The sequence below is a fragment of the Culex quinquefasciatus genome, chromosome 1, assembly GCF_015732765.1.
Source record: "Culex quinquefasciatus strain JHB chromosome 1, VPISU_Cqui_1.0_pri_paternal, whole genome shotgun sequence".
NCBI lineage: Eukaryota > Metazoa > Arthropoda > Insecta > Diptera > Culicidae > Culex > Culex quinquefasciatus.
Genome location: NC_051861.1, coordinates 4,460,959 through 4,521,403, shown reverse-complemented (window position 1 = coordinate 4,521,403; position 60,445 = coordinate 4,460,959). Strand labels below are relative to the sequence as shown.

The window sequence follows — 60,445 nt, the reverse complement described above, 5'->3', positions numbered from 1 at the left end:
GTCCTTCTGATGATTTTTGTTTTTTTGATGTATCAAATAACAAATTTTTTGAACAGGTTCACGTTGTATACGCTAAAAATTACAAGCGTTCTAGGATTCTGATCTGCGTGAAATTCGCTCAAATCTGTAATTTGCTCCATTTACTCATTTTCATGTAGATTCTGTAAAACTGTGTTATTTTGAATGAGCAAGTACAAACGCTCAACCATGTTAAATTTGGAAGATCTTAAAGCTGATTTTATAGTTATTTTTTTCAAAACACTTAAATTGCCACTCATTAAAAATACCCTCTATAAACAGCACCCATTGCTAACCAAGGCATATACATTAAATAAGGTCAGCGAATTTCCGGCTGTCAAAAACATCGTTAGCATGAAATGCGCATTTTAAAATAAGGATTTTCAGAAAACAGTAAATTTTACCATTTTTCGGGTAAATTTCTTGCATTTTTTTCTAGATCGAAAAACATTTTGGAACGAAAATTTTGTTTCAAAAACAAAAATATTGCAGCTGGAAGCAATTTTCCCGGAAAATGGTAAAATTTTCACTTGGCACAAAATCGCCGTATAAATTGGGTCCTAAAATGAAGCTTAGATTGCTGATATTATTGATTACAGCGATAAGGCTAGTATGCAGATCGGAAGGAAAGGGGTCAAGAAACAGCATTACGAACAGCAGAACAAAGGAGAGGGAGCGATTTCTTGGGGCTTTTCTTCGCCCTCTCTGACTTGCTTGCGCTGCCGCTGCTGCCCATTGATTTTTTTCTTGACCGGTTCCTTCCGAAGTGCGTACCTTACAATAGAGCTTATTTTTCTGAGCACAATGACCCTTTAAGCGACCGCAAATGATTTAAAATGGATTTTTAATTCAATTTTGAAAAAAAAATTCTTCACGACCCGTCTTGACGGAAAAGGTCCTACTTGACAGTTCGTTCCAAGGGGACCATAGTTAATCCATCGAAAAAATGTTGTCTTTTATCAATATTTTTTTTTTCGTGTTAGAATGAAAAAAAAAGTGATCAGAAATGGTTTTAATTTTAATCTTGTTTTTTACCGTTGTACATAAAAATTTACATAGCGGTTTTAGTACCCAATTCCACATTATCCGTGCTAACTTTGTTGACAGCTTGAAAATCCGTCTTACCTTATCTAATCTATATGCCTTGCGATGCTAACTATTTTTTGACGACACCTCACGATTATCCAGAACAACTAATTTTTGGGTTAAATTCACTCGGATTTTGACAAACCGGCTCTGCTTGAGAACGGACAGTTATTTCTACCCAATTTTGAAGAAAAAACATTTCGCCGATTTGAGTAAAAGTTCAAAATTTAAATCACTCAGAATTCGACAAAATCGAACTAAATTAAGATTGAGTTTTGATGTCACTAGGCTCGATCTCGAGTCAAAATTCTTCAACATAAAAAAAAACTGAGTTAAAACAGTTCAAATACATAAAGCAGCCATAATCATTTCTGAGTATTTTTCGAATTTTTCTATCTTGTCGATTCTGGATGTGACTTGCAGAATGCATTTCTTAGTTGGTTCGTTTTTTTTCGAGTAAAATAACTCAAAAATTAGTTGTTTGAAACGAGTGTTTATATGAAAATGAATAAATAGCTAGCAAAGGTGTTTGGCATGTAATTTTGATAAATATTGTGAACAAAAAACCTTTCAAAACGTGTTTTAAAACCACGTGGCATCGTGATTTTGACAAAAGCGCTGACGTTTGTGCTGGTTTGACAAATGCGAACTGTTGCTGTCAAAGCTTACGTTTGTCACCAGGGATGCCAGGATGCCAGATAAATCTGGCATTGCCAGATTTTTTGAGTGACAATTTGTAAAATTTTATTTTTTATTTCTTCCTGACTTTGTTAAATTGATGTATGATGTTTATTTTGTGAAGCAACAATGTATAAAAAGTGAATATACATCATTTTTGAACACAATGTTGCTCTCTACTTTGAGAAAAGTGGCTTGCCAGGTTTTTTTTCCAGTTTTTTTGCCAGATTTTTTTCTGTTCAGACCTTGTAACCCTGTTTGTCACTCAGATTTCGTCAAAATGGAAATTACCCAAAAATTAAAGTTATCAACACCTCTGTCAATAATTCTAGAGTAATTTTTTTGAAAATTTAATCTAGAATTGAAAACGAGTAAAATATGCCTCAGAAAATCATTTCTGAGTAAATTACAAAAAAAAAAAATTATTTTGGATGTGCGTGTACTCTAACAATGTTTCAGACATATTTTTTTTAGTTATTTCAAAGATTTAATTCGTAAAAAGTAACTTGAAATTAAAAATGATTTGTTGTCAAAAATATTAAAGGTAGCTAGAAAAAAGAAACATATTTTACATGGCAGAAACAAGTTTCTTCGAGTTTCATAGTTCATTTCAAGATTTTTTTTTTGAATAGGTCCTATAAACATATGAAAGATAATAGATTATAGACCTTTTCAAAAAAAAAAAACTCTAGATTTGTTAACAAAGCCTTCATTTTAAATTTTGATCTTTATAAAAAATATATCTATAGAAGAACCTCGATAGTTTGACATTTTAAAGCTGTGCTGTTTTACGAGTGTTTTGCATGCAAAAAAAGAAAACTAATTTTGCCTAATTTCAAGTTATTTTTCTCAATCATAATATTGAAAATTTGTTTAATCGCATTTCATTTTTAAATGTTTAAATAAAATAACTAGTTTTGCTAAAAGGTTGTTTGGAAATAAGTGTCAAAAGAAAAATACAATACCATCGACAAAACGTAACCAAGCATAAAACTAAAAATTACAATTAAATTATAACACAAAGCATACAACAACAAAAAACAAGACGTAACTAGCAAAATTAGACATCCTCTATCATACAAACATTAAGAAAAAAATCACCTTCATAGCAAAAAGAGAGAAAAAAAGCATACATTTAAATTCTACACATATTAAATTAATCAAAATAAAAATCAACCAAAAGAAAGGAGGCAAATCCAAGCTGTGTGTGTTGTTTCCCGCCAACCTTCGACGCGAAAAGCCAACCAGCCCCAGCGCAGAAGATCACGGTGTTGAGAAGGAAGGGAAATATTTAACAAAAATGTTTAAAACAACACTAATAAAATCGAGCCCAGTTTCTGCAATCCGTTGACGAGTGTGAACAACAACAATAAAAAAAAACGCAAACTGTTACACAAAACTATTTCTATTACAACTGAGAAAAAAAAACGAAAAAAAAACACTGCAAGAGTCTGCAAAAAAATTGACGCGGCGCAAAGTGCCGGAAGCGAAAGTCGTTCAAAAGGCCATTTTCTTCAAAAAGAAAGAGACACAGAAATAGCAAGCTACCTTCAAAAGGTGTGAGTGAAACGGAAAAGCTTGGAAAAAAACCAAAATGAAAAACTAAACAAAAAAAAACTAAACAACAATCAGAGCTTCCAGTAAGAGAGAGCACTATTGCGGACGATTTTTGGGTGACGACTTGCAGGATAGTAAAAAAAAAAGAGATGAAAATGAATAAGTTTGCAACATTGTTAACAACATTGCAGTACTATCGACCCTTTGTTTGTTCGACTCGATTGGTACGGTTGATGGCGCGATGAACCCTTGTTCTATTACTTATATTTGCATACACAAAAGAAACAAAAAAAAACAACACTACTATAGAGAAGAAGACGGCACGATATTGTTGCTGCTGCTACTATTGATAACAATGATGATGATGATGATGATGATGATGATAAAAAATGATTCTGCTGCTGCAAAACTGATGATCGTTTTACTGTATTTGTTTACTATTATCCTTATTATACACCAACAACCATTTTTTTTTCTTTCTATCGATATAAAGAAAACCACGTGGAAATGCTGAGACTCTAAACAAAAAAAAAAAAAGAAACAGAAAGAGAGGGCAGGAAAACTAACATGAAACAACACAACAACAAAAAACTAAAAGTGGCTCTATTCCTGAGGAGAGGAGAAACAGAAAAAGAGGAAAGAAGGAAGGAAGGAAGAAAAAACAATATAGTTAAGAGATGATACAGAGAACAGGAGAAGAAATGATAATTTACACAATTTCGTATATAAAGAAAGGAATAAAAATTAGAAGTTATATATCCTTGAAAAATTAACGCATCGCGTTTCTGTTGCCAAGCAGAATAGATCACGAAAGAAACCTCCCTTCCGCGTCAAGCGACAATCTGTTCCGACTTTCTTTGTCAACCAATTGAGAGGACCTCGAATAATGGGTTCGCCCGGTGCGGCTGTCCGTTGGAGGAAGAACCAAACCAAAATTGACCACAAGTCAATTGAAGAGGCTACGTACTCGTGCACTGATTTATGTGGGACCTTTCTAATTTTCCGTTTGAATTGTTCGAATCTTTTGTGGGAGGCGGAAGCGGCTTTCAATGGGCTTGGGCGAACGCTGGGAATGATTTGATCTTGTAACAAATTGGGGATAGACATTGACGTCAGCTGGCTAGAATTGATGCTTTTATTCAAACTTAATTATTTTTGACTAGTTCTGTGCCGCTCAATTTGTCCTCTCAAGATACTTCCAAATGGCTAAGGAATGGAACAAAACAATTCAGTTTCCCAAATAATTAGCTAATGCCATAGGTTTTATACTGTGTTTTTTATTGAGCCTCGATACAATATTGACGGCCAAAATAATAATAAAATAATAACTCTTAACAAAAAAAAAAATAATTCATACAAAGTTTTAAATTTAAAAAAAATGTTATTTTGCGATTTTCCTGTTTCTTTTATGGCAGTTTCTAAGTTCCATTTGCTATGTTAGTGATTAGATCAAAATTTTCTTCGACAAATTTACAATAATTCAATCAACTTAAGCTTAATTCTACGACCCAATTCTACCAAAAAACCCAGATGTTTTGAAAATCCATTCCGAATTCATTTCACAAACATATTTTGAATAAGATCATTGCAAATTTTATTTGAGGTTTTTGTCCCAACATTTTACCAAAAAATAGGTAGCAAAGAAATTCAGTGTATCAGAAAATTGTCCGTACGGAAACATTATTCGCTGTTATAATCCCAATTTTTTTTAGTAAATTTCCAACTTTTATATATCGATCGGGAATTCCCGAATACCGGGATTTTTCAAAATTTGTCCCTGGAATTCCGGAAATAAAAAAAATGATCTGGAAACTCAGATTTGGTTGTGGAAATAGATGAACAGTTGAATACCTAATAATCGATAATAATTTTAAAGCATTTTAAGTTGTATTCGGCATATATCAGAATTGATTTGGTGTATTAAGAAAAACTGTTAAAATTTTAGTTGGCCTATCTGCAAAATGCCTAGCGTTTTAAATATTTCTTATTTGATTTCATATATTTTTAAAAGATTGAGATGTCTACGTATGTTTTTAATTTAAAATTTGAAAAAAATCAAATCAAATTATTTTTCATCAAACACTGGTATCGGGACAAATTACTATTATTCAATTTCAATTCAATTCAATTAGTTTTTATTAGTAAATAATCAATTCACAATTTCGTAATTCTTATAACCTAATAGAGTTTTGGAGTACCTTTCAACTATGATTTGTACTATAGTTCATTTTGATGTAATTGGATATTCTAACAATGGATTTGCCAACAGAAGGAAAAAATATTTAAAAAAAACCTTCTAAATTTGCTAAGGAAAAGGATAGAGATAGAAAAGCTTAAAACTAGATCACAGTTTGTTTTGTCTTTTGACGTCGAAAAACTTCGCTGCACAAGGCAGCTTATCCGTTTTAGATATACTTCATCATAAGCTCACTCAGAGCTTGGAATTGTTCTGCCTTGTTCCGGCAGGCACGAAAGCGCGTGAGCATCTCTCCAGCAAGAGCGAAAAACTCGGGAAGCGTGAAGAGATCATCTCCGGTAACGTCTGCTTGTCCCGGTGAAGTACCGCTCCCAGAAGCGGCTACTCTAGCGTACGAACCTCCCCAACCGGGAGGGAACGCTGGGTTGGTCGATGGAACCGCTCCGCCGCCAGCTGCTGCAGCGTTCGTGCTCGAAGTCTTTGGAGGTTGGCGGGACGCTGGCGCTTTCTTCTTCTTGTCCTGCTCCTCGAGGTACTTTTTCCGCGCGGCACAGCCACGGAAATTCGCCGTGTGGTTTCCACCACAGTTCGCACACTTGACGCGCGCTTTGTGCTGCTGGGCGTTTTCCCCCAGCTGGTCTTTCCGCGGAAGATTGCACCTTTCGGTGAAGTGGGTCTCACCGCACTTAACGCACCGGGGCGGAAGATTACAGTTTCTTGAACCGTGTCCGAATTTTTGACAGCGGTGGCATTGCGCTGCATCGGTCGGATTCTTCGTGTAGAATCGCCACGTCACGAAGAAGCCGTCCAGTGCTTTGATCTGCCGTAGGTCCTGGATTTTGACCGACCCACGATCGAAGTACAGGAGGTACAATGTGTACGTACCTGTCACCGTTGTCGATTTCGAGAGCACCTTAACCTCTCGAGGCTTAACCTTGACGCCCGACAGGTGTTCTTCCAGGTCGGAGATCGGGCGGTCCGGATATCCCTGAAGGACGATCTTCACTGGGACCTTCTCTGCTGGGTCAAATGTGAAGAATTTGAAGTTTCGCAACTTCAACTTCTTCACTACCAAGTCGAAATTCTGTTTTTATGCGTAATCACTTGCACCGAAGTTTTACTAATTTTAAGACAATATTGAGTCCTCAAGCAACTCGTCAACATCGTCCGCCAACGTATCCAAAACAAAAATTGGAGGTGGTCGTCGTTCCTTCGGAGAGTTACACTTTTTCTGCTTTCCTTGCTTGCGCGCAAGTTCATCATCGTCATCGTCGTCGCCAGCACTGCTGCTGTCACTGTCGGTGTTGTTTTCATCTCCACTCAGCATCTCAAATTCGTTGCTGGTGGGAACGTTGGAAGTGGTTGTCGTCGTAGTGCTGGTGGACTGCTGCTGCTGCTGCTGCTGGCCGGAAGTGCTTCCGGATGCCCGGGTCGATTGTCTCGTCCGTACCGGGGACTCACGTGGACGGTATGACACGTGTAAAAATGAAGGATCGGTGACGTCACCGGGCACGCTCCCGTGCGCGATGGCGGTCGATGCGGCATTGGTGTGTTTACCTTTCTGCACTCTGCCGGTAGATGAACTTCGCGGGTTTTTCGAGGCCGCACTCGAACTGCCTCGGCCACGGCTGGCCCTTGGCATGCTGGAGGAGCAAACTCGCGGGTAATCACGGTAAATTACGGCGAAAAAATCGAAAAGTTTGAGGAGCTCCGAACAGTTGACTGTTGCTGGCTGGTGTTGCCAGTCCCGATGGAAATTACTATTATTTAGCCATTTTTTGCATGATGTTTTGAATGACTTTGATTAAAACAGGAACAGAACAAGACAATTTCACAAAACACCGACTTTTTAAATTTATTGCTCTAAAATCTCCTTAGGGACCATCCATAAACCATGTGGACACTTTTTTGTGAATCTGTTACTTTCCCCCTTTTTTTGTATGAATCGTGGACAATCGCCAGAAACATGAAACATGAAATTCAAAACTTATCTTAAATTTTACATTGACTGGCGTCATTTTATTTGTTGTCGTCTCTTGTTTTTAAAGATATTTTCAAAGAAATTTTTCAAGCTTTTCTGGTCATGTCATAAAAAAAGAAATATATTATATAGGACTTATTTAATTTGAATTACATTGTAGTTCATTTAAAATCCAAAGCACAATAAAGAACAAAAAACTTGTTTTAATTTAATTTAAGCAATTTTATGAATTTAAGCTTGAAAAATATAATAAATATAATGAAAATATATATTTTATGGCTGTTTCATAAATTTCCCGGGAACCAAAATTTTCGTGATTAAAATACGCAACTTTTGGTACCATAACATCTATACTGCCCATGATCGCATAAATGTCCCATATGCATTTTCATCACTTTTGAGTTATTGATGCAGTTTGGTTCAAAATCGTGTGCTCTTTCAAAAGAGCCTATATAACATCCAGTACTTTGTTCTAGAAATCAGGAGGAAATCCAGTTTTTTCGTGAAAACTTAACACGTAGCCTTATGTGTGGGACAAACTTCAAATGCGTTTTTCTCAGCTTGCTGTTTTTGCATATGGGACATTTATGTGAACATGGGCAGTATAGGTCATCGCTGAAATTTTAAAGTTATCGCAGTTTCAGTGAAAAAAGTCGATTTTTTCCCATTTTCGTTATTTTCCCATTTTTGCGCATGGCGCGTCGAAAAATCCAGTTTTTATTTTCAAAAAATCGTATCTCAGAGTAACGAAAACATAACTTCACCATTTTTTGATATGTTATGTGAATTTTCCGAGGAATCCGATAAAAATATTTTCGGACATAGGCTCTTTGGTCCCGAGACCTTCAAAACAGCATATTAAGTTTTCATACGACCTTTTCAAATGTTAAGCTAGATTTTTGAATCTTCTTACTATTTTTCCCAAATAGCCAAACTTATCACCTTTCTTTTGCGTCTAGGACAGCTAAAATCAGATGAAATGGTGCGGAGATATGACTTTTTGGAAAAAGTGGTTTTTGCGAAAATCTACGAAAATTGCCATTTTTCGAACCACCCTAACACGGCGTAGGTCACCCAAACAAAAAAATACGGGTCTAATTATTTCGGCCAAGGATCCCCCAGAAAAAAATTGAGCTCAATCGGAGAACTTTTTTTTGAATCATGCTGTTTTCGTGGGAAATTGCTGTATACTTAAAAAAGCCCCAAACTTAGGCCAAAAATCGAAATTCAAATAGAGAATAAAAATACTTTTCTTTTGCAACTTGAAGCATCCAAATCCGTTCACTACAGCCCGATTTAGACACTATTGTAAATATGAAATGTTGACATTTTTCACAGAACTGACCTAGTAGAATTGTATGGTTTTCCCAGCAAAGTTATTGGGTCAATTGAGAATAAAAAATAATTATTTCATACTATAGTGTCTAAATCGGGCTGTAGTGGACGGATATGGACGCTTCAAGTTGCAAAAGAAAAGGTATTTTTATTCTCTATTTGACCATCGGAAATGTGTCCCCCGAGCGGCCATTCTGGTTCCGGACCGATCCGGATTATCCGACGGTTTTTTTTACTGGAATGTTATTTTTTACTTCAAAATTGCAAAAAAACATGTGTAAACAATATTTTTATCGACGGTTTTTGTTGGAAAATGTTTAGTTGCTGTTCTTTTAACACTAAAAAGCAATTTTCTATAGATAGTGGTTTGAAATATCATGTTTCGTAAAGTTTTACATAAATAAGGAAATTTATACTAAATTTTCATATAAACTTACCAAACAAGTTATCAAAAGTTCAAAATCGCTTCAAGTATGTTGGAGGCGCTTTAAAATGACAAACTAACAACATTTAATTGATTGCTTTATCAAAAATCAATCAAACTTAGTAGATTAATGAGGTGTAGGGACAATTTTTTGGCCTAAGTTTGGGACTTTTATTAGTAAATTGTTTTTGTAATTTTTTCATTACATTTTTTTAAGCAAATCAATGTCGGGGTCGTAATGAGGCGGGAGGATGTCCATCGATATATAAAATTTGAAACTTTACTTCGGGATTATAACAGCGAATAATGTTTCCGTAGAGAGCTGTTAAAAACTATTTACAATACGTTGTACAATGTTTATTTTTTTGCATTTTAAATTTTTTTTTTTCAAATTGGGCATTTTGGATTTTGGGACCACATATCCGTACAAAACGTAAAAGTTTTAGATTTTATCTTTTCATAAATATCAATGATTTGCTAATTTATGATAGTAGCATAACTGTAATGATGCATAAAGCATTTAGTGATATTTTTGTTGTGTCCAGTTTAAAATAATTTATTTGAGAAAATGCAAATATTGTTTCCTTTTTTTTCTCTCCTCTTTCTCAAAAAATCCCAAAAAATCGAGGAGCAAAAAAAAGAAACCTAATAAGAAATTTTCAACGATAATAGTTGGTACAATCGATGATGAACTTATAGCTTTAATTTTTATTTAGGATCACGGACCACGGAATTTTCAAAACAACTTTAAAAGCAAATAATATTTTTTTACCTTGTTAATGCAATTTAAGTTTCAGATTGTTTTAAGGGTCAAAAGAAGATCCTTGATTTGAAAAAAAAGATAACTAAAAGAAATTCGTTTGGCCTTATACTTTTCAAATTAAATGGAAAATAAATTAAATGAGAGGAGTCATAAGCTTTGAAAAATATTCGTAAAAAAGCAGCAAAAAAGTTTCTAAATCCTAATCAACGTGTTTGTACAAAATGCCGTTTTATTACCATTCAACAAACGGTAAACTTACCATATCTGGAGTTTTTTTTTTTTTTTTAAAGGTCCAATAAACCAAATTTTCAGTTTTTGCTTTTTGGGTGTTTTTCTATACCCCTGACTCAAGGCGGTTTCAAAAACACCCAAAAAGCAAAAACTGGAAATTTGGTTTATTGGACCTTTTCAAAAAAACTCCAGATATCGACTAAAACATTTACCCCTGAATCCTCTTACTTAAAACTAGAGATTCTGATTCTCTCAACCGTATTCACAGCAATCCATGAGCATTTCCTGCTCAAATCATTCATCGTCTTGTCAAACACCAAGCGTCTCCTCTCAGTTGACCAGCGTCGCGACGCCGGCGCCACCCTTTCATCTCTGCTCTCCCTCTCTCGTCTCTTCGGTCTCCTCTCTCACCGCGCAAGAGAAAAGAAAAGAGTGTTCAAACTGCACAACAAGCACATGGCTTGCTTGGTGAAAATAGAGAGGAGCTCACCGCCGAGAACCACGCGGTACGGGAGAGAGGCGTTGCAACGCTCACTTCGATCACGGACGGGAGTTTTTCGTTTCAGTAGCTGTCCACTGGTCATTCGGATCGGTGGCGTTTACGCGCGTGCTCTTACAACAGTTCGTGACAAATCCGTGAAAAGCGTTGCAGCGCTTGCTGCTGCGGTTAGTAAAAGTGTGCATAATTGTTCCCGTGTTGTGTATTATTTTTATTTTTTGCACTTTATTCGAGGGGGGGAGCGGAGGGACCGCATTCCTTAATTAATTGGGAAGGCTCGGCGGCGCGTCGCGCCAACTTTTCGCGACATATTAAAATTAACATAATCGAAGTAAACTCTGATTAACCTCGTAACGAATTCCAGCGTCTGCGCTGGAGGTGGTGGTGTGGCCGGCCTACTGTGAGTGCTGTCGATGGTTGATAAACTGTGTGCAAATATACTAAATGTGAGAATTTGTACAGGAAAGTGGACGCCTTGGACTCGGGAACGAACTGATAAGAGGGACCGGGATGCGAGGTTCCTTCGAAAGGCGTTCGCAGTCCAGCGCTGGTTTCCATCTGCGTCAGAGTGTTGTTTATAGTTTGGATCCTGTTGGAAGAGAGTGGGATTGACGTTAGACAAGTGTTCATCTTTTCATTTCTGAAGGAGGGAGAAGATTAAGGAAATTCCGAACAAATCAGAGGATTAGCGACCAATGCCCGATAAGGAGTGCGGCTGAACACACAGAAAACAGCCCATATCGGTCATCGGTCAGCACTGCCAGGGCGTGTTGACTGAGTCCACACAACAGAGCAGGCGATGATTAGTAAAAGCGTCTAGTAGTCCTTGTGTACCGAAGATTTCCAATTCGACAGATGAGAGAGAAATTAGGGAAGGTTGGTCAGTGGTTTCTATCAGAAAAAGAAGTTTTTTTTTAATTTTACAATTAAAGCTTGAAATTTGAGAAATTGTTATCAATTCAAAAAAAAAAAAAAAATGTTGTGCAAAACTCTACTGATCAACTTTCCCTAAATAGACACATAAACAGGTGTTGTCGGGCGCCGTCTCAGCGTTCGACTCCGATGATTTAAGAAGGGTGGCGTGCTCGGAGTTCAAATTCCCACCGCAATACAAAAATAATCATCCCAATAAATCGTCATTGTTGCAATTTCGTGTTTGTGCTCCCAAAATTAGATTAGGAGGAACGCCCTCCCCTTTGTTAAAGTGTTGGTGTTTTCAAAATGAGTGGCGACGAAATCAAGAAAGATGCACCGGAACCGGTGGAAAATGGAAGTGCCACCGCGACGACGGAACCGGAACAGCAACTGAACGGCAAGTTGCACTCCCTGGAGACTGGCACGCCCCCCGGTGACTTCAAGCAACTCATCCTGGACGGGCTGGAGAAAAAGTCCAACGGAAGTCTGTGGCTTTGGTGAGTAAACTTTTTCCAGTGTGCATCAAAAGTGTATATCAAAGTAGGCCAAGGTCGAGGTCGCGCACGTTACTGCACTGAAACGAAACGTACCGTTCAATAGTGGACTTTGCGCTCACGTTTGAAATTTTTGAAAGTAAACCCGATTGCGACGGAACAACATGAAAAGAGAAGCGCAGGCCGGTTCGGGATGAAGCATTCTCAAGCGTGAGTGAACAAGGAAAGTAAAGCAAAAAAGCGAGCATTTGGGTATAATTTTAGAAAATAGGAACGCGACCGAAGAAATTGTGAAAGCAAAAGCGCGTGAAGAATGGAGCAACGTGAAATGGGTTTAACTTGAGGGTACAAACAGAAGGAATGGGGTTTGGGAAAAACGGCGGAGTTCGGGATAGCAACTGGTCGCGTTCTCAACGATGACGTACTTGAAACGGCTCGGTGCAAGCAATACTGAGGGGAGGACAGTGAGATTTCCAAGTGTACGATTTTAATTTGCAACAAAAAATCTATTTCACAACTTGCTTTAAGATTGATTTTCTCAGTGGGACAATGAAATCATTCGAAAATAATAGATAACTTAACTTTTCGGCACTCAAATGAGAGGTATAATTTGATTTGATTTTTTATAAGGCTTTCTAGTCAGAAATTTACCAACACATTAAAAGTATGTTTACATGACAGCTGGACGTTTGTTTGCATCAGGTTTCCTATCTCTTTCTAGCAAAATTTTTTTGTCAGGCGACTTCTAGCTGGTTTTTTTGACTGACTGTCCGATATGTCAGCCAACATACTTCGCAGGGCTGTGACAGCTACAGCTCGATCATTGTTTGCATCAGGACACTGTGACGAGGAGTTCGTCATTTTTGAGTTAAATTATATATTTTTCACTGGGCCTAGAAAGCCTTATTCGGTAGGAAAAGCCACCAAAGCAGTAGCACCAAAAACCTACATCGTTTTAATACAATATACAATAAATTTTAGTGTTTACAATTAACTTTTAAATATCCGGTCAAACTCCATTGGTTTTCACCTGAGAAGGAGTTTGGTTGGTCCTAGCAAGAGAAATCTGAAATGATATAAAAAAGTGCATAGATTATGGCGATAAAGACAAAATTAAAGAATAAAGATAATTGTGTCGGAAAACTAACTTTTTAAACTGAGTTTTAGAAGGAAGCAAAAGTGAAAAAAGAAAAAAAAAAGATTGGAAAACAAAATATTCTAAATAATGAACATTTCAAAACTGATATTTTTGGTACCTATTCATAAGTAGGCCATTTTGTCACTGCAGAATGACAAAAAAAGTTTAGTATTTTTAAAACGGAATTGCAACTTATCTAAATTTATGTAAGGGACCATCCATAAACCACGTGGACACTTTTTTGTGGATCTGTTACCCCCCCCCCCCCATCGTGGACAATCGGTCATACAAAAAAAACTTTTTTGTATGGATCGTGGACAATCGCCATACCCCCTGAAGTGTCCACGTGGTTTATGGATGGTCCCTAATTTTCGATACTAAACTCAATTTTACAGGGAAAAAAAACTTGGTACAGTTTTCAATATTTATCCGTTTTTTTTTCTTCCAAATAATTTTTGTCCCTGTGAGATACCATTTGGGTAATATTGTTTAGAGTTTTCAATTTTTCTGAAAACGACAACTTTGTCGAAGACAGAAAATAAATCACAAATTTTCAAAAAGGAATTTTTAGTAAAAAGTCCAAAAGAGTGTCGAAAAGTACGGCTTTTCGATACGAGTACTGACAATTTGAACTGTTGATAACAATTAACAATTTATAATATCAACAGATTGCATGAAAAAGAAAATATGATAACAAATTTATTAGAATCAAACTTGTCCTAAACTTCTACAGTTGATTTTTGTGACATTTATTATAAAAAAACGTTACTTAATCCACCTTAAGGTGGTTGGTGCCTTCCTCGCATTCATGTTGTATTTTAGGTTGTACTTACAAATTAATTTAAGAGTTTTTTTTAATCTTTTTAATTTTTTTCATTTTTTTTTTTTTTATAATTATTGTTTTTACCAGAACACCAATTTTTAATCTCGTTTTCAATTCCAACATAAGGTGCACGATGGAATTGCATGCTGTCCCCCTAGTCTTAGTAAATAATGTTTTATGAGTTGTATATTTCAGTAAAAAGTTCGTGTAAATCTTTGTCGAGACAAAATGATGTATTCAGCAACATAATTAATACAGACTTTTTCCAGAAGATACGCAGACACTGCTTAAGCAATGTGGCAACCGGGCGATACGCATGCTCTGCGACTCTCGCGCGTAAGCAAAATGACCCGGCCTTTGAGGTTATGCAAAAATCACCCTTTTTTGTAGCTACAAAAAAAACTTTTTCTTGACATAACTTTAAAAGTACTTCACTAAACAGAATAAAATTTAATAAGGTCTTAGGGGACCCCAAAACGAACAGAATACGGCGAATCTGGCCAAAATCGGTTCAGCCAGTTCGACGCCAACATTTCAAAAAGCATCATGTACAAACCATGCGTTTTGAGAAAAACGCAGTTGAATGTTGAACATCCATTTTCAATTCCCATTTTAATTTAAAAATTAAATAAGATGTTCTAATGATAAAAAACGATGAAAAACGTTGCTTTTATTGATACTTGATCATCCAAATTTAATAAAACATTATTTCCGTAATTTTATTTGCGAAAAACAAACATAACTTCTTTTGAAATCACCAACGTTTATATCACCCTGCTGGCATTGAGGGGGACGCTTTGTTATGATTCGGTTTTCTTCGCCGAATGTACATGGCGCTTTGTTCATGTTGCTTTTTTCCGTCACGAGGTTTATGTAGTCTTTTGTTTGACAGGTTGACAGGGCTATATAAACAGAGACTGCTGATGGCAGAGATTTTGTTTATGTTACTTTATTTAAAATCATGATTAAACAAACTTTACTGAAGTAACTTTTGCTCATTCTTGGTGGAGAGGTAGCTTATTAGGAGTACTTTCAGAATATGCAATAACCCAGAAAGTGTCAAAATGTACATGATGCCTTTTGAAATGTTACCGTCGAGTTCTGAGATAATCGTGTGGAAAAAAGTCATGTCTACACACATCCCCACAGACATTTGTTCAGAATTTTATTCTGAGTCGATAGGTATACGTGAAGGTATATCTAGGAGGTGTATTTAAGAAGTTCATTTTTCGAGTGATTTTATAGCCTTGCCTCAGTGAGGTGAGGAAGGCAAAAACAAAATCACACGTGCGCGATCGCCCTTTACCGTACCGTGTCAAATGACCTGTGTGTGTGTGTGTGCACATGCGGAAGAGGCCGGTCGATGGCACTGTCTCTACATGAGCAGAGATAATTATTAATGCAAGAAACTAACCAGCTGAAATTGTTGTAAAACTTATCCAGCCGCGAAGTCGATCCAAGTTGGCAAGCGGTCAAGTTTGTTCGCTTTTTTGCGAATAAAAAATAATATTGCTACGACTCTGGAATAAATTAACCCCAAAGAACTCGCGAACCTAATTACAAGTCCAGGGAAGTACACGAAAAGTCCCGGAAACTTGATCGCAGTAGACCACCTTCAAATCACCAATCACGTGTGCCAAGCTGTTGATCGCCGCCAACTGTTCTGCACTGATGTGTTGATCAAACTATGGAAATCACAACAAATAACAACATCAATCGTGAATGAAAGATCGTCATTTTCAAGGAAAAACCGTGAGAACCCACGTGAGTTGTCGTCGCGAATCGTACGATTAGCCGATCGAACGAACTTCCCTCGCGATCGTGTCAGCGTTTTATGTAAGGTTGCTGCGATGGCAGCGTCCAGATATGGCGATTTTTTGAACTGACCAGCAGTCATTTCTGACAGCGGACGCGTAATCCAAGCAAGCTCGAAATGTGGCCACTATCACGCTCAACCTGTTTACTATCTGTCTTCGAGTACATTGAGCTATAAAACAATTGCGTTCTAATCACGGCTTCAAGAGTAAAAGTAGTTATTACTAATTATAGCTACCACTATCGCCAAACCAGACGCATGTTTGGCTTCCATGCGTGGAGCGTGCGAATCATTGCGTGTTTCTTTAAAACAACAAACAAACCTTTTAAGATTCGTTGATACACGGTCAAGTTTGAAGGTTCGATTCGGTGGGAAATTTCACGAAATAAATAAATTCTTGGCATCGTAGTGGGCGTCGCCTTTCGTTGAACTGAACGCTGAATGCAACAAGCCAAACTAGCTTGAGGAGGTAGAGAAAGTCAAGCTCAAGGGGCTCGTTCTGGTCAACAGGTTTGACCGTTTCCCATGCAACGAAATTAAATTCCTGTCTATCGGTGCAGCATGGCTTGCTGTAGCGATGAAGTGTGTTGTGAAAGGTTCTCGGTTTTTTTTTTCTCCTTTCTTTGTTGCAGTCGAGAGAATTGCGGAAGGGAAGTGCTGTGGCTTTGAAAGAAATTTTCAAAAAGAGTGGGAAATGAAAGAATTATAATTAAACCCCGGCCTTGGGTGATGAAACCAGCGGAGATAACAGCTGAGCCTCCAAAAGTACACAATTTATTGATGTTTTTTAATTGAATTTGAAATTGTAACTTAATCATTTAGTAATTTGTCAAGGTCGTTAACGATAAAATGATCGAGGTTCGTTCGTTATTTTGATAACACAACTCGACATTTTTGAAGTTGATGTCAGTAAACGCTTAAGTTTCGTCAAGGTATGATTGATTTGGGCTCCCTGAATACGCTCAAATCAACAGAATTGAATTTTAGTAAATTCTCTGCAAATAAATAAAATTGTAAATTAGGGTATAAAACCTATGAAATCATGTTAAACAACCATGCATTCCCTCATATAAGCAACCATGCGCACCAGTGTTGGAATTCGAGCGAGAAGAAGGAAAGCATTTCTCGTTCGCGAACGAGGGAAAGAACTTGTAGTACTTTTCTCTTCTCGCTCGCGCTCGCATTTTCGTTCGCGTTCTTGCTCTCGCCGCGAGCGCTCGCGAGCGTCTCGTGCTAGCCGTTCGTCCCAAGCTAGCAATTTGTTTATCAGGCTTATTAATGCGAACCAGGCGATGGTATAGAGGTGTAACTTCAATCGCTGTGTTGTTTTTTGTTCGTTTCTTGAACGTGAACTTCTCGCGAACGGGCAATTCTGGCTCGCGAGAAAGCCCGTTCGCGAGTGGAGGAGAGCACGGGCAATCGGTGAGTTTCTCTCGGCAGCTCGAGACTCGTGGCGAGAACTTGAGAGAGAGGATTTTTTCTCGCGAGAGCGCGGAAATATCAACACTGATTTTTGACAGTTCGAATTATTTCAAGAAAATCCACCGCGGTTAACCAAATCAAATTAACAAAAGCCCTAAGCACTCATATTTCCGAAAGAGAGTGAGAGAAGTGAGCGTCATGAGCGTACGTGCACTGTACGTGCACAGGTAGCAAAGCTGACGTTTAACCCGTTTAACCTTAATTTGACAAGCAAGGCATTGCGCTACCCAAAGCACAATAACAACACAAATATGAAGAAGAAAAAAATCCATAAAAATGATGAAAATCTTGAAAAATGACAGCTATTTGCAAAAGATTCCACTTGATTTCTCTTTTGTAAGTCAATTTGAATCGTTGCAGCACAAGGAAAACTTTAAAATCAAAGAAAAACACGCACAAAAGTTAAAATTATCGAGGACCGACCGAACACCGAACTTCTTCCTCTCACAGACAAGCGAACTCCCCTTCAAATCACAACGTACCGTATTTTTTCGAAAATATTCAAAGCTTCATTTTTTTTCGATCGAAGCGAGATTTTGTATGCTTTTTCACTTTTATTAGAGTTTGTTTATGTTAAATACTAAAAATTTCACACTGAATTTCTCAAAACTACTAAAAATTTCATGATTTTCAATAAGTGTGTCAAGCGAAGCGAAATGTAAAAATTATAGTGTAACTATTTAGCAAAAAAAAACTTTAGTAAAAGTGAAAAAGCAAACCAATTTCGATTCGATACAGATTTCGATTCTAAAAATATGTCCACGGGGCTCATGGATGGTCCCTAAGTATTTTATTATGTCCAACGCGTTAAAAACATTTCGGATCACTCTCTTTAAATTTCAAGGCAAAATTTCAAAAATTGGGAAGATTGTTTTTGATTTTAGTCACGAAATATTATAGCAGAGCTGGTTCTGCCAGAATTCTGCTAGATAAGTAAAACATTTCTGCTATGTATAATGCTGTGCTAAGAATATCTGCTAGAACGTCGTGACTGGGCAAATACACTTTTTTCTGTAAAGCGGTATATGCACTTCAGAAGGAACCGGTCAAGAAAAAAATCAAATGGGCAGCAGCGGCAGCTAAAGCAAGCCAGAGAGGGTGAAGAAAAGCCCCAAGTAATAGCTTCCTCTCCTTTGTTCTAATGTTCGTAAAGCTGTTTCTTGACCCCTTTCCTTCCGATCTGCGTACTAGCCTTAAAGAAAGACCGTGAAGCCATGTTTGGTCGTACAAAGTGTTTAAAAATAAATAAATTAAAAAGAGGGCAAAAATTACATTGCTTATATTCTAAATTTTCATTAAAATATTGAATTTCGAAATTCAAACCAATACGGTCACTTCCAGGCTTTTACCACATTTTATTTTTAATTTCGGGACAACAGGTCGGTACAATACGTTTAACTTTAGAGAAAAAAATATTTTCATGAAATCATTCATTGTTTTGAAATGTCAAAATTGCGTAGGGGTACCAACATAAGAAAAAAATGTGGCTCTTATGCCAACGCCATGTTCGCTTAAAAAGCTGGATATTTTTTTTTTTAATTTAGTTTTCGTATTTTTATTGCGTGTGTATTAGGATGTAACAAAACGGGTAAATTTTTTCGGGCATTTCAGGGCATGATCCCCTAGGTGTACTGTGCCCGAATCCCAAATATGAGCTTGATTGGTTGCGACAGGATCTGGCGCTTTGACATTGAATTTTAAATGGGATTTAACACGAAAAATCTGTGCGTTTTGGATTTTGACAGTTTTGAGCCCAGAAATATAGTTTTTTATTCAATTTTACATCTAAAAATAAAGGCAAAATATTTGCTTCGACTTTCTTCCAAATTTTCCAGAAATCATGATTTATTTTAATTTGCTACACTGCTAAATAAGTTTTAGGGTTTTAGTCAACTTGTGTCATAGCTATGGCATTTTTGTCATCTAAAACATCACCAAAAATCTTTGTTTTGTGTAATAAGTTCAATTAAAAAATTAGTTTTTTTTTTTAGAATGCAACAACTTTTTTCTGGCAAGTCCAGGGAACAACTTTGCCGAAGAGTGCGAAAAGATTCGCCCACTATTTAAAATGTTACAGAATTTATAACACCGCCACTGAAAACACCAACTTTTTCTTCACTCTCTTCTGGCAGCACTTGCTGCTACGGCAGAAAAGATTGAGGCAGGCGTCGCGACGCTCATGCAACCAAGCAAGCTGATGGTGCTGCCAGAAGATAGTGATGAAAAAGTTGATGTTTTCAGTGGCGGTGTTATAAATTCTGTAACATTTTAAATAGTGGACGAATCTTTTCGCACTCTTCGGCAAAGTTGTTCCCTGGACTTGCCAGAAAAAAGTTGTTGCATTCTAAAAAAAAAACTAATTTTAATTTAACTTATTACACAAAACAAAGATTTTGGTGATGATTGATAGCTATGACACACTAAAACCCTAAAACTTATTTAGCAGTGTAGCAAAAAAATAAATCATGATTTCTGGAAAATTTGAAGAAAGTCGAAGCAAATATTTTGCCTTTTTTGAAAAGGTCAATAAACCAAATTTTTTGTTTTTGCTTTTTGGGTGTTTTTACTACTTCTGACTCAAGGCGGTTTTAAAAAACACCCAAAAAGCAAAAAACCGAAAATTTTGGTTATTGGACCTTTTTAAAAATACTCCAGATTTTTTTTTCAAGCCGAACTAAGTGAAAGGCCGAATACTCTGGCTCTAAAACAAAAATAAATAACAACTCGTTCTCCACCTTTCCCGTTTCCAGGCTCATGTTCATCCTCTGCCTGACGCCCAACATCCTGAACGGCTTCCACGTGTCGTCGTACGTGTTCCTGAGCCAGATGCCCGCCAACTACTACTGCGTCATGCCGGACCTGCTGGCGCACGGCTGGACCCACGACGAGATCCGCAACATCTCCACGCCGGGTGGCCTCACCCGCAACGGCACGTGCACCGTCCTCGACTGGGACTACGCCCGGTTCGCCAACATGAACTACGTGGACGCGCTGGCATGGACGACGGGTGTCGCGTCCCGGCCTGGCGAAAGGACTTGCCTGGGCGTTCCGGACTTCCAGATGCACTACGAGCAACCGGCCGGGTACTCGATCGTTCCCGAGTGGGATCTGATTTGCGAGCGGACTGCTTACAGGTCGACGGTCCAGGTGGCGCTGTCGATTGGCAAGTTCTTTGGGGCGTCCACGTTTGGGATCTTGTCCGATAAGTACGGGAGGAAGAGCAGCTTCACGATCGCCGCCATTTTGTACATTGTGTCGGGGGTGTTGACCACGTTTTCACCGGTTTATGCGCTGCTGCTGCTGGGAAGAATCGGGTTGGGAGCTTCGGCTTCGGGCGTGTTCTATCCACCATTTGCGTTACGTGAGTTACGGATCGAGATTTTTTGAGGCGTTACTTTATAACCATTTTGGAATCCCATTGCAGTTACGGAGAACGTCGGCGTGCGGCACCGATCCTGGATGAGCATAGCGTTCAACTTCTCCTATCCAATTGGCATGCTGATTCTGGCCGCTGCCGCGTACTACATCAAGCCGTGGCGAGATCTTTCCCTCGCACTGACCATCCCATCCTTCCTGTTGATCATACACCTGTAGTAAGTATCCGATCGACCTCCAACTTGATATCCGACTAACCGACTCTCTTCAAGCTTCCTGGTGGAATCTCCCCGCTGGTTGCTGAGCAAAGGTCGCGAGCGACGTGCCTACCGGATGGTCTTTGGCCGCAAACCTCCAGCGGAACTGTGCGACAGCAGCGACAAGGAGCTGAGTCCAGAGGAGCTTGCGGCAGCCAAGGACGTTCCCGAGCCGAAGGTTCCGTTTTCGGTTCGCGTCAAGCGATCGTGCAGCGAGTTCACCAAGCTGTACGGAACTCCGGCGCTGTGCCGACGGGCGCTGATCTGTCACTTTACGTGGTGCGTTACGTCGCTGTGTTACTACGTAACGGGTAGGTTTTTGTTTTGGGGATGTTTGAGGTTATGTTACGGATCATGATCGTTTGATTTTCTTGCAGCCCTCAACGCGGACAACTTTGCCGCTAATCGGAACGTGTACGTGGCCACCACCGGAACGGTGGACATAATTTCCTACATTCTCTCAATGGTGGTGCTGGCCTACTTTGGCCGCAAAAGCACCTCCTTCTGCCTGTTCCTGTACGCCGGAATCTGCCTGCTGGTGGTGCTGGCCATTCCCAAGGAGAACACCACCGTGATCGTAACGCTAGCGATGCTCGGTCGACTAGGCATATCCGCGGTCTACGCAGTGGTGACCCTGCACACGGCCGAAATGTTCCCCACGGAAATCCGGAACACGGCGCTCGGGATCTGCTCGACCATGGCGCACGTCGGCTCGATGGCCGCGCCGTACATTGTGGATCTGCTCGGCCAGCTGGCGTGGTGGATTCCGTCGACGATTTGCGGCACGGCGGTGCTGCTGGCCGCACTGTTTACGCTGATGCACCCGGAAACAAAGTCCGTGGCGCTGAAAGATCACGCCAAGCAGGAGGTGGAACCGACGACGCCCGATCGGGAACCGATGAAACAGTAGGGTAGGGCTGGCTTAGGTAGGTTAGGATAAGGACAAAGAGAAATGCAAGTTTAAGGCGGAGGCGGATGCTCCGGATGAGTTGTTGTTGATTGGGGTCAGAGAAAGGACCGTTAGTGGGACGGGTGCATGTGCCATTACCGTGAACTATTCTAGACCACATCTTTCACGTAGAAATAATTTATATTGTTGATCAAGTGTGTGGATCTGTCCTTTTGCTGAGAAAACAGAAATCAAACAAAGTTTAAGTTATTCATGTTGACAGATTTTGACGAACTTTATTTTTTTTTAGCAGAACATAACCAAACTTTTCGGCACCCTCAGCAAACATCAAATCAATACAAATTGCTTCCGGATCTTTTCCGAATCTCTTCCGGAAATGATCTTGCAAAAATGTGACGTTTGCGAAGGGTGCCGAAAAAAAGTAAGCAAATCACTTCGTGCATCAGCCAATGAACCCAACTGTCAAAATTGTGCACGCGTAATTTAGAATACACAATTCTTTAAATTTTATTACCCAGAAAATTATGTTGAAAAAGGCACAAGATTTAAAAAATGGCGAAAAAAATAATTAATTATAAAACAATAACGTAAATTTAAACCTTTTTTTCTTATTTTGGATTTCAAAAAAAAACCGAATTGCTTACATAGAAAAGGTTGTTTAACCTAAAATTCCAAAACTCACCTCCAACATACTGATCAATCCACCGCCGGAAGAACCCCACGTCGGTGTAAACTCCCGGCGACGCCGGAGCACCACAACCGGCCCCGTACGAAATGATCCCACGCAGCGTGTACGGCGACCGCACTTGATCCTCGCTCTCTCCGTTAAGCACCTGTTCCAGGGTCAACCTCCGACGACACACCAATCCGCCACCGGAATCTCCCTGCAAAACCCCCGCCACGCCAGAAAAAAAAAGTTAGGTTAGGTTAGGAACCACATCAAAGCTCAAATACCCATACCCTGCACGCATCGGCGAACCCAATCGCGCAAAACATTCCACAGTTGGGAGTGGCCGGGGCCACCACCGGTCCCAGCCGTTCGACGCACTGCTCGTACCCGAGCGGCTGGAGCGGCCCGTAACGCAGCGTATCGCTGCCGGGACCGTAAAAGCTGGCCGATCCGTACCCGAAAATGTGACACTCTTCTTGGTCTTCGTCGCCGCCATTTTGACTTTCTAGGTTAAGTAGGTTAAGATTGGACTGCGCCGGCCGGTTGACCGGCCTGGACGGTAATAAAAGTGTAACGTGAACGTCGTCATCGAGCCCGCCGAGGTTGGGTTGTTCCGCCGCGGTCGGTCGCACGTGGAGCAGCGCAATGTCGGCGGCCAGCGTCACTCTGGAAAGAAAGTCCTTAGAACAACACTAGCTACCCCAATCAAACAACTTTTACCGGTTAAAATCCGGATGGCTAACTCTGCGATCCACCTTATACAGCGCCGATTCTCGACTTTCGTTCAACGCTCGTCCTCCAATGTACGCGTAAATGGATCGATTCTGGCTGAAAACAAACAAAACCTTACAAAACAATCCGTAACGACCCAAACCTTCAACATAACCTACAAACCGATCACGCAATGGTTGGCCGTTACGATCCACCCGGAACCGAGGTACGTTCCGCCACAAAAGTGCGTCGGAGGAGCTCCTGCTTTCTTGAGTGGAACGCTCTGCAGCGACACGGCGAAGCTAAACGACGCAGCTGGCCATGATGATCCGCGGGGAACCTCGACGCCGTTGATGATTGGGTGGGAGTGGGTCACGTGGAGGGTTAGCAGGGCAAGTGTCAAAATTGATCGAATTAGAGAGAACATTTTAGCGCATCGTTCGACGAAGCAGGCGGCGTACTGACTACCTACTTTGAGACAGACAGTCTTGCCGAGTGATGTTTTGAGGAGGTGAGTTTGGAAATTTAAGCGATTTGAATTGAGAGGAACACTTGGGTAAACATGGGCGATGACGAGGAAGCTCGTTTCAATTGGTTTTAATTTTGATCGTTGTGTCAAAAATATGATTTTACTCTAAGGGCAAATAGATTTTACTACATTTGATTTGAAAAAAAGAAAATACAAAATAATCGAAAAATGTGATTTGATCCAAGAACAAAAAAAAGTATATTCATGGCCAAAATTTGAGAGAGGGAGTCTTGAAAGAGATTTCATCCAGCATTCATCATCGACATCGAAATTTGAATGCTCACACACCAGCGCATGTCAAGATCATCATTTTGGAGCGACCGTCAGTGAACGCACACGAACTTTTTTTTTTTTTTTATTCTAAACTTATTTTTATTAGGTCCTCTTAGGTGCTAAGACCAGGTTAGGACCGAGGATCGATCAACATATTAAATATACACATCAAAAACAACTCCTTACATTCCATACTTGGAGATCATGTAACTGACTAGGGTTACTTGGTCCAAGCGGGTCTTGCAGGTCTTGAACCTGCCGATGTACTCGGAGAAAATGCCCCACAGCTCAGCCGAACTGTAGAGCACCTCCCCGGCTTCCTCCTCCGTGGCTCCACCGTCTCGGGAGCCACCTTGGCTGCTTCCTGCGGGTCGAGGGCGATCCTTCGATACACACGAACTTGAAACGAATAAAAACCGAGTTCGGCACTCAAGCAGCCTCTCGACGCATTCTCTCTCTCTCTCTCTTGCTCGTACGTTGCTGCGAAGTGACAGCAATCATTTGAAGGCAGACATGAAGGAGGTGATCGGAATTATGGTAAAATGTCAAACGAACGAGCTCGGCGTGAATGTTATTCTGGTGAGAGTCAAATGGCTGACTATGAAAAAGAGAAAAAAAAAACGTATTTGTAATCTCTCGAAAAATGTTGTCGAAAATGCTCCGCCCATTGCATGATTTTTTTTCGAAGGCTTATTTGAGGGGATTTTCTTTTCATCGTTCTTGAAATTTTATTGAATTGCAATTGGTTAAAATATACTTTATTGATTATACAAAATAAATGGAAAATAATAAATCTTTTAAAATTTGTAATTGTTAATATTTGAATGTATAGAATATAGTTCTGATAAGGAAAGAATGTAATAATTGTATTATTGTGTTTGATATAATTTTGAAGTAAATTTAAAATAAATTGTTAGTAAAATGCTTTAAGTCATGTTCCCAAGTGGCAAACAAGTGACAAAGCTGCTTTAACAACTTGTTCTTCAAGTTTGCTACAAGGGTTAATTTTTTAGTTTTTCTTAAATTCACCTTGTTTAAATTTTACGACGCGAGCCGATTTGTTGTTAATTGGGTTAGTATAGAATAAGGAAAATAAACTCCAAATAATTTTAAAAACATGTTAGTTTTTCGTTAGTGTATCTTATTTCTATTATATGTATTATTTAGAATGGAATAAAATGAATGTGTTATTGTTTGTTTAAAGACGAGAATAATTTTGCACAATTTGTTATTTTCATGAGACTTTTGTTATTTTTTTATATGGCATTTTTATTTGAAGAAATATTATAAAAAAATGCTCTACACAAAAATAGTTGAGACCCAAAGGCCTCGGCAAACAACTGCTAGGTTTTCTACCATTCAATGAAACAGCCTGAGGGCTAACACCACCCGTTTGTCAAGTTGTTATCTAAAGAACAATGCGTTACAGTTTTTTTTATTGATTTAATAATTTCGATGTCATCCTGAGTTTCTTCAAATATTATGTAACTCAATCAAAGGATGTTGATCACGTTGCTACGCTTCTTGAAATTAATTTGATTTTTTATTTATTGAGAGTTGGTTACTTAAGGAAGGATGGGCAATTCCCAAAAAGAAAAATTTGGTGTTGCACAATATTGGAAGAAACCATTATGGGATTCAATCCGACTATGAGATTATAAAAATGTAAGAATGATATTCAGTTAAAAAGTCGAAATAAAAAAAAAAAAACAGGTGGTGTCAGCCCTCGTGCCTTTTCAATGAACCAGTTCAGAACGAAAGAGAACCTGGCGTCCATTTTCCGAGGGAATTAAATGTGTTTATTTAGAGCAAAATTGTAAAATTCTGTGGAAAACATTGCGTTTAATTCGAAATTTAATAAATCCTTTTTTTTTCATCAAAATTTAATTATTTATATTTTTTCCAAGAAATTCATAAATCTATTTATTTTGACAGCAGGTAGTTTGTCGGGTTAGGGATTTAGAAAAACAACTCCATTTCTATTTCCGGCAAAGAGTCTTTGCCAAAGACCGTCAATCAGTTTAGACTGACTGTAAACAAGATTCTGTTACACCTATACAACTGGTTGATAATTCAAGCTTCATTAGATTGAATGATTTAAAGATTCAACGCGGAATTCTTGTAATATGGCTTACGAAAACCATATTTTCGTTAAGCAACAGTTTGGCATGGCAAATATTGAACATGATGACATTATGGTTGGTGCCAATTCTTCAGAAAAGGCAAGACAGAGGACATTTGCCATGCCAAATTTATGCAATACAAATCACAGTGATTGTATTTTCAATAGCAGAGATAAATGTGACAATTTTTTGTTTTTGATTTGGCTTTCTAAGGTGGTTGATAAACTATTTCAAACTTTACAGCTAATTTTGGTAACTTCAGAGTGGAAGTTCAAGCTTTTTTTCTGATTTTGGAATCAACAATCAAAAGATTCTAATGTTTTCAGACTGTAGAGTTTACATTTAAAGAAATCCAGCAGTAAAATTCTAAGGTAAATAACGAAAAAGTTTAAAATCTCAGCGAGATCGTCATATTTTTTGTGGTTGGTATGAAGACTACTTGTTAAAATGATGACTCTCCTTTCAAAGAATTAGAGTTAGATAATTTCTGTGTCGTCTTTCAGTACTTGTTTCCAAACTTTCATTTAAATCTTTAAGCACGATACTGGGAAAATATTTAAAACAACGGTCAAAAATGCACAATACAGGTTAAAAAAATAAAACAATCATAGATGGCGACGCTTGGTCGCGCAACAGCAACCACCAGTCAAGGGGCCTGCTGCCCTCTACTTAGCTTCTCGCTTTCAGTTGGCTTTCGGAATGATGCGAATGCCGAGCGATCCGTTGTCCGACACGGCCACCCACGCGTCAACGGTGTTCCCGTGGATGCTTTTCGGCTTGCCGTCCTTCATCATCTGCTCCAGGAGGGGCATATCTGAGGAAGGAAATTTTAAAAGTTAGAATTAAGGACCAATTCGACACCTAGCCCGCCAAGTCATTTTTTTGAAGTAGGCCTTGACCAACCGGCAGATGATTTCGAAACAAACAGATTCTACGCTACTCTTTCTCCGTTACCTTGGTAACGAACACAACAAAATAAATGTTTGACTGAAAAGATACTCACTTTCAACAAAGACTTCGTTGTTGTACACGGTGCAGCTTAGGCCAGCCGGGAATCGCCGGAACTCGTCCGGGGTGACGAGCGTGCCCACGTCCAGCAGCAGCGAATTTTCCTCGTCGTCGTACAGAACCCGGGACCAGTCGGCCTTGTAGCGGCCGAGGCACAGCTCGCCTTGCATTTTCGGCAGGTACTCGTTCGGATCGGCCAGCCCGAACCGTTCGCAATCAGCCACGACCTCTCCGTACTGGGGCGCGTGTTCGGCGGCGATTACGGATATTAGCTTACTCTCTAGGACCTCGCTGGCGTCGATAATGCACAGCGTGTAGCGTTTGTCCGCCGTCAGTTGCTTCGCCGTGGCAACTTCCTGAAAATGTGTGATATTTTTGAAGAACGTTTTATGAATTGTTGAAAACCTTGTTTATTCTATTGGTTAGTCTTTAGAGCCCAACCTCATCAATCATCTTGCTCAATTCTTCAAGTTGTTCGGTTAGTTTCGTCCCCTCCACCATACTCACATCGAAAATAAGCGGTTTGTACGTGTCCGGGTCGGGAATCTTGGCCGCCAACTCCTGCTTCTTCTTTTCCGCCTTTTCGAGTCGTTCCTTCGCAGCACGCTGTTCCTCGCGAAGACGCCGCTGCCGCGCCTCCTTCTCCTTCAGCTCAACCAGCGCCATGTTCAGCGTCACGTTCTGCCGTTCGCGCTTCAGCACCACCTGGCGCACCTCCGAGTCCGGAACCGTTTCGGCCGCCACCAGTTCAAACTCCTCCTCAAACTCGAGCTGCTCGACCATGTGCTTCTGCTCCTTGGTCAGCGGACCCTCAACGCCGTCCAGCATCACCGGGAAGGACAAATACTTCGCCCACTTGAGCTCTTCATTTAAGATTTCGCGGCATTCCTTCAACGCGACCGTCTCCAGGTTGCCAAAGTCCGGAAACTGAACGTCGATTTTAGTCTCCTTCACGGCCAGCACCTTGGCCCGGTAGAACATACCCTGGTACGGAGCAAACACCACGTCGTCCACCTTCGGAGCGCCCGCCAACGGACGGGACTCGTTGTCAGCGGCCTGGTGCAGCCGGTTGATCAACGCCTGGAAGTCACTCTGGCCGCCGTGTTGGCCACCGTTGTTGTGGTAAATGTACAGACAGCCCGACTGCAGCGAAGTCGTGATTTTGACGCGCGCTCCTTCCGGCGGGAAGCGACCCGGCTCCAGGATCTGCTTCCGTCCCGGCGACGAGCTCGAACCCGCTTTGTTCAGCTTCATGCGCTGCAGCTTGGTGGCGGCCTCGTTGACCTGCTGATCGCTACCATTCTGCTGTGAGTTCTGACGCTGACCGTTGGCAAGTCGGTTCTGTACGTTTTGCTGCTGGTTGTTCCGTTGGCCGTACTGCTGCTGCTGCTGCTGCTGTTGGTTGTAGTCATTTCCGTTGAAGCGATTCTGCTGTGGCTGCTGTCTCTGTTGTTGCTGGTTGTTGTTGTTGTTGCCGCTATATTCCGGCGAGGACGGAGTGTACGGCGTGCTCGAGATCGTGGAAGCGTTCCTGGACGCGACCGCTTGCTGCAGAATCATCTTGTTGGAGAAAGATATCGGAACCATGCGCCTGTTGGAAGGAGAAAATGTTTAATTAAAAAAAAAAGTTGGCACTAAATCGGCTGTGGATCAGGTTATTAACAGCTTTAGAACAGCATAATTGCTCTGCTCAACCTATACTGCCGTTCTACGCATAATTGTCCCATGTTCAAAAAAGTGCAACTGAGAAAAACGCGATTGAAATTTTTCGACCGATTTCTGTGTTTCTACGCATAATTGTCTCGTGGGTTCCTATTCGCCCTATGTGTCCCTAATCGCCCCAGTTAGCAGTTTATCACCCTTATTTGTGATCCTCTTGCTATACAACAGGTGGGTCAATTCTGCGTAGAAGTTCAACGATGGGACAAACAGACTTGGTGTTGTTTTTGATGAGTTTCCGAACAAAGTACCAGATTTTATGTGTTTTTCTTAAAGTACACATCAGACTAAACTTAAAAATGGCAAAAAGTCAAAATCGTCAAAAACTGACATGGGACAATTATGCGTAGAACGGCAGTATAGCTATTGGTAGAGTAGAATATTGGTACAATTTACGATCGAGATCTACCATAGATACAATTATGTACGACTTTGGAATTTTCGAAACCTACACATCAATTTCTCATTACTGGATTCAGTTCAATTACTGAAATCTGCACTACTGAAATTTTCAGTAAATGAAAACTTGCTGAAATTTTAGCAAACTTCGACAGCTCCATACAAATTTCAACTGATGTTATTTACGTATTTACTGAAAACGAACATCAGAATTTGCTGTGTATGTCTTTAACTTAAAAATTTAAGAACTTAAGAATTCTGCAATTTAAAAATTTAAAATTTTCGATTTTTTTATCTTCATGATTTTTTAAACTAAAAAATTTGAAAAAAAAACTACCTAATAAGTTTACGATTTTTTTTTCTTTTTTTCTTTGCGGGGCGAGGTGGGACAGCTAGGGTCATGTCAGTCCAAGTCCGGTTGTGTCAAGGAAAGGTAATGAATGTGCTATTGAGTTTAGGAATTAAAAAAATAATAATAATTGCAAATTTAAGTACAGTCTAGACTTGATTATCCGAAGGCCTCGGTAAAAATTTCACTTCGGATAAAATCGAACCACGAAAATTTTTTTTTTTTTTTCGATGTCCAATTTTTGATTTTTGAGCTTAAGTATGACCCAAAAACTACACTAAAATGATTTAGAATTTTAAAATCCAAGATGGCGGCAAAAAATGGCGGAGATGAAATATTGAAAAAAAATCGGATTTTTTAATTCAAAAGGCAATCACATATTCAAATTTGATTAAAATGAGTTCGCAGAAATCACATTTGGTCTTAAAAGAAAGAAAATACAAAAAAATTTGGTCATGATTCGATTATTCGAAGTTTTATGAAAACCTTCGGATAATCGAACTTCGGATAATCAAGGCTTCTGATAATCAAGTCTGGACTGCATATATATATTTTTAAATTGTAGTACAAGAAATTAGGAACGTCTAAATTAATAATAAAAAAAACTCAAACATTTAAAAAATTAAAATTATAAAAAATATATTTTTTTAAATTTATTTAACTTACGAAGCATTAAAAAAAAAATCAAACCATCCACATTCACGACCCCCAGGTCTTTTGCGGTCTCTATTGCAAGTTTCTGCTCGATCCTAGGAGTCCGAAGGCTTGAAGGGAGGGCACTCAAACCTCTTTCTACTCCAAGGAACCTTCCACCCCAGGGTTCGAACTGACGACCTTTGGATTGCGAGTCCAACCGCCGCCAACGATGCCACCGGAGCAGATTTTGGTTTGTTGTGTTGTTTGTACTAATGGCATGGAGACGACTCCTACACCTGGAATGACTTTACGGCCTAACAAGAACCAAGGCCGGAACCGACGTTTTACTTCCCCATCCGATGGAAGGTTGGAGCAGATGGGAATCAAACCCATGATCATCCGCTTACAAAGCGGACAGCTTTACCATTCGACTAAGCCTGCTGCTAGCATTTATGAAGCTTAAATTTGTAGAATTGAAGAAGTTAGGAATTGAAGAATTTAAAAACCTGACAAAACTAAAGAATTTCAAAGTTAACAAATTTAAAAATTTATTAATTTACAACTTAAAAATCCGTTTTGAAAATTAAAATTTTAAAATAATAAACAATTCAAGGATTATAGAATCAAAGAATTTTAAAATATAAGAATTTTTGAATTTCAAAACTTAATACTTTTTGGTATTAAAAAGACTCTTTGATTTGGCAGTTTGCCTGCATTTTGCATACATTCTGAGTTGTTTGCGAGTTTGGCAAACTTTCAAACACGAAAAAGTGCGAATTTGTTTGTTAGTCATAGTCCAATACCTGCTTTGGCGAGCAAAATTCGGTAACTGGACTAGGGACCATCCACAAACCACGTGGACACTTTTTTGGAATTCTTAACCCCCCCCCCCCACCGTGGACAATTTCCATACAAATAAAACCTTTTTGTATGGAGCGTGGACAATCGCCGAACCCCCCTTCAGTTGTCCACGTGGTTTATGGATGGTCCCCTACGGCTACGGCTGAGGCCCAGCTACGGTTAAATACTGTGTTAGGTTTAAAAAATTTATAATTTTATAATTTCTATTATAAATAGGGGAAATCTACCCTTTCCAATCAAACACCTATCTTCGTCATATGGAGAGTTTGATGCTCGATTAAAGCTCCAAAAATACTATTTGGGCTATAAACTTACCAGCAACAGCACCGCCTCGAGTAAGCACGCAAATGTATGCCACTTACTGGCCAAAAAGATCACATTTAATGCACTTTTGATCATAATTTGTATTTTGCGAGACCACTTCTCATTATTTTGTTGGCACACACAGTGACACACGAGAATCCCTCAAACGCTTAATGAATATCGCCAAAATTAACTTTTCACTTTCGCTTACTTTTTCACGGCGCTTAAGATATGAAATTGCTTCCAACTACCGGCAACATGTTCTTTTGATCATTAGTAAGGCACTCACTTGAAGAATAATCCCGAAAATGTAATAAATTAGCAAGCGCCATCAAAAAACCAAACGCGCCAAGTCGTTTGACGTTTCAATTTTCACTTTGCATTCAAATCGAAGGCTGAAGAAAACCGAGCGAGAGACGAAGGCAAAAAAGAACAAAGGCTGGCCGTCCACACCACCAGCATCACAGCCAGCGATGCCAGGAAACTTTCCCTATAAATGCCACTTTTCGTGAGTGTTCGTTTGAACTGTCAGCGCAAATGGCAACACTCGACAGAGTGTTGGAAGAAAAAAGAACTAAGCCGATATTAGAAAAATGGGCGTGGCCCAATGCATTCGCCTCGATTAGAATACCCTTGGGATTTTTTGTTAAATGCTTGGTAAAGAAATAGAATAACTTTTAGTGAAAGTGAAAATAAACAGAAATGTTCACAAAAACTTGCTCTACTCGTTGGTGTACTTGGTTTTAGTAAAATTCAAGGGAGACTCTAGATTATCCAGCATCATTCAAACACGACCGCTTATTTGGATTAAAATGGGTAGATTTCCCCTAATTTGAACATTCCATTTAGACATTTTTTTATGTACTAATTGGCATGATACTACTTTTTTTTTTCTTGAATTCAACATTTGAAGTGCATTAAAAATTTAATAGCTTAAATTTGATATTTTTGAAATTGATTTTTTTATTTCATAATTATACTTCAAATGTAGGTAAATAGGGGAACCAGGGCTGTAGAGTAGGAGTCGGAGTCGGAGCCGGAGTCGGTGGAGTCGGGTCTTTTTGGGGATCTGGAGTCGGAGTCGGAGTCGCCAAAATTTGAACAGCCAGAGTCGGAGTTGGACCCGGAGTCGGCTTAATTTTATCAGCTGGAGTCGGAGTCGGAGCCGAAAATTTTTTGTTAACCCGGAGTTCGAGTCGGAGTCGGAGTTATCCTAAATTTAACAAAAAATATATTTTTTCAGTATTTGCTATAAAACAGCTTAATTTACAAAACTTCTTATATTTTCAATTGCTTTTCTATTCGCAAGCGCTGCGTTGCCATTTTTCATCATCATAACTCAAAAAACTAAAAACAATATTGGTCCTGTAGTCAGAAGTTATTAATCGGTTTTTGACAGCTTCCTTTTGCCTGAAATTATAAATTAAAATTTGACCAAATTTAATCCAGTTCTTTCTGAAAAAAGTACACACACAGTCATCTTTTACACCGATAGCGAATGTCTTGGAGGTTTTAAGTAAATCAATTTTCAGGAAAAAAGTAATGAGGTACATAAAAAGATAAAAAATAATAATCACTATTTATGGAAATCTGAAAAAAATCACTGACAGTATATCTTCCAACAAATAATCAACGATCATAACAATCACGTTTTGTTTATAACTAAGTACAAAAAATCGCGCTTAAAATTTTTGAAACTGACAAAAAATATCAACAAAAATTTGAAAAAATCATTGAATATGTAAAATATCTCGATTATCCTAATGATTTCAATAATCTTAAATCCACTAAAATCTGAGAATGTTGATACTTAGGCAATCTATTTTGAAATTGTTGCATAATATCGTTGAAAAAACTCAAGATTTCAAGATAGGCTAGGATTCCAAGATAAAAAAAAAATGTATAAAAAAATGATAGGAATTTAATTTATATTTCGAATTTTATTCAAAATAATCAAAATCAAAATGTTATTCAACCGGTAAGAATTTTCTCATACTGTTAGCCCCACGCCAATATGACGGAAGGTGATTTTCATTGCAACTAAATGTACCTAAAAAAATCTTCTTGGAAAGGTAGCTTAAGGATTTTTTAAAATATCCGTAACCTAGAAAATATTTACCTGTGGATTTTTGTTTTTTATCCAATTCTAAGTTTTTTCATATATTTTGATGCAGGCGCGACCATACATAAAGCTTCGTTTTAGGTGAAGATGCAAGATGTATTGCGCGCCTCCTTTTAAATATATTGAAAATTTTAAAATTAAAAAAAAACCAAAATTCCCAGATAAAATATTTTCTAGGTCACGGATATTTAAAAAGGCGCCCTTAAAACGAATATTTTTTTAGATACATTGATTTGTAATAATAAACATCTTAAGGCATGGCGTGATGTCTTAAAAAAATCAATGGAGCTTTAAAAAATAGTTGCGTTTAAAATTATTATTAAAAAAAACAAGGTGACTATCAAGTCTATAAATGCCACTCTAAAAGTGAGCAAATTGAATTTATTTGTTGAACCGATCATTAAGGCCAGCTTCCTTTTAATGATCATTAAAATAATAACAATTTAATATTATAGCTTTAAATAAATTTAATGAAAATTTGAGGTTAAGTTAATAAATCCAAATTTTACTTACTAAACTGTTCTTCTGAAAATGCCTTCAAACTGGAGGTATTTTTTGATTTCTGTTTCAATAACGTATGAAACTTGCAAAACTAGAAACTTTTTTACGTTTCTTTTCCACTTAGAGAGTTTTTAAATAATCCTATTTATCAATGTTTTCGAAATAACAGTTAACTAACTTTTGAAACATTTAAAAATATGTGGAGTCGGAGTCGGAGTCAACCATTTTTTGAAAGCTCGGAGTCGGAGTCGGCTAGAATAGAGTTATCTACGTGCGCATGTATTGCGTGTACGTACACAAAAAAAAGTGAGGTTAAAATTTGTACCTGCCAGCAAAACAAATGGTGTGCTAGTGTGTGTGAGATCGGGCTTAGATAGCTCTATAGAGTTATCTACGTGCGCATGTATTGCGTGTACGTACACGAAAAAGATTGAGGTTAAATTTTGTACCGTCCAGCAAAACAAATGGCGTACTAGTGTGCGTGAGAGCGGGCTTAGATAACTCTATTGGCAGGCCGGAGTTGGAGTCGGAGTCGGAGTCGGTTGGAGCTGAAAGCCGGAGCCGGAGTCGGAGTCGGTGTCGGCCAATCGCATAAAGCCGGAGTCGGAGTCGCTTGAAATATGACCCGACTCCGCAGCCCTGAGGGGAACAACCTCTAATTCCATCGGTCCTCTAATAATGCCATATCAGCAGCACTTTGACGTCCAAATACAGCTCATAAAAAGCGTTTTCAACTGAAATCGACTCATAAATAGCTCAATAGGAAGTGAGCAAGCAAGGTTTTATCAACATTTTTTACAAAATAAGTTTTTTAAATAGTGAAAATCAGCAAATTGGACGGAGTTAGGAACGAGAGCATAACCTGCCAAACATACGAGAATTTTCCCTACTTACGACATACAGTTGTCCTTGTGCTTGGGCCAATCAGCTCGCTGGCACCCGGTATCGCAGTAGAACGCTCCACACTGACACTCAAAGTTGGGCATCTTCGCACAGTACCAGCACCCGAGCGGAACTTCCTGCTGGGTTTCCTAAGTAGAAACAGACGGAGGGGAAAAAATCATTAATTCAAAACCGAAACCAATCAAAAACCTAACCTACCATTGGCGCCTGTCTCGGCGGTGAATCTATGTCGCCGTTCCGGTTGTTGAACCCACCATCGTTCCGTCTAAAGTTGTTGCTGTTGCGACCTTCGTTCCGGTTCTGGTTGAACTGCTTGTTCTACAAAAAAAAAAAAAAAACCGTTCCCAAGTTAGTCACACTGAGCTGTGATTCGTTACACAGTAATTTAAAACACGCAACATCTACCGAGGTCTGTGCAGTCGATTCGTCCGTCTTGGTCGGCGTCGCCGAGTCCGTCGACTGATCAACTTTCATGGAAAATGCGGCACTCGAGTTCCGCGTGGCCGCCACGGCCGTCAGCGTGGACGCCGGCAGTGGCCGGAGCGGATCGAACGGATTGTGGCACGTCAGGGGGTACAGAATGGTGACGGCCTGGCCGGCCGCGTAAAACGAAACGATCTCGACGCCGTTCCAGACGGCGCTGAAGAAGGCGTACGTCCGGTCAAAGATCATCAGGTCCCAGTGGGGAAGGGGCAGCGGAAAGAACAAGGGCTGGGGACACTCGAGAAGGTAGTCCTGAAAGAGAGGGGAGCGGGGGAACGACGGCCAATTTGGGAGATTTTGTGGTTGGGAGCCATTCGATACCTAGCAGATTTGGGGGACCATAGGAAAAAACAAAAGTTTCTTGAATAATCATTACCTGTTGCTTCTTCTGGTTCTGATCGTTGGGATGGTTCTCCTGGTAGCGTTCCGATTTGAGTGCTGGGTCTACCGCTTTGAAAAGTGGAAAGGACCGAAGTTCTTCGATGGCTCGGGCGGCGGTGCTGGTAATAATTAAAAAAAATGGTTTTGTTAACTTAAAGTAAAATAATATCATGACAGGATTTCCAGCTCATCAAACTTATCAACTCATTTTTTTTTTAAATATTTCTCACAAAAAAAATCCTTATCGCAAACTTGATTCTTTAATATTATTATTCTTACAAATTTGGCAGCAGAAGCAAAATTAAAAATCGTAGTTCATTGAAGAAAACAATTAATTGCAGAATAAATTTTGATCAACATTCCCTTAGTTAGAATCAACTCTGTGTGATTCCGATATCGACATCGTCGTCACGCCTTGGCAACATGCTTCAAAAATTTAATCGCAGTTCTGATGAATCCGAGCAGGCTTAGAATTTCGCAACGTAAACAAAACACAGGAAGCAAAGAAGCAAACCAAATCATTCCGTCGCCATTTCTTCCACAGTGAACAAGTGCAAGCAAAAAAAAAAAAAAAAACAAGTTTATCAAAAGTGCAACTTGTGAGCGGATTAAATTACCGTAAAATCAGGTATGTTTAAACAAAGTGTACTTACTCCGGATCCGCGTACTGGATGAAACACAGCTGCTGGTTATTTGCGGGCCGGTGCATACTTTTAACCTCTCCCTGCTTGTCTGCGATGACCCGAATGACGTCATCCGGCACGCACGTCTCCTTCAGCACAATCATAAGCCGGCCCGGCTGGACATTACCGGCGGATTCGGCGTTAAAACGGGGCATTTTCGGTTGGATTTTTCAAAAAAGATTCACTCACACAAAGAGAGACAAGAGTAAGTGGTAAAAAAGTTTCCAAAAATTTGAGACGCAATTTCCGAAAAAAAGAAAGTCAAAGACAAGCACGTGCACTCAGAACGACCGAACGAACAAGACTGAAGTTGTGATTTCGGGGGAAATGTCAAAGCAAGAGTACGGAACGATAGTTGATTCCGAGCAGCGAGGTAGTCGCGGGCAGGTACACGGAAAGGAACGCGTTACAAAGAAAAACAGGCAAAAGATTTTTGCTTTGGGAAAGTCCTCGACTTGGTCAAAAATTTTATTGTTTGTTGACGGATTCGGGTAAATAGGACATTCCTAGCTAATGAGGTGATTATGTTTGTTTTTATTGCAACTCAACGCTGGAGATGTTTTGAGTTAATTTTGAATTGGACGCATTTGCCATTTGTAAACAACGCCATTATTCAAACCGAGATTCAAACAGTTTTTAGATCAAACTATGAAATTTAAAATACTTGTGATTTTTCTTCTTCTCATGTTAAGAAAATAACAATAAAATTAAGTTTTCATTCACGTAAAAAATGCATATGGTAAAGAACCGATCAAGAAAAAAATAAAATGGGTGGCAGCGTTAGCGAAAGCAAGTCAGTGAGAGTAAAGATAGGTCCCAAGGAATCGATCCCTTTCTTGTGATCTGCCGTTAGTAAATCTGTTTTTTGATCCCTCTCCTTTGGAGCTGTCTGTGTACCGGCCCTTGATGAGTATCATTTCATGCCAACTGCAGACCTAAACATTGACTTCTGGAGTTTTTTGTTTTAAGAAAGGCCTTATAAATAAATGAAACACAATGGCTTATAGGACCTTTTCAAAAAATAAACCCTAGACTTTTAAATTAATTTAAATAAATAGTTATGCAACATCGTGCTTCAACCACGTGGCCAACAAACTGAAATGAGGTATTTTGAACTTTTTGTATGGACCGATACCCATACAAATATTTTTTTTATAGACTGTGGTTTTTCTCTTGACAAAATATCAATTAAAAAAAGTGTCATCAACAATATAATTTTATCAGCGCGGTTTTTTTAGCCTCTATAAACATAAAATAAAACAAGGACGCCATCTGAATGTGGTGTGTTGGGTCCCAACCAAAATATATTTGTCGCAACTTGCATAGAAACTTGCATGCAATGTTAATTCTTATTGGAATATTTTATATGTGGCAAGTAATGTACGTAAACGAAAAGTTCTTTGTAATTTTTCAATTTATAAGTTGAAGAAATAAAACTGTTTGAAAACCTTTTTTGGGCGACTACAAATGGTTTGAAATAGTTTTTTTTATTTCACCAAGTTTTTCTTTGACAGCTCAAACCAATTCAACTATAGATTGACTTCGTTTTTCGAGTTTTAGGTAAACGTTCACGTCAACCAGAGCCTGCATTTTAGTATCTTACATTTAAAAGGCTGGACTGGATCCTAATAGCGACTATTTAAAAGTAAACAACAATGGCTTTCCTGATTGATTAATTGGAACAAGGAAACCCTGCAAAATATTTTTCGGAATAGGGCTTGTTGCTTCGAAAAATCAAATCACGGAATATTTTTTTTTTCGTTTTGTTTTCTCTTTTTACGTGAATTCGAGTTCTGCGACTTCATTCTAGTTTAATTTGAAAAGTTGGTTGTCTATTAAATAACAAATTGCATTTTTTAAATAATTCGTCATCACCATTTAGGATTTGAAAATTCTAAATCAGTTTAAAGTAGTTTAAGATCGACAATCAAAAAAAAAAAAAAATTTTTTTTGTTTTTCGTGATTCGATTGGTGTTGGTAATTTTCTGACCTTATATCTGGAGTTTTTTTGAAAAGGTCCAATAACCAAATTTCCAGTTTTTGCTTTTTGGGTTTTTTTGAAACCGCCTTGAGTCAGTGGTATTAAAAAACACCCAAAAAGCAAAAACAGAAAATTGGGTCATAAAATGAAGCTTAGATTGCTGATATTATTTATTACAGCGATAAAGCTTATTTTTCTGAGTACAATGACCCTTTGTACGAGCACAAAGAGCTTAAAATGGATTTTTAAATCAATTTTGAAAAATTAACCTCGCGGTCCTTCTTGACAGAAAAGCTCCTACTTGACAGCTCGTTCCAAGGGGACCATAGTTGATCCATCGGAAAAATGCTGTCTTGTAAAAAAAAAATTGCCTTAAAATGAAAAAAAGTGATTAGAAATGGTTTTTTATCGTGTTTTTTACCGTTGTACATAAAAATTGACATAGGGCTTTAGTACCCAATTTGGTTCATTGGACCTTTTCAAAAAAAAAACTCCAGATATGTAATCTGAACTCCGATAACGACAGAGGATCAGAACGACCCTATTGCTGCGTCAACCTTCCCAGCCACACAAAAACCATCACTCCTATTGTTTCGAAAGAGCTGTCAACGTGACATGTGAGCTTGAGCACACAGCTGTTTGTTTTGTTGTGATCTCTCAACCAAGAGTCCAGTGATCGTAGTCGAAGTTGAAAAGGAAGTTTTTGAACCGAAATTGCTTGTTTCTGTCGAGTTTTTCAACTGTTAGAAAGATTTTTTGTTGTCAAACTTTTCGAATAACTTGCGCCGAAATCAGGTATGTGGGAGAGCCGTTGCAATGTTAGGTTGCACAGGTTGCAAACGTTAAAAAAGCATTGTTTTTTCCTCCAAGACATTTTGATAATAAAAGGTACAACTGATTTGATTTCAGAGTACAGGGATATTTTTCGGATTGTTGAAGATGTTAAGAAAGCAAAGGATTGTTTTGTTTTTTAGAATTTTATGATTTTATTTCGATCGAAACGAGTTACGATTGTGGTCGAAACATTGTTTGTGCGTTCGCGTTTTGTTTTGTTTTTCAGTCTCTCTCTATATGTACAAATACAATAAAATAATGAAATGCATGGTCGAAATGGTCGATGTTCGCTTTGCTATCGCTTATAAGTTAAAGAATTATGCAACCTTACGTGGCTAACCGATACGAACAAAATAAAATTAATTTAAAAAAGTGATTTCTCTTTCACGCTCGCTTGCTCTTACACACTAATAAGGGTATTATGCTATTTTGTTCTTTTGCACACTTTATTCTGTTTTTTTGTTTGCTTTATTTTTTTCGATGGTAGCTTATCGCTCTCCAATGCTTTTTTTTCTGCGGTTTAAATATATTACTCTATAAAATCTGTTTTTCTTTAATTACAATTTAAAACTCAGTCCGAAAAGATTTGTGTTTCGATTAATTGATAGTTTCATTTAAAAAAGTTCTAAAACAAACTCACACAAACGATAAAACACCAATTAAAAGTATTGTTCTCTTTCTCTCATTCAAGTTTTAAGCTAAGGGTTAAAAAGAGCGCCCGGAAACGTCACTCTGCTGCGGCTACGCCGCCAGTTACAGGGTGACGACCCGCCACGCTCGGTATAATTTAATCTAAATTTAATTTGCACTTGTTCTCGTCGTCGCTTCACTTAACAAAAGTCTAAACTCGTTTGAACTGCGTTTTATTTTTGCATAAACTCTGTTTGAATGAAAGTGAACTAGTTAAAATATATATAAATTTGTGTCGTTTTTTATTTTTTTATAAATTTTGGGTTTGGAAATGATTCAATACGAAGAAAATTTTGAAGTAGAAATAGTCGTCCTTTTCTTACAAACTATGGTTGGTTCATTGGGGGTGCGTTGTCTCTCGAATATTTGCATATTTTACAAAGTTGGTGCCAAGTGAAACGGGATCTGCCTTTTTTTCAATTAGTTTATTCTACAAATAATTTTGCTCCTTATTTTTAGTCGTTTTTTGTTTTGTTTTACAAGGAAAAGTTCTGCAACTTCTCCTTTCAGTCGTGAACTGATGTTTTCTTGTTTTTTTCTCTGAGATTATTTTTGCCTAAAATTTAAACCCTAAAAAAGTCCCGTTTCTCCTGGCCTGCTGTGGTCGAATAAGTAGAAAATAAAATATCGCGATATAAATCGAACCGAAGGTAGAAAAAACTAAATCACAGATGAAATATGTGGATAACAAAACATAAAGTAAAAATTATCTTCTACTACTATTCGAACGAGTCGGATTTTGCGTCTCTCTCTCCCCTTCTCAGTACTCAGAAGTGTATTGCCAAAAAAAGAAGTTGGGTTGTGCGAAAAAAAAACTAAACTTATAAAAAAGAAAATGGAAACAAAAGTTAACCCCGGAACAAAACAAAAGGTTGAGGCTCTAACGTTTGTACAATAAAATATAAAGTGTTCGGGTTTTGCGATAAAAAATAATAAAGATAAACAAAAATAAAAATGGAAAAAAAACTGCAAAAACTTCAACTTCTCTTCACCGTCCCCCAGTCCCTCCTCTCCTCACACTGGTCACAGTCTTTGTCTCTCAGCGCCTACTGCTCCTGCTCCTGCTCCTCCTCTCGTCTCTACAGCACTAACCTGGACCTCGACTTGACTAGCCGCGTCGGTGGCCCTCGGCCTTCGCTGGCACCGGCGGACGTCGACGAGGACGAGTGCGCACTGCCCAGCGACACGGCGGAACCCTTGACGGGGTCGGCACCGTTCCAGCTCTTGCTCTTGGCGCGGAAGTGACGGTACGCGTCGCCAAAGTTGGGGTCGAGCATCGGGCGGTACGCGATCGGGTCGCACAGGTCCGGGTGGGCTGCGAAAAAGTCCTTGTAGCCACCGTGAAGGAGGTAGATCTCCGGATAATGGAGGGCCGGGTAGCTGTCCGAGTTGAGGATTCGGTCGTGGTTGCGCAGGAAGCGGGAGCTGTTGAGAGAGAGAGAGAGAGAGCGGGTTGGTGAGAAGTTGTTTGGTTTTGTGATGGGGTTTTTGGACGTCTGAAGTAGACGTTTGAGTGACGCTTGAGGTGGTGTTGAAGGGATACTTACAGCTTGGGGCCCCGCTCGGAGGAGAACTCGCAGTGGAACACGATGATGTTGCGCTTGGTGAGGTCGTTGGTCTCGACGGTGGGTGGTTCAGTCTTGGATCGGATGAGTTCCTCCAGGATTTGCTCCTGGGTGTAGAGGTTGAGGGCGCCGCGGATGTGGCCACCTTCGAACTCGTACGGGTACCGGCAGTCGATGATCTTGAAAGAGGCGACCCGTTCGTCGAAAGAGGAGCGCAGCAGGTCGGCCATGGTGTCGGGGGAGATGGACTTGAGGTCCCGGTGGCGTCCGTCCATCAGCGGCAGGGTGTACGACTTGCTAAAGTCTCCGATGAGGTCGGGTTCGGTTGAGGATCGGGACAGGGCGTTCATGATGTGGGCATCGTTCATCGAGATGGACTTTTGCAGGATGGGACGCTTGGGGACGGTGAGGCGGGCGGGGCTGTCCAGGTTGACATTTTCGACGCTGCGGAACGCGCTGACCGGGGTGAGGGATTCAGTCTTGTGGCGTTTGCTCTGGATGGGGCTGACGCCGGGTGGTTCGGGGCGCTTGAAGCAGCGGGTCGTGTCTTGGGTGCGGGACGAAAACGGGGTCAGGTTGAGGTTTTCCTGGTCTGGCGCGATGCGGAACCGTTCCGGTGTCCGGGCAGGGCTGGCGGCGGTGGCCGTTGCAACGGGAGACTCGAAGATCAGGTTGTTCTTGGCGCGACGTACCACGGGATTTTCCGATAAGCTGAGGCAACGCCGGATGAAGGGAGGTCGCTTGTTTTCGGGGGTGGTCTTGGTGGCCTTGATGTCTCCGCAGATCAGCGAGCTCAGGTTGCTTGGCAGCTGCTGGCCCTCTTCGTCCTCCAAGGTGTCCATGTCGAACAGCTCCATGTCGATGTCGTCCATCGATTCCATCGAGCCCGAGGACAGGCTGTGGAAGATGCGGATCGACGGAGTGGAGGACGAGGCGGACGGAGAAGCGGTCGAGGAGGAGACCGAGTTCTGGCGGGGGATCGATGGCTGGATAAACCGGAACATGGACTGGCTCTTGTGGTGACCGCCTTCGCTGCTGGACATGCCATAGCCGGAGTCCATCGAGTTGGGGTCGTAGTCCTCCAGTGGGCGTCGTGTCCGGGTAGCACTTCCGCTTCCGGTCACCACGGTGATCTGCTTGTTCGGGGTCACCTCGGACGGCAGCAGCTCGCTGGACTCCTCCTCTGGGCACTCGCACGGACTGCATGGTCGCGGGCTGGCCTGGGGGCTGTTGACCTGGTAGAAGGACAAGTCCTCCTCGGTGTGCAGGTTCTCCTTGCCGGGCGATGCCAACATCTTGAGCGGGGCGATGTGTAGCCGGCGCTGGGCACTCCGTTGGCGCTGTTCCGCCAGGCGACTGGCCGGCGATCGTCCGGCCGAGTTGAGCGTGAAGGTGGTCGAAATGCGACTGCAAAAAAAAAGGATACAAAGATTGAGGTTAGTTACGGCGTCCAAAACTCGTTTCGCTCTCCCCAAGGATAACCGGAAAAAAGGTCGTCGCTGATTATCATAAAGTTTTTTTGCGCGCGCGCAAGTCGCGCCATGAGAACTTCTGGACCCCCTTCTTTTTTCCGTGTAATTATCCTCGTCATAACCTCATTTCATTCTGCATTTTTCTGAACGAACAGTAGGCGATGCAAGCGGTAGGAGGAGGTCGAGGAGCGTTCCACTCACACATCTGGCGCGCTCGCAGTCGTCGCAGACGACGCAAAGGTTCATGGCTTGCTACGTGCAACAACAACAACAAAATGTGTGAATGCACGACCAAAGGAGAGGGCATTGAATTCGACGATCCTACGAGGGTAGAATAAAAATAGATCCTGTCTGAAGAGGACGAGGACCCTTGGCGCGCTAAGCGCGCGATCTGTCAAAAGCGTTTTCCTCAAGGCTACCTTGGATGATCACTTATCTGCCCGCGCAAAGACCTGACCTATCCCAACGCTCGCAAAAATTTCGATCGTAAAAAAACAACTCCCCGCCGTAAACAACAAGCCAAAATGAGAGAAAGACTAGCCCCGGCCCAGACAACGGAGAGCCCCCGCAAAACGCGCGAATCCGATGAAAGTGAGATTTTTCCTCGTGCTTTTTCCCCGCGAAATTCGCGAACCCAACGAAGTTGGCCGAGCGCGCGATGATTCGCGCAAAGCTGCTTTTCCGCTAATTTGCAAAAGTAGGCGAAGCAACGGAGCAATCGGCCTTCGCAGAAGGTCGCACCCGCTTTGTATGTTAAATGAAACTGTTCTAGGTCATAGTTTAGGGCATTGCGCAACTTTAGGTGAGATTTAGGTGTGGAAATCGACGTCTCAAGAGTTCAGTGCTCCCCTCGCAAAGCGAGAGGAAGTACGGTCGAGTCCCCCCCCAAAAGTCTCAACCAAGTCTTGTCGGAAGTGTTTATTTCTTCTCTGTTGACTGAACACAAGACTATACGAAAAGCAGGGGCGAACGAAAAAAAAAAAAAGAGACGAGTCCCTGCTAGTTTCAGCTGTCGTGTCGCACATGGACTTTGTAGGTTCTCCCTCGCGCATTTTTCCCTTCTCTCTGAGTCGTTCTTTTTCCAAGATAACACACATTATGCTGCACGCATACACCGTTTTTGAAGTCGGAGGAAAAAAAAAAGTTTTGGGGGAGGAAATTAAGCTCGTCTAGCTTAGCTCGCGCACACGCGGTTCGTGGAAGTTGTAAATTCATTAATAGACTTATCGCGGGCACCTCAATCAATAGTCTCGCGATGTTTTGTTAATTAGGAATCCCTCAAGGTGTGTTTGCTGGAAGGACTGCTCACCTTGTGCACTCGAAGAGATCGAAATCGATGTTTTCCGACATCATCTTGCTGGTTTTGCTGGCGTTCACACGATTATAAATCCACAGGAAATTGGCTTGCACGATTCTTCACTTCTTCGAAGCACACAAAAACTGATCACACGCTTCGTATCACACTCACTCGGTGATCTTAAAGGTTGTTCTAGGATCTGTTGTCTTGCTAGCTGAACATCATTTTCTTGCCCACGCACACGAGTTGTTCTTGCACTGTCACACACACACACCGATTCTGCTTGCGTAGCAGTATCTTCTCGCTAGCTCGTCAAAGGCTTCGACACATCCTCTGTCACGGCGCGTTATCACCTCCGATTCTTGATACTGGTGGCAAAACTCAAGGATTTCACTCAAGATGTTCCAAGATCTCAAGTTCCCTTGCTTTGCCCTTGTACTTTGTGTTTTGTGTGAGGAAAGTAGTCAGGAGCTACTTGTTCGCTCGACGAAGAATTCTACACGACTGACTTCAAGTTCTGCCGCAGCTTGGCTCGCCAGTCCTCGATCGCAGATCCCTCTTCTACGCTACTACTCTGTGCTCCTTTCTCGCTCATCCTTGCTTATCATCGTACCGGCGTTGCCGGTTGCCTCTCTCGCTCGCTCTCTCACACTCTCCGTACGAGGTTGGCCCTTTTGCTTCTACCCTGCGTTCGCTACCAACCAGCCAACCAACACCACCACGAAACCAGTTATGCTGCTCGTTCTTATGCTGAGCTCTGTGCGCTGCCTGGCCCGACGTCCCTTCTCTTCCTCCTCCACACACACTCTCGTTCGCTTCGCGTTGCCTGAACCGGGTCTCCTTCTTTGCGTCTTCCTCCTCCTCCTCCTCGTTGCGAGAGATCTATGCTGGAGTCCGTGCGCGCACACCACTGCGGTGAGCAGAGACCTGTGCACACCAACACGACTCTCGACTCTTCAGCAGGACCGGACCGCACCGGTCCTGCCGAGATTCCTGTTGGAGGCTGTTGCCCCTTCTTCGCCGTCAGCTTCTTCGGTAATTAGAAAGGCTTCCTTTTCTATGTGGTTTCCTGGCTGATAGAGCAAGTGCCCTATGGGCACTACCGCGCGGGATGTCGGTTGCGGTCATCGCGACCAACTGACGGGGTGGTGATCGATCGATCAAACTCCCCAACCAACTGACAAAACCGAAACCCGACTTGGAATCGTGAATCTGACGACGACGGCGGCGGCGACTAAATTGGACCTAATCAAAACAAATTTAGTCGGGCCCCGGGAGTTGATAACGACGTGATTTCTATGAATGAGGGCGATTCAGAGTGGAGTCAGAAGTCAGCTTTGGGCTGGGAAACTCACCGTCAAGAACTTTTTTTTTTGGTTGAAATTTTGGAGAGCTGAGCTGATTACGATGAATCGTCGTGCTCGGTTGGTTGAGTCTTCAAATAGACCAACTCCGAGGAGAACTAGATTCTACTACTCTTGGGCTAACCTGGGGTGTGTTGTGTAAACAAATGGGTGTCAGGGCGGTGGCGTCGTCGTCACGTCACCCAACTCAGATGTGAGAGAGTTGAAACAAATGTTTGCTGGGATGTGGAGTTTCTTTCTGGAAGAAGTGATGAGCACTGTTCTTCTTCTCCAGAGAGTTGGAATGTGGTTAATCTAGTCACCCATAGGACTTGCACAATCTGACTTCGCTGGTTGAATTTCAAAACAAATAGCATGATGTTTTTCAAGGAATTCTGGAGTTTTTTTTTGAAAAGGTCCAACAAACCAAATTTCCAGTTTTTGCTTTTTGGGTGTTTTTGAAACCGCCTTGAGTCAGGGGTATTTAAAAACACCCAAAAAGCAAAAACTGAAAATTTGGTTTATTGGTCCTTTAAAAAAAAAAACTCCAGAATTGTTTGTTTGTTAACCAACATGGAAAATGTGTATTTTTAAATTTTGAGATATAGTCCACACTCGTCCATTCTGAATACCTCGCCAAAATTTGAATTGGAATAATCGAATCACAAAATTTGGAATTTTATCAAAATTTGGATCTCTGACCTAAATATGACTCCAAAAATGCTCCATAGTTATCTGATTATGTGTAATCTAAGGTCGAATTCGACTAGTTTTGGGTCGCTAAACACAAATTTGCCTTCAAACCTAAAAATAAGAAACAAAATTAATCATGGTTAGGTTTCGACGAAACCTCCGGATAATTGAATTATGGTTAATAGAATCGAGTACGAACTATATGCAAGAACAGAATACAAAAAATAGCCGATCTCAGCAAATTATTTATTTATTTCAGCTAAATGAAATGCTAAATCAGATTAGCTAAAATCTGAAGCTTTCGTGAGAATTATTGAAGGCTGAGAAAATAATATTTTTATACGCAAACATTTGCAAGATTTTGTTTCTGTAAAACTGACACGATTCCGAGAATTTATTAAATCTAGAGTACTTTTTCAAAAGGTCCTATGTGCAAAAACCTCAATCTGAGAAATTTGATGATAAAGTTTTGGTGCACATTTTTAAATCCCATTCAAACACGTTTGGGTATTTTTCGATTCTGAAAACGCCCAAATGGGTCTAGAGTAATGCTTTTCAAGTGTACATCTCGGGATTATATAAAAGACAAGATTACGCTTAGTTCTGACGCAATTTGGTTCATACAACCTGTGAGTGCACATAGGACACGTTTCATAGAACAATTTTTGCACATAAGACATTGCCATTGGACTATATTCATGTGGCATTGCACATAAAACTTTATCAAATAAAAATTAAATCTCGATTTAAACAAAAACTAAATTTTTGTAATAATAATGTATTTCCAACCCTCTCGCAACGTGTAGGCATCAGCTGATGAAGAGCATGAAATATTTCAATGCCTCCAGCGCGTGAGAGGAGAGAGAAGCCGTTATTTACCAATGAGCATTCTGTCAGATGGGTGGCGGGTAGGATAATTTACGATGTCAAATTAACCAATGCGCCAATGTAAACAATCAATATTGTTTACTTTGGCGCATAGGATTATTTGACATGGTAAATTGTCTTATCCGCCTATCGAGCTGTGAGCGCACATAATACATTTTCTAATCTTTCGTTTTTGAAAGTTTTTGGCCCAAGTAGTGTAAACATATTATTTAACACTTATAAACAAGTGTTCCGATAGCCCCCCAGCAGCACTGCATGCGCACAACTTTTATGCCAAAGTGATTACCACGTCACGGATTATTACCATGTCCGATTATCACGTCACAGTCTCACGTATCCCTCTCCCTTGTCACACTTGCGACAACTCTCCACCCCCCCCTCCCCTTAGAGCGTGACGTACTTTATGGATGACGCCTACGGCCTAACGAAGGATGCAAGATGTTGATTCAGGAGCGGCCCTGAGAACCTTGCTCTTCGCCAAAGAATTATTCCGATCTCAGGGGTTGGATCTCCGAACGGGTTCTACGGCTGTTGCTTGGCCGAGGGGTGAGGTCAGCTTGGGACTTGAAGAGCGCAAGTCGCACAAAACTGGAATCAACAGGGTTGTTACGGACGGCGCGGATCGCGCGGATGGCGCGTTTCGCGCGGATAGCGCGGATTTGGCGCGGATTTGCTGACTAATTTTGCTTAGGCGCGGATTTCGCGCGGTTTACAATTTTGATTAATATGTAGGTAAATAGATAGAATTACTTTCAAGTTATTGAGAAAAATATTATTAAGAACTACGAGAATTTGTTTTTTTTTTCATTGAGTGCAATTAATAGATTTTTTCTGAAATGGTTTGTTTGTATTTTCTTAATACGAACCGTCGAAACATTATGATTATCTTTTAAATGTATGGTTGAGAGTTTCTTAAATATTATTATTATTACACTTAACTCATTTCTTAATATATCCGGCTCTGAATATATAATTTCTTTTGGGTTTTAAGTAAAGTTTTTTTAACCTTATTTATTTTTAATTTTATTGTGGATATATTCCATTTGCCTTTGAATTTTAGATGGGATCTATCCGAAGATATATTTTTCTTAATTTAAACATTCTTGGCGAAAAATAAAACCATAATTAAAATAAATCAAAATTAAAAAATACTTACACTTTTCTTGACGTCTCTTGAGGTATTTTTCAAATGGATTTTTTTGCTTTCATTCCTTCAAACATAAAACGAGTTTCATTTTTTTTATCAAATACTTTCTGTATTAGTTTTTATCTTTGGAAATAACATTTCTTGAATGTTGGTCGCGATTTTTAATATGGCGAGGATTGGGGTTTCGGTCGGCGCGGATTTGGCGCGGATTTTTTTTCGACTTTCCCGTAACAACCTTGAATCAATTGCGTTGATCGAGATGCTTATGCGGCGGTCCGAATCGCGCGCCTCGAAGTCATGTCCCCGAGCAAGTCCAGGATCTCATCCGAGTACTGGGTAAAGTGCTCGTATGAATCGAACGCCGCTAAACTGCCAGGGCCATGAACGAGTCGGTTAGGTTGCCGACTTGATACCGTTTGGGAGGAGTCTGGAAAAACGGAAAACATCGGGTCACAAAAAAACAGAGGCACAGAAGAAAAACACTCGTAACGTGCTGTTGGCAGTTCATCAGCGGGACTTTGCCGGACAGCTCCAGATGCTGCAGGCAAGTCAAATCATAGGACGAGTACGCCCAATGGACGTAATCCAGCATTGCATTGCAGACTGCACGATAAGAAATGTAGAAACGAGTAGTCGTAGAAAGGACGAAAGGTAGTCGTGCGGAATATCCAAGATGGAAACATCCGAAAAGATCAACCACTGCAGGTTTTCGTGCTCTTAGACAGACAGATGGACTTTATCTGGTTGTGACGTAGTTCTTAAGCTGGCTGATGAGCAGCTATTAGGACCTGTCGAGCGCGAAGAGTCACAAGCGATTCTTCAGCGAGGTAAGTTCGCTCAGATTAGCAGCCAATTCCTCCGTAAAACCAGTTCGTTTATGGCTGGCTGTGAGAAAGATCATCACGACGACGAAGCCGCGACGCACTTGTCGTAGTGTCCATGCTGGAACTGAAAAACCACGGCGTAGTACTGACAGATCGTGCACGGCCGCCATGCGACCGCGTATTCCGTTACGGTGACGCTGCTCCAGCTGGACGCTACCCTGCGTAGTCAGGAACAACACGTCGTGATCGGAGCGCTTCTGCAGAGCCTTTGTTACATACATGTAAATCGATAAAAAAAAAGTCAGATGTTGGTGAGCACACACTTAATTTTATTAAAAACTGTTATCAGGAATTAAAATACACATTTTCATCTATTATCAAAACATATTTGAAGACATTTGGTTGTATCACTGCCGAAATATACACAGAAAAAAATATTCCTAATCATCTTTTAGTGGATTCAAAAAAAATCTGTAATATGACATTTTGTGATTTTCTACATGTATGTAACCCCTTAACCGCCGCAACCTCTATGTTTCCGCCCACTCCGGTGGCCTCAGAAACACTAGTCTCAGCAGCTCGTGCATTTTTGGATTCTCGGACACGTTGTCCCAAGCGGCCCAGACGACCTGCATCTGCGTGCGTAATTATGAGTTTGCCGTTGGCGAAGTTGTTGATAGCCGATCCGCCCGGGTTCCGGCAATCTTAATGTACTCGACGTTCGTCTTGAGGTTCTCTGACAGACCATGACCACGAAGCGGATGGCGCGCTCTTTTTTGAGGTTTCTAGAAGCGTCCTCCGTACCACGTCCGCCGCCGCTTGGTTGGTCGTTGTCGGGGGACCAGGTACCGTAAAGCAGTGCTGCGGGTGATGAAAAAGTAGTTTAAGGTTAAGGTTTATTAAATTTAACAGCATAACATTTCCCTCCTGAAATGTGTTAACCGGTACCGTGGCCATCCGAAGTCGTCCCTGGCCAAAGGTGGGATGTTTTCTGGCCTTCCGGATGTTTTTTGGTCGGTTCCGTGGCCATCCGGATGGCTTCTCTGTGCAAGAGGGATGATGCTTTTTGGCCATCCGGATGGCCACGGAACAGACAAAATCTATCCGGGCGGCCAAAAAGCATCCTCCCTTTTGGACAGGGACACCTTCAGATAGCCACGGAACCAAGAAAACCCATCCGGAAAGCCAAATAATGGCCACGGTACCGGCAAACCCAACCCGAAAGGCCAAACAAATATTCGCCCTCTTGCACAGGGACGCCTTTCGGAGCCGATCCCATGGTCCTGGAATCATCTTTGGGAATCACGGTAATTTTCCACCCTACTTACCGTATTTTTTTGTTGCCGCAATCCTTCGCCCTCCGACACTTTTCTTTAAAAACTCAGACAGTCCACAACAATGATCTGTCCAGGATCCTATCAACCAAAACAAAAACATATTTTATGCTGTTTTATGAGTTGTTTTGGTATGTCATGCTGGGAGTCGTATCCGCCAGATTCGGGAGAGAGAGCTCATTGGTTAAATTTTGCTCTTCTCTTTTGCTGTGTCAGGCATTGAAACATTTCATACTCTCTTACAGCTGACGTCTACACGTTAACCGGAACCTAGGCAAACATTATTTTTAAAAGATATATGGATATAAAAATCTATCATTACTTTCTAATTATTCAATAAAATGCGTACATACGTCGTTATTATATTAGCGTATGTGCATAATGATTGAAATATATTTAAAATTGTACATAGGTCGATTTGTTATTGTCGTATGTGCATCATTTTACTGAATGCACATAGGACACTGAGAGGTAAAACGACGTAAATTATTTTGTATGAAAATTTAAGAGAATGCTCATAGGTTATTTTGCATTTCGCTAATAATTTTAAAAATTAAATACTTAGAAGAAATCGGGTTTGAGGATAGTGTAGTTTCTGATATGCAGAACGTCATGCATTGTATAACTCAGTTTGTTTACTTTTGGCGCATAGGACCTTTTGAAAAAGTACTCTAGAAATAATAGTCTGTTTAATGACAACCAAAACAAAATTTTGATAACTGAAAAACCAGCAATGATTGCTGAATCTTCAGCAAATGATCTGTCACACTGCCACAAGAAAATTACTGAATTTTCAGCAAAATAGCTTGACGTTTCTTTTGCTGAAATTTCAGTTGTTTTGACAACCATTTTACTGAAATTTCAGTAAATCATCTGTCAAAGTGACAAATATCAGTTAACTGAGAATCCAAATTACTGAATCGTTGAATTTCAGTAGATGAAAATTCAGTAAAACTTTACTGAATTTCAGCAAAAAAAAAAATTGGTGTGTAGAACCAAATGTTTTTGTTTTATTAAACGCTTTTTGCATTATTTTTTTAAATGAATTTAAAGTTTTCAACCTGATTTTACTTATGACAAAAGATGCAGCAAAAAAAAAACTCAAATATTTTTTTTTCAAAAGATTACAAAAGTGGTACAGTCATCCCTCATATTCGGAACAGTTTACAGATCGACCAATGGTCAGAAAATCATAGAAAATCGATAATGGGACTTGATGATTCGCTTTTACCTTCACCTTATTTTTTTTTTTGACAAATTATCACAAAAGTGTTCCTTATTTGTTGAGTACACCCGAATATGTGGGATGACTGTACTAAACAAATGCATTGCGAAATTAAAAGTTGTTTTCTCAATGCATTTTGAAAAACATAAATTGAAACTTATCAAGAATTTCAGTTTAAATAATGAGATGCAATCCACACTCGGTTATTCTGAATTCCGAGCCAAAATTTCACTTCAATTTATTCTTTTTTTATCAAAATTTGGGTGACCTAAAGTCGAATCCAATCAATAAGTGTTCGCTGAACTGTTGAAAATAAGCAAAAAAAAAAAAACGATAATTGAATCTTCAAATAATCGAGCATGGACTAGGAGTATTATAAAAAACAGCAATATTAACAAAATACAAAGAATGATGCAAGTAAACGATTTCAGCAAACTATTTCAATATTTCAGCTACATTTCTTGCTAAATCAAATTAACTGAATACTGCTGCTATTGTGAGAACTGTTAAAGACTGAGGATTTTTTTTATGCAAACCTCAACAAGATTTTGTTTTCTTCTGTAAAATTGACATGATTTCAAGAGTTGATTCAAGAATAGTCTGTTTTCTTCGGAAGAAAATATTTTAAAACCTTTTTCTTTGGCAAGTCGAGGATTCGATCCTGTTTCCATTCAATTTGTCAATCCTCACTATTTAAACTAATCATTTTGCAGAGGTTTGGATAGAATCTCGCTGTTTAACCTCGTTAGATAAATGTACAACCCGCGTCCCGCGCCGAAAAATAATTCTTTTTGCACGCTGTTTAAATTAGGTTTTTTTTTGGTTTCAAATGAAACTTCTTCACTTTAAATATAAAAAAATCCATGAATTTCGCATGTTTCAATCCTGTAATTTAACGTTTAAGTGAAAATTCATACTTTTCCCCTGTTTTGTTTGTAAAATTTGGGCTTTGCATATAAAGGATGTTTTTGCTCAAACTTATACTAATTTTTTAAATTTAATTTTGTTTGGTATCATAATTTCAGTTATTCTATAACTTGATGTTTAAGTTTTAATTCGTAGATTGAATATGCAAATTTTTGAAATCTACCTGATTCCATTCATTGAAATTTGCTCGTTCGACGCTCTAGTTAAACTCAAATTTAACTACCAAACTCCGGTAGAAATTTGTAGCCACGTGCCAAATTCATCAGCGCCTACTTTTAATGATTTTGGGAATTCCCCACCCGTGAAAGTAAAGTGGCGCCTATTTCGCGACCATGCCAGGTAGTGGTCCGCCTACTTTGCTTGCCGCGCACACTCCAACGGAAATCAACAAAACATTAAAAACCGAAAAAGGCAAACAAACAACTCCCTTTTTTTGTTATAAAAATGAATAGTGATAAAAAGGGTTAAAACAAGATTTTTGACAACGCACAGTCAAGTTCCATATGCAGATGTCGAAGAAGCGTTGCTTTGTTGGCTTCTTCTGTGATGAGAAAGTGACGATAACCGAAATTAATCAAAGGTTTACTGGTCCGGAACCGGCTCACGAAATGGTCCACCGAATCCGGTTGACCCCTCCGAAATCTCGTCACAATCTTCAGAAAAGGTGCTCAAATCCCTTCTGTTTTTTTTTCAAAAATCTTAAAAACAGAACCAGATTTCTCAACAGCAAGAACAATGCTCCCTTTCTTCGATTGTGACAGATTACGTAATGAGTGAAATAAATTATCGACTTTCATAGGAGATGGAACCAGTCCCGAACTGACATGCCGTCCGTCAACCATTCCGGTCGGGATCCTCCGGGCGACTGACTGGTCGATGACTTGGGTCAGATTTTTTTTCTGCTTACGCAAGGACCTCAAAACGCAAGGAAGAAAAACTCACACCCCTGAACCTCAAAGGAGAGAAAAAGGCGCAAAAATGGTCCCATTCTTATTGCAATCAGCTGGATTATTTTACGGTTATCCTTCTCTCCGTCTCAGCTGACCCACACACAAAGACTTTCGAAAAAAGGGACACGGATTTCTTATCCTTTTTGCCAAATATTTCTAAACGATCGATGTATTGGTTTTTTTCGAGGATCCCGTTTGATGCTCATTTGTAATGTGTGAGAGAGAGGGAGAGAAAACTTCGTCCTGAAAAAGAGAAAAGGTCCTGTCCAGAAGTCCTCTTCCTATTGATGGGCCATTAAAAAAGCAAAGAGGCAAGATTAGTGAGATCTTTGTGTGATTTCCAAAATATACACACAATCCGGCAGGCAAAAAAAGAGATTTATTTTCATCAGTGTTGAAACTTGTTATTGTGGGTGCGCGCACACTTGCAGAAGAGATTTAGGAGAAAGAGTAGAGTAGGCCTTGGAGGATCGATCGCTTTTGGCAGGTTCGGGAAAATTTTGGCCTGCGACAGGTCCGCAGAGGGGCACCGACCGCCGGACGGAATGGATCGAACGAGCGGCGATCGTGGCTAGCTAGGATGCGAGGTGATGATTGCATTGTTGTGGAATTTTACGTAAATTTGAAGTTTTTTCTAGTTTAAATAAGTTAGTTGTTTTTCTTAATGTTTTGATGAACATTTGTCAGAAAATTTAAATATTCTCAAATTAGAAATGAAAAGCATTTCAAATTTAAATTTTATTTTTTGACAAACTACAAATCACAAATATCACAGTGAAATGTCATCTTTATGTTGAAAAACATTCTCAAATATTGTTCAATTTCTTGCAGTTGTGATGAATGAAACGTTAGACTTTGTCAAAACTTGCTTAAAAAAGAAACTATTTTTTGATGTTTTTAGTAAATCTTTCAGTGCTGAGAAAATTTTAATCACAAGATAGTAAAAAAAATGCGACATATTGTCACAAAGAAAAAAACTAAACGTAATCATTTTCATCTAGTCGCAAACCGTTGATTCCGGGTTTAAGCTTAGAACATTTGAGGATCATAGCCACCGAGACAGGTACTAAAGTAAAAAGCATGGAAATTAAGTTTCCGAAAATAAATGTTCTGAAAAAATGCTATTAATTTTCTTTTGGCTGTGGACCTAACCTAAAAATTTTATTTACATAAAAAATAAATAAAAAAAAGCATACTTAAAATGAAAATAACTAATGCTTTTGCTTGAACAGTTTCTTATTCTGTTTATTTACAACTGGGGTCACTCGAAAATTCCGTAACTCATTCGCTTTCCAAATAGTTAACTATAGATTTTAATAGAATTCCAATCTATTCTTCTATATTCCAGTCTTCCCACATTCAACAGTCTTCCCTCATCATCAACCAGTCTTCCCAAAACGCCAACAAAATACGACACAAAAATGTCCACCGAACACAACGCGGCCCCACCGCTCCCAGACGAACTCCGTGACGCGTCCAACTGGTACCGCCAGCTAGCGTCCGAGGGCCTAGCCCGGCTGAACCTGTCCTCCTCCAAGCTGTTCACAATCACCGCGGCCTGCCAGCAGTCGCCAGCCGTCGTAGCCCAGCAGCTGATCGATTCCGGTCTGCCCAAGCTGATGGCCTCGGCCGTGCTGGAGTTTTGCCAACGTGCCACGACTTCTGAAATTGGCTCGTCCTACCCGATGGTCTCGTGCGCGAAGGTCACCGAACTGTTGGAGTTCTTCGCCGACCTGTGCTCCGTCGGGCTGTTGCGGGACTGGTTGGGCCTGGCTGGTGAGGGTGCGATCTTCTGGGAACCGTTGCTCGCAGTGCTGTGCGATGATAAGCTCGGACGGGGAACTGCCACTGCCCTGCTGGAGAACAGCACGATCAAGTTCCTGTCCAAGGTGACCGCTTGCCACGCCAAAAACCAGCAAGTACTGGTCGTGGCGATGATTTCCGTTCTCCGTTCCGGAGTGGCCTTAGCCACCTACAACTGCCGCATGACCAGCCGGGTCAAGTCGAGCATTGCCGTGTTCATGCGCCGGTTGGTGGTGGAGATATTGCTGGAAGGTGAGAAGCTCACCGTCTTGATTCAAAGCGATCGCCCACTGAGGGACAAGAAAGAGAGCGCGGCTGAATCGAACTCCGTTCAGATGTACCTGAGCGTCAACACCAAGTGCGGAGACATTTTGGATCGGCTTGAAACCAAGTTTGACGAACCGAGGATCGTCCATCGAGCCATTCCTGACGAAGAGATTACCGGAGAAACTACGATTGCCCTTTTGCTGGTCAAATTGAGCGCTCGAGGGTTGTCGCTGTCGACGCTTACCATCATCTTGAACGTGACGGAAGCAGATACAAAACTGGACGAGAATCCGTACGCCGACGACCGATCGGAATCACCAGCTTCGACTCCGTCACCGCTTCCAGAGGACATCGACCTCGTCCAACTCCCAACACCGTTGCAGGTCTTTGCCAGCCGTGGAGGTCTATCCCTGTTGGCGTTGAATCTGCCGAAGAACTATCCAGAACTTCCCAACTCCACCCCCAAGGCGAAGGCCATTCTGAAAAACTCGCTGGCGGCTTGTGCCGTGTTCCTGAAGCTTCCAGACTACGCCCAGATGCTGCTGCGGGACAAGATCCGTGCCCAGTGCCTGCTGCGGTTGATCTTCGGTGAAACCGGGGACGGCGAAGGAAACGAGATCGCCAAGCTGCCGCTGCTATCTTCACTGCCTGTGGTTTCGTTCGAAACGCTTCGCCAGCTGCTGGAGGACACTCCGTACACGACCGAGGATGGCGTACGGCTTTGGCGGTTGGTCATCGAGGTGGGAGCGTTTCATCAGGTGCTGGACTGTCTCAGCATTTTTTCACACCACGAGCCAAACGGGGAGACTTCAAGTGCTTCGGCTGCTCAAGGGGGTAAAACGTACTGGCCAAAGGGCACCGGGTACGGAACCGGATGTGAGAAGAGTTCCTGGAACTACGAACAGACCCAGAAGCACCAGAAACACGAGGAAGAATTGGTCATCGTACTGCTGAAGGTCCTCTCGATGTACATCAACCCGGCGGACATGATTCCGTCCCAGCTGGAACTATCGTACGAGCAGTGTGGCGAAATGCTTCCAGAACTACCGCCGATTCTGCTGTTTTTGCTGCTGCAGTCCTCGCTCATTCCGATCCTCAACTCGTACCTTCGAAACGATTCCGTGCTGGACATCACCCTGCACATTCCGCTGTACCAAGCGATTCTGTGGCTGATTCGTGGCGTTTCGTTGTCTCGCCAGCTGGTTCCACTGCTGGAGGACAAAAGTAACGCAGGCGGCACAACGATCGCGACACTGCTCGCCAACATGAAGGCCTGCGTCGAGCTGTACGTCAACAATCTGAAGCTGGATCGAAAGACGACTGCGACGACGTCAAAGGCCAAGCTGGACGCCGAGGACGAGGGTTTGGTAGTGCTCTTCTCGGACATCAAGGAAACGCTTAAACTTGTGCAGGAAGCAACGCGTGTTGATGGTGGGGGAGCGGTGAAGAAGCAGTCGGTTCAGGGTGGTTCAAGTGCTGTGGTGAGTGCCGTTTCGGCCGAAGATCGTTACTTGGAGCTGATGAAGCCGCTGCAGTTTGGGTCGTACGACATGATCGGTGAAGATGGGGCGTTCGTCATCTCGCATCACTACGGTACGAAGGCTAGGTACTCTGGAACTCGTGCGACTCCCCGCCAGGTGAAGCGACTGGCTCAGGAAACGGTTACGCTGTCTACGAGCTTGCCGCTGTCCTTTAGCAGTTCGGTGTTTGTGCGCACGGATACCGACCGGTTGGACGTTATGAAGGTGCTGATTACCGGTCCGGCAGACACTCCGTACGCGAACGGTTGCTTCGAGTTTGACGTGTTCTTCCCGTCCGGCTATCCGAGCGTCCCGATGTCGGTGAATTTGCAGACCACGGGTAAGGGGAAGGTTCGCTTCAACCCGAACCTGTACCAGGACGGGAAGGTATGCCTGTCGGTGCTCAACACGTGGGCCGGCCGGCCGGAGGAAAAGTGGAATGCCGAAACGTCCAGCTTTCTGCAGGTACTGGTTTCGATTCAGAGCCTTATCCTGGTGCCGGAACCGTACTTTAACGAGCCGGGGCTGGAGCAGCGACGCGGTTCGCCAAGCGGAACGCAGGCATCCGTTGAGTACAATCGTAACATTCGGCTGGCCACGGTGCAGCACGCCATGATCGACCAGATCCGGAGTCCGTGCCCGTGCTTCAAGGAGGTGAGTTGTGTTTCTTCAAAACAAGGTGGTTTTAGAATATTTCGGATATGTTATAGAAGTTCGTTTTTGTCTTTACTTTGTGTGTCTCTTCAAAACTAGATTGTTTTATAATCGGATATGTTTTGCAAAATCGTTTCTTCCCACAGATCATTCACGCGCACTTCTACCTGAAGCGGGACGAAATCCGCGTCCAAGTCGACAAGTGGCTTTCGGAGTCGGACTCCCGCGCAGCCCTGCAGCAGCCGTGCCGTGTGCTGCTGGATGAACTGGCCAAGTTGCAGCCACCGGCCGTGAAGCAGTCCGAACCGCCCGTCGTGGACGTTGCCGCAGTGGCCGGACCTTCTTCGTTGACGGTGCCGTCGCCATCGCCGTCGCCTCCACCACCAGTGGAACCGGTGAGCACGACGACCTCGATGGAACCGAATTCGGAGGAGCCCGGACTGGATTGGGAGGACTTTGCCGATTCCGACGATGGCGACGGTGAAGGTGAGGGAAGCGAGGAGCTTTCCGAGCCGGATGAGGAGGATTTTGATTGTTGAGTAGAAGTCGATCGTTCAAACAAGTGCCAAATGAAGATAATGTAGTTTTAGTTTCTTAATCGCAGTCAGCCATGAAGGTTTCGTTGAGTTGTTTTAAACAAGTGTTGGTACAAATAAAGATGCGCTTACTTTATCAGAGAATTCACAATTCAAACGTGGACTCTGCTCTTTCATTTTAATTTATCACGAACCCCGAACCGAAATTGCTCGAAACCACTTTCTACCCCTACAAAAGCAATCAAATCGCGCAAGTGCAAACAATGAGCACATGCGCACCGTCGCACACAAATAAAAATGCATTAATTTGTCCTGGTGTTAATCACCCTCCCTCGAGTTCTGTGCAGAGCTCGCTGAAAATCCTACCCAGCCTAGCGCAGTTGAATCAACTCAATCCGGTTGGCCACGGCCACGGCGCCCCACAGTTGAAAATTCGAACAGATGTGGAAAATCTCAGCGTCCCACCCCTAAGGCCCACACTTGAAGCTTCGGTCGACAGCTCACCCCTTCGGAATAGCGGAGTGGAAATTCAAACCCAGCGCGCAGCGCCTACTTGTTCATACGGGTTCCGCCAAAGTAGCACCTGCGTCCATCCAGTTGCCCTCGTCGTCCCGATTTTGGGCAAGAGGGAAATCCATATCCTAGGTGAATGATCCCTTGTTGGCGGATCCCGAAAGTGTACCAATTATACCGTACAGTCCGGACAGAGCGTGCTCCGGGAAGGGTGCTTGGGACACATTTGCGTGCACGCTAAAGGGGGCACTTGAAGCTAGTTGGCGATTTGCAAGGGATTTTCTGGTTCGATGAAAGGATTTTTGTGAAGGAGAGCAAAAGGGAGGTAAGTGACAAGCGACTGTGCGTCAATCTCTTAAAAATGTTTTTTGATAAAATATGTTACAAATTTTACCATTTTAACGTTATGACCTGAGACAAAACACAACAATTAAGGAAATGTTAATGTCAAACTGAATTCTACTTAACTGTCAAACTTTGACGTCCTTCACTAACTTTCAACAAAGTATCCGTGGTCGTCTCAGGAAATGACGTCATATTCATAAACAAACAACAGAGAACTGTCAAATTTCTAACCTAGAAATTACTTTTAACAGAATTTCCTTTAAATAGTTTTAAAACAAATTAATTTCACCTTTCAAATAAAATAAGAAGCAAATATAATCTATTGGCAACTTACAAATACCTGCAAAATCTGAACCAAAAAAAATGCCTCCAAAAACATAAACAAAAGGGCCGCTGCGCGACCAGCGCCACTGGCGACGGGGAATCCCGCGGGGAGGCACCACTCTGCCCGAGGTGTATGCAACCACCTCTTCACGGTGGTGGTTGTGATGGTTTGGTCCTGCTCCTTGTAATTTCGCGCCGTCCTCGTCGAATTGGCGCGTTCTCTTTTCTTTTTCATTCTGATTTTGTGTGCGCAAAAATTCTTCGGAGATTTTCGAGGTTCGTCTTTTGGCAAGTCTTTCGTTGTTGTCCTTTCGTTTTTGGCACTGCTGCAGGACAAAATTGAAATATGTTTTTTGTTCCGGCTCAATCCTTTGAAGAATTTGGCGGGTCATGTAGAAGTGCGAATAGTTTTAACAAAATCTAAAAAAACTTTTCAAAGAAAAATCATTAAAAAAAATTTAAAACGAAAAACGTCAAAGATATTTTTAAAATATAGCAAATGAAAATACATGAAAAAAATAAATAAGAAACCAACCCTTTTCTCCAAAACAAAAAAAGAATCAAACAAAAAAAAGTTGCCGTAAAGGATCTTCCCTTTCGCGAAAATTCCGTGTGCGTCAGGTACAATGTCCAAAAGAATTCCTACGTTTTAGCGGTGTGGTGTTTCGCGAACACACACG

General features: G+C 40.9%; 5 protein-coding genes and 1 long non-coding RNA gene across 10 annotated transcripts; 2 read left to right on the top strand and 4 right to left on the bottom strand.

Moving 5' to 3' along the window:
• Nucleotides 1-10,843: 10,843 nt before the first annotated feature.
• LOC6032627 (organic cation transporter protein) lies at nt 10,844-23,229 on the top strand. 3 transcript variants are annotated; one of them, XM_038261664.1, is made up of 6 exons: nt 10,844-10,946; nt 11,944-12,181; nt 20,188-20,798; nt 20,862-21,030; nt 21,085-21,380; nt 21,447-23,229. In XM_038261664.1, the coding sequence occupies exons 2-6, from the start codon at nt 11,991-11,993 to the stop codon at nt 21,977-21,979; spliced, it is 1,800 nt and encodes a 599-aa protein (XP_038117592.1). In that variant the 5' UTR covers nt 10,844-10,946; nt 11,944-11,990; the 3' UTR covers nt 21,980-23,229. The 3 variants fall into 3 exon arrangements, with proteins under 3 accessions (XP_038117592.1, XP_001843199.2, XP_038117581.1); XM_001843147.2 differs by having other exon boundaries at nt 10,850-10,936; XM_038261653.1 differs by having other exon boundaries at nt 10,850-10,936; nt 11,786-12,181.
• LOC6032628 (serine protease 56) lies at nt 10,960-24,019 on the bottom strand. 2 transcript variants are annotated; one of them, XM_038261684.1, is made up of 5 exons: nt 23,540-24,019; nt 23,370-23,477; nt 22,940-23,315; nt 22,662-22,863; nt 10,960-11,358 (listed from the first exon to the last, which is right to left on the bottom strand). In XM_038261684.1, exons 1-5 carry the CDS (start codon nt 23,785-23,787, stop codon nt 11,345-11,347), a joined length of 948 nt encoding a protein of 315 aa, XP_038117612.1. In that variant the 5' UTR covers nt 23,788-24,019; the 3' UTR covers nt 10,960-11,344. The 2 variants fall into 2 exon arrangements, with proteins under 2 accessions (XP_038117612.1, XP_038117605.1); XM_038261677.1 differs by lacking the exon at nt 10,960-11,358 and having other exon boundaries at nt 22,585-22,863; nt 23,540-24,016.
• A 1,919-nt stretch (nt 24,020-25,938) lies between these two features.
• LOC6032629 lies at nt 25,939-36,945 on the bottom strand. 2 transcript variants are annotated; one of them, XM_038249332.1, is made up of 8 exons: nt 36,604-36,945; nt 35,946-36,069; nt 35,492-35,821; nt 35,285-35,404; nt 35,078-35,214; nt 27,801-28,884; nt 27,289-27,649; nt 25,939-27,099 (listed from the first exon to the last, which is right to left on the bottom strand). In XM_038249332.1, the coding sequence occupies exons 1-8, from the start codon at nt 36,786-36,788 to the stop codon at nt 26,969-26,971; spliced, it is 2,472 nt and encodes an 823-aa protein (XP_038105260.1). In that variant the 5' UTR covers nt 36,789-36,945; the 3' UTR covers nt 25,939-26,968. The 2 variants fall into 2 exon arrangements, with proteins under 2 accessions (XP_038105260.1, XP_038105261.1); XM_038249333.1 differs by lacking the exon at nt 35,492-35,821 and having other exon boundaries at nt 36,604-36,944.
• Nucleotides 36,458-58,740, top strand: LOC6032633 (baculoviral IAP repeat-containing protein 6). Its single transcript, XM_038249331.1, has 3 exons — nt 36,458-36,578; nt 55,152-58,047; nt 58,194-58,740. Exons 2-3 carry the CDS (start codon nt 55,225-55,227, stop codon nt 58,584-58,586), a joined length of 3,216 nt encoding a protein of 1,071 aa, XP_038105259.1. The 5' UTR covers nt 36,458-36,578; nt 55,152-55,224; the 3' UTR covers nt 58,587-58,740.
• LOC6032630 (M-phase inducer phosphatase) lies at nt 39,954-44,978 on the bottom strand. Its single transcript, XM_038249334.1, has 3 exons — nt 44,485-44,978; nt 41,686-43,110; nt 39,954-41,563 (listed from the first exon to the last, which is right to left on the bottom strand). Exons 1-3 carry the CDS (start codon nt 44,526-44,528, stop codon nt 41,218-41,220), a joined length of 1,815 nt encoding a protein of 604 aa, XP_038105262.1. The 5' UTR covers nt 44,529-44,978; the 3' UTR covers nt 39,954-41,217.
• On the bottom strand, nt 50,147-50,783 carry LOC119765460. Its single transcript, XR_005276746.1, has 2 exons — nt 50,696-50,783; nt 50,147-50,228 (listed from the first exon to the last, which is right to left on the bottom strand). It is a non-coding gene; the product is annotated as an uncharacterized LOC119765460 (long non-coding RNA).
• Nucleotides 58,741-60,445: the final 1,705 nt, after the last annotated feature.

Excerpts from the sequence above, each read along its gene's own strand:
- LOC6032627 (XM_038261664.1), top strand. The coding sequence starts at position 11,991 with ATGAGTGGCGACGAAATCAAGAAAGATGCACCGGAACCGGTGGAAAAT. Across the intron at positions 20,799-20,861 it reads CTATCCACCATTTGCGTTAC|TTACGGAGAACGTCGGCGTG; the intron begins GTGAGTTACGGA and ends ATCCCATTGCAG. Across the intron at positions 21,031-21,084 it reads CTGTTGATCATACACCTGTA|CTTCCTGGTGGAATCTCCCC; the intron begins GTAAGTATCCGA and ends ACTCTCTTCAAG.
- LOC6032628 (XM_038261677.1), bottom strand. The coding sequence starts at position 23,787 with ATGTTCTCTCTAATTCGATCAATTTTGACACTTGCCCTGCTAACCCTC. Across the intron at positions 23,316-23,369 it reads AGCCATCCGGATTTTAACCG|AGTGACGCTGGCCGCCGACA; the intron begins GTAAAAGTTGTT and ends CTTTCTTTCCAG. Across the intron at positions 22,864-22,939 it reads GGTTCGCCGATGCGTGCAGG|GGAGATTCCGGTGGCGGATT; the intron begins GTATGGGTATTT and ends GGGGTTTTGCAG.
- LOC6032629 (XM_038249332.1), bottom strand. The coding sequence starts at position 36,788 with ATGCCCCGTTTTAACGCCGAATCCGCCGGTAATGTCCAGCCGGGCCGG. Across the intron at positions 36,070-36,603 it reads ATCCAGTACGCGGATCCGGA|CACCGCCGCCCGAGCCATCG; the intron begins GTAAGTACACTT and ends AATTATTACCAG. Across the intron at positions 35,215-35,284 it reads CGCCGAGACAGGCGCCAATG|GAAACCCAGCAGGAAGTTCC; the intron begins GTAGGTTAGGTT and ends GTTTCTACTTAG.
- LOC6032630 (XM_038249334.1), bottom strand. The coding sequence starts at position 44,528 with ATGATGTCGGAAAACATCGATTTCGATCTCTTCGAGTGCACAAG. Across the intron at positions 43,111-44,484 it reads GATCTCTTCGAGTGCACAAG|TCGCATTTCGACCACCTTCA; the intron begins GTGAGCAGTCCT and ends TTTTTTTTGCAG. Across the intron at positions 41,564-41,685 it reads TCCGAGCGGGGCCCCAAGCT|CTCCCGCTTCCTGCGCAACC; the intron begins GTAAGTATCCCT and ends CTCTCTCAACAG.
- LOC6032633 (XM_038249331.1), top strand. The coding sequence starts at position 55,225 with ATGTCCACCGAACACAACGCGGCCCCACCGCTCCCAGACGAACTCCGT. Across the intron at positions 58,048-58,193 it reads CGTGCCCGTGCTTCAAGGAG|ATCATTCACGCGCACTTCTA; the intron begins GTGAGTTGTGTT and ends TTCTTCCCACAG.